The sequence below is a fragment of the Meles meles genome, chromosome 8, assembly GCF_922984935.1.
Source record: "Meles meles chromosome 8, mMelMel3.1 paternal haplotype, whole genome shotgun sequence".
Classification (NCBI taxonomy): domain Eukaryota; kingdom Metazoa; phylum Chordata; class Mammalia; order Carnivora; family Mustelidae; genus Meles; species Meles meles.
Window position 1 is genome coordinate 21,045,057 of NC_060073.1, and position 70,761 is coordinate 21,115,817.

Consider the following 70,761-nt stretch of genomic DNA (forward strand, 5'->3'; position numbering starts at 1 on the left):
CCCCAAGAGCTTCTAGAACATTCTAGACCACAGCAGGAGCAGCCTGCCCTTGAACAGCTCCCCCCCCCCCCCCACTACCCTCGGAGGACTCCTTCCACTCTGACACCCACAGGCGTTCTAATAGTTTCCTTCCCCCAGCTGAGCCCCGGGCCAGGCCAACAGGGAGGCCTCCATTGTCTTCATATCCGCACCCATCTGCTGGCCTCCTCGCCCTCTGAGCCAGCCAGACAATCAAAGTCATGACGCTAGCAATTGGTTCCTCGGAGGAAAACAACTCACACAATATGGGGAAGGCAGCTGGTTGCGGAGGAAAAAGGTAGGCCAAAGGGGGTGCTATTTTTGGAACAATTTTCAAAGGTAACGTGTAAATATGGTCCTTTCGAGGGCTCTTTCCAGAAGACACTGAAGGAAGAGATGTCAGGTTGGTCTGGAGTCAAATGGCTGTTGAACGAGCTCTGAGGGTCAGGAAGGTGTTTCAAAGGGCTTTTATTTGTGCCCAGCATTTCTGTGGCGCCAGGACAAGGCTCCCCTGCTCACCAGGACTTGGTCTCCTGTCTCCCACCTTTCCCCGCACCCAGGCGCTCCTTGATCTCAGGACACGGATTTGCTGGGAGGTGACAGTAGACGGCCCCTCCTTCCTGCCTTTCACGCATGCCACTTGTCCAGTGGCCGCCCATCCTGTCACTCCCTTCCTAACCCTACGGGTCACTTTGTCCACAACGTCCACGCTTCCAGGGTCTTAGTAGGAACTGGGCATTTTATACAGCTGGGGCTCAGGCTCTGCTCTTTGACACCGTACCTCCCTCTGGGTTCTGTGAGCTTTCCTTAACCCTTTAGGATGTGGCAGAATTCAGGATCCTAAAAAGACATGAGTTTAGTGTCAGAAAGACATGGGTTTGGGATCAGAAAGACCGGGGTTTGAAACCGGTCCCTTGAACTCACTAGCTGTGTGACTTTGGGCCAGTCACTTAACCTCTCTGGGCCTCCGTTTCCTCATTTGAGACGAGATGTTTTGGAGAGTCCTCCTGGGGGTTAGCCCGCTCATGGACCACATCAATTTCTGCTCAAGACATGGTGGTCCTTCACCCTGTCTGCCCACCTCCGCCTAGCCCTTTGCTAGGTCAGGAGGGATTAAGGACCCAGGGCTGCATGGTGAAGCTGAGCCTGGCCAGCTGGCTCTGATGTGCGGGCTGCAGGGCAGGCATGGCTGAGGGACATCTCTGCCAGCCACGCCGTGGGCTGTATTTCTGTTAGAGCCGAAGAGACCCCCACCCCAGAGTGCAAAGAGTTCCCTGCGTCTCCGCCTCACTGTGGGGAGCAGCCCAATCCAGGGGGCCCCAGGGCGGAGGTGGGGGTAGGGGTAAGCATTGCAGTCAAGGATGTCATCCTTCTGAGCCAGGAGCTGTCATTAGTTGTTCTGACCGATAATTGGGCTGTAACCACCCTCTGACCCAAAGATGAGTTTGGGGACCGTGATTATCCGTGATTAGCCTCTGCGTGCCTCGGAATGCTGATTCCACACTGTCCTCTCTTCTCCCGCTCAGCCTCCCTGAGGCGCCTGGAGGAGCCTGCCAGAAAGACGCAGACAAGAGCTTCTTGCTCAGAGACCTGCCTAGAAAGCTCTTGCCTCCACTTGGCTAAGCTCACCCAAGCCTAGTCCACTGCCAGGAAATGGGCTCAACCACGTCACTCTGGTTCTGAGTGGCAGGTGCCAGCATCCTTCCTCTCCAGCTAGGGAGAGACACAGGCTTACAGAGTAAAGTTGGCCCAGGGCAGGGTGGCCCGGTGGTGGAGAGCGCAGAGGGAAGGCAAGCCGGCCTGGGATCCCACACCGGCTGGGCCACTTAGTAGCTATATGGCCTTAGGCAAGTGATGAAGCCCTTCTGGGCTTTTCTCATCTGTGGGGTGGGAAACCTGCCTCACCAAGTTGTGGTGAGTATTACATAGGCCGATATGTCACTCGCCTGGGCAGCTGGTCAGAGCATCTCCTACGTAACAGGTACACCTGCCTGCAGAGGGGAGTAGGACACAGGCCTCGGCTCCAAAATGCTTTTGTGCTGGGGAGACAGAAGAGACATGTGTATTAATAAAGCAGTTCATTGGGCTGCCTGGGTGGCTCAGTCGTTAAGCATCTGCCTTCGGCTCAGGTTATGATCCTGGGGTCCTGGGATCGAGTCCTCCATCAGGCTCCCTGCTTGGTGCGAAGCCTTCTTCTCCCTCTCCCACTCCCTCTGCTTGTATTCCCTTTCTCGCTGCGTCTCTCTCTGTCAAATAAATACATCTTTAAAAATAAATAAATAAATAAAATAAACCTGTTCATGGGAGCCTCAGTTGGTTAAACGTCGGATCCTTGATTTCAGCTCGGGTCATGATCTCAGGGTTGTTAGATCAAGGCCCGTGTTGGGGTCCTGCACTGGGCATAGAACCTCCTTAAGATTCTCTCTCCCTCTGCCCCTGCCTCCCACCCCTCCAAGGAGCAACCAAATGCCATCTCTGCCTCCCTGCCCTTCTGCGACCTGCTTAGCCATCTCCCGTGGCCTCCAGCTTGCCGCTTCTGAGAGCAAGTTGTTGGTCACTTGCTGTCCAGCCGCTGCTCAGAACACAGCTGATTTGCTGATTGGGTAGGCTGGAGGCTGGAGAGGTCAGAATGAGAGTCAAAACTCAGGTTTGGAAAGCCGTCTAGGGCAACCGGCTCGCCTGATACTTCAGTCTCTTCTGCAGTATCTCTGCTGGTGTACCTGCAGGGCTGGGGAACTCACCACCTTTAAGAGTAGCGCATTGCCTGGGAAAACCCTCCGTCTCAGGAAGTATTTCCCAAGCAAGCTGATCGTTGCCTCCCACTAACTCGCTAACTCTGTCTGAGCCTTCCCACAGCTGCAGAGATGCGAAGTGCTCAGTGCCTGCTCTGTCGCGGGGCTCGGGAGCCCCCAGGCAGGTGAGCAAGAGCTTCACCTCTGCTCCTGGAGCTGTTGCCAAGGGAAGCTCCTGACTCTGGGGAAAGCACCTGCCTGATGTTCTTTTATCTGAAGTCTCAGGGTGTCCATGAGACCCTCCACCCAGGGCCTTTCCCCCCAGCTTCTCTGAGAGGGCTCGGGACCACACCATAGAGCCTGCAGACCTTTGAACTCACTGCTTGTGCAGCAGACCTGGGCACACAGAGTGATTCACACTCACTCTGAGCACTGGCCCCTCTGCTTCGTCTTCACAGCTGTCTCCTGAGACCCCCAGGGTGATTCTCAAAGGAGCTGCAAGAGTGCTACTGAGGAGTCAGCCTCCAGGCTGCCTGGGGCCTAGGAGAGAAGAGCCAGAGGTTATTTTCTATCACTGTCTTCTCTTCCTGGGGCGGGTGGGTCCCCAAAATTGAGAGCTCCCTTTTACTGAGCAGTAACTCTTTGCCAGCACTGTGCTAAGCAGGGCTTTTAAGCACAGCTGTGAGAGTTGTGCTCTGCTCAATTCCCTGGAGTTGTGCAGTGCCCAGCACGAACACCCATGCACGGTGATACTGTGAGCACTTTGCCTGCTTTGTCTCATTTGTTCCTCACAATAACCCTATGAGGGCAGTACTATTAGGATGCCTATTGTATAGATGAGGAAATGGAGGTACCGCAGAAAGATGGTGTAACATATCCAAAGTCAGAACGGTGAGGTAGTGACCAAGTTGGGATTTAAGCTTTCAACTCCAGAGCCAAGGTCTTGACCACTGTGCTCTCATTGCAAGGAGTCACAGGCAGGGTGTTCATGGTACAGATCTTGAATTTGGGCTTGCTTCAGCCCCTAGCTTCATCCTTACTACCCTATCGACTCTGTCTGACTTTGGAAAAGTTACTCTGAACTTCTGTCTCTTCTTCTGTAAAAGGGGAGAACTGAGTCCTACCTCACAGAACTGTTGACAAGACTCAAAGAGACAGTACGCAGCAGAGGAACTGGTGCTGTTGGCCTCTTGGAAGAGAGAGATAAATAGTGGCTTAAAAACCCACACTGTCCAGAAGTTTGGGGCAGAGCTGGGGGCCACCCCTGGGCAGGATCAGACCGCCCATACCCACCAGCCTAGCAGGTCAGAGCAGAGCCCAGCGTCCACCGCCTCGCTTGACTTCCTGGCTTTGCCCTCCCAGGGGGCCGCTGATGGATTTATTTTGGAGATGGCCGGTGTCGGGCCAGCAGCGGGACGCTGCAATTTTGCCTGTGGCAAATTATCTCCCGCACAGCGAGATCAAGCCTCTTCCAAGGCAGGATGTAATCATAACAGTGTTAGCATCTGCCTTGTGAGAAGAGAGGCGCTCAATGGGCTCCGGGGGGGCCCTCTGAGCAGAGGAAAGCGAGAGTACAGCAACAGGGTGACGGGCTGCTGACTGGGGCTTTTCTGTTGCCTTGGAGTTGCCGCTCTAGGGACAAAGTGGAAAACAATGGGGCTGAATGGTCCCACCTTGAAAAGACTGAGCTATAGATTTACAGAGAAGGCTGGTCCCTCCCCACATCCTGCCTCCCCTCAACATACACACACACACAAGCCTATGCACAGACACCACAAAGCCTCTATCAACCGAGACCTTGGGGTTCAGGAGGAATTCTGGGAAACAAGTTGCTGGCCAAGGGGGACACGGGTGGGGCTGTTCCAGTTCCTTCCCACGGGTGATCCTTCCACCAAGTCTAGTGAGGCGGGCCCAGGAAGACAATGCCAAGAACAGGGGTGCCAATAAGAGGCCTGCCTCCCGGGCTCTCTGGGTGCATGCTGTGCCCATCCGAATCCAGGCAGAGGTGACAAGCATAGAGACCGCAGAGCAAGAGAAGTGTCAGGAGCTGGCAGAGGGACAGGGGGTGGGGGGGTTGAGAGCATGCGTGCGCATCCCTTTGGGTGGCAAGGACGCAGGGCCTTGGAATGGGCCCTTGGCCTGAGCCGTCCTGCTGGATCCTCCATTGAGGGGGTCCCTGAAGCCAGAGGTCAGGTAGCCCCATGGAGGAGTCTCCTGCTTCCCCCGACCCACACCAGGAAAGAGGGAAAGAGGTCATTTTCTGTGTCCCTACATACTTCCTGGGACAGACACGGCAGTAGACACTGATGTTCAAACTCGTATCACTCTGCACTGGGCTTTATGTCTTCATGAAGCATCTGGAAGGCCACCAGACCTGCCCGGATGCCACTGAGACGTTGGATGCCAAGGAGACAGAGCTGGCCGGGCCAGGGCTTCGAGAGGAATAGGAGGGGTTCCTGATCTCATACACTCAGTTCAGGCTGATTCCATAGAACAAACAATGTCTGACTGACTTTTTTGGTCTGTTTTCTTTAAAAGAGGCCCTATCTGAAAGTGTGTGTGTGTGGGGTGTGTGGGGTGTGTGGGGTGTATGTGTGTGTGTGTGTGTGTGTGTGTAACAGAGACAGAGACAGAGATAGCCTGGATCCTAACACTGAAGGTGTGGTGTTTGGCCCTCTGGTCCCAGAGTAAGGCTGTGGAAGGAGTTGGTTGATTGCATGTTGGATCCAGTGTGATGGGTACAGGCAAAATTGGAAGAATTGGGGGTGAAGAAAGGAAGAAGCAGGCCAGTTGAATGTTTCAAAACATGGGTTTGGGGGTCACACTGGGCCACCAAATATGGCTTTGGCAAGTCACTTCACCTTCTGGGTCACCTGAAGTCATCATTTGCAAAATGTAGAAAATAAAACTTACTTTCAAGAAAAGTCACTGTGAGGATTGAATATGGTAATCTATGAGAATATTCTGTTCTGTGCCCTGATAGGAAAAAACAAAAGAAAGAGAAAAATAAAGGAGCGAGGCTTTGCTTTACAAATATGTTTGTTAAGAAAAGTCACCCTGCATTCACAATCCTTTGGTGTATATGCCTCTCGTGTAGTGGAAGTCAGGTGGGTCTAACTCCGACTTACAAGCTCCTTTTCAGGAATGGCAGAGACAGAACACATGGATTCAGCTCTTGCAGAAGGCCAAATTCTGCTTCAAGAGTTTGACTTATATCGACTCAATGTCTACTGCTTAGTGCGAGGTCTACCTGAATGAGTGTAGTTCTGTCTTCAAGCCGGACCCCCGACTTCAGCCTCAACTGGACAGATGCACCTCTCCTGCTGGGAGACTGGGAGACTAAGGGTCATGGGAAATGGCCAAGGGGGGTGGTGCCATGTGCCAGATGGCATGGGTGGCACAAGCGTGTCCACACATGTGGGCACTGATGTAGAAGGCCACCACCATGAGAGATGAGCACAGACGTGTCAGATTCTGGGCACACTTGCCAAAGCTCCGAATTACCAATGACCATGACATTGGCTTCTCTGCCTCAAGGGATGGACAGACCCCCAAGGTGACCCTCAGTGACATCTTGCCTCCTGGTGTCCATACCTTTGCCTAATCATCCCCGCCTCTTGAGTGTGAGCAGGACTGATGACCAATAGAATACGGCAAAGGTGATGGGATATCACCCGCGATCATATTTCACCCTGTAAAATTCTGTCTTAGCAGACTGCAGAGAAAAAAAATGTTTTTCTGGCTTTGAAGAAGTAAGCGAGCATGTTGTGAGAGGGCTTACAGAAAGGGCCATCTGGCAAAGAACTGTCAGTGGCCTTTGAGAGCTGAAAGTGGACATTAGCTGACTGCTAGCCAGGAAACAGTCACCTCAGTCCTGGAGCTACAAAGAGAAGAACTCTGCCAACAGCCTGGAGGAGCCTGAAGCAGACCCTTCCCCAGCTGAGCCTTTGATGAGACTGCAGCCCAGGCCATACCCGCAGGGCGGGAAGAGACCTCGGACCAGAGGACCGGGCTAAGTTGTGTCCATATGATCTGCAGAAACTGAGATAAAAAATGTGTGCAGAATGGAAAGTCTCTGTGTTTGTGGTCATTTGTTATACAGCAGTAGCAAACGTAACCTCTCTGGAAATTCCAGTTTTGGTGAGACCGAGAGAATAAAAATCTAGGCTTCTTTCTTCCCTCCATCACTCCTGGTCCCTGGCCTCACCGGGGAGGTGAATTAGATAAATAGCTGTAAATTGTTCTGATATCCTGGAGAAAAGCACTAATGCAAAGTATGGTGATTATATCATCAAAGTGGCTGTTGGAGTCATCCAAAAAGCAAATCTAATGAATTGGGTGAATAGAGGTTTGCAAATAGAGAGTCTTGGCAAATGCTGGAAATTAGGAAGATTTCCATCATAGGTGCTCATTTCCCATGATGGGTAATTATCGAGGCAGAACAGGATCTGCAAAGCAGCCTCTTCCTGGGTCCTAACAATAGGCATAGAAAGATGAGGTTAATAATCCGTAATGAGGAAGATAACTGGAGCTGGTGTCTCAAAGGGTAATTGTCATCCCCAAGGACAGCAGAGCGTCCTTATTAATCTTTCATCCTGGGACCAAAAGTTCAGATGGTGTGTTTTCTGAAGGTGGCACAGCATGGGACAGCCATTCTTCTTGCCTGTAGGGAAGGTGGCAGCTCCCACATCATTAGACGGGTATTTTTCCACTTCTCCTCACAGCAGAAAAATTTGTATGTAATTAATAGAGTGAGATGGTCAATATCTTTGACTTTGGAATCAGGTCTGACAGACTCAAGTTCAAGTCTCATCTGTATCTGTATCACTATATCAGTTAGCTCTTGCTGCATAACAAGCAACCCCAAATTTAATAACTTAAAGCAACAAGCATTTATATAGCTCACAAGTGTGCAGATTGGCTGGGAAGTCCCACTACTCTGGACTCAACTTGGGTGATCTTTGTTGGGCTGGCTTATGAATCTGTTATTAGTAGCTCGGCTGGAAGTATGGCTCACCTTGGCTGGCTTCAGCAGGGAGACCTGAGCTGATCTGCTTCTGCCCCTCATGGTCTCTCATCTTCCAGCCAGCTAGCCTCCGCTTGTTCACTTATTCATTGAGTTCAGCTATCAGAACTCAAATGAAGAAGCAGAAGTTTGCAAAGCCTCTTGAGGACAAGTCTTAGAACAGGTGAGCCTCACTTCTACTGTAATCCACCCGTCAAAGCAAGTTATAGAGACAGCTCAGATTCGTGGACTGGGAAAATCACGTCCACCATTGTATATAGGGAGGCTGTTAACTGGGGTCATCAATGCTTCTCCCCAAGGCAGCACTGCTCCAAGAGTAGCAAGAATGGGCAAACTCAGAGGCACAAACCCTAACCGAGCCTCTGCTGAGTCATGTTTGCTGAAGTCCCATTGGCCAAAGGAAGTGACATTGCCAACCATATCCCGGGGTGCAGAAATCCACACACCCTTTCCATGGGGGGAAGAATTTGTAGCCATTTCTGCCCTTCTAAGTGTTACCTGGGAAAATCTTAACCATCATTAAAGTGAACCCCAGATGAGACCAATGTGGAAAAATCTTGACAATTGTCAAAATGAGAGGACAGCGGTCAGCAGGTTGGTCGACAGGGAGTCAGCATTAGCATAGGAGTCTGTATACCCACATCTCACCCACTGTCCTGGGTCTTCAGCCCCTGCACAGCTGCAGCGCCGCCCTGGACCCCAAGCGTGAAAGCAGCACCACGCAGAAGAAACCGGCTGTGATCCCCACAGGGAGATTCGTGTTTCCTAGTGGCCACGTTTTTTTAAAAAAGGTAAAAAGAGGCAAGTGAAATTAATTTCAATAATATATTTTACTGAACTTAATATGCTTCAAATATTAATCACTTCAACAAGAAGTCAATATAAAAATTATGACTGCAGTGTGTTTTTTACATCTGAAGTCTTCAGGACCTGATATGTGTCTTACACGTACAGCCCATCTCAGTTTGGACCAGGCACATCTGAAGGGCTCAAAGGCCACACGTGGCAAGTGGCTACTGGAGTGGGGTCCAGCCCCGGTCCTCCTCTAGCTGCGCCTCTTTCATGGGGTGAGGAGTCCACAGACCCAAAAGGATGCACCTGTTTGAAACTCACGTCTTCTGTTCTTAGACCAGATTCTAGGTACAGCAGACCCGAATACCCCAGACAGGAGTTCAGGGTGGCTTCCAAATCTCCTTCCCCAATTCCACCCTCCAGACAACTGTCCTGGCGCTCACCTCTAGGCCTTGGAAGGCCACGGGACGACTGTCGGCTGGTGGGATGTGCAGTCATTCTTGGATGCGCATGTGGCTAGGCTCCTTGCAATGAGGGACGGATGAAGCCGGAGGTGGGACGAGAGGAAGGCAGGACACTTTGATCCAGATGCTTCCACTAATACCCTTGCCCCACCCCTTCTGGTGTTGGTGGGCATCACCACAGCCTGGAGGCCAGACAGGAATACAGGAGCCCTCCCTGGTTCCTCCTGCCCCCACATCTAATTCCATTGACAAGTCCCATTGATTCCACCTTCAAATACAATCGATGCCCATTATTCACAGTAACTTCGTTCCATAAAGTCGTGCAAATGCTGGGTTAGGGAATACTGTCGCCCTTGCTCCTAGGGGGAACATGATTAGGTTCCTGTGAGCCTCTGGTCACCACATGTCCAACCACAGTCTGCACACAGTTTTGTTTTATGTGTGTTTCTTTTTAAAGACATCTTATTTAATATACATGGATTGACTAACCTTGAACTCCTGGTCAACAGCACTCTGCCTGAACAAAGCTTATCTAACACAATTTCCTCATAAGACACATCACAGCTTCCATGTGCTCAGGAAGAGTGGACAGAACTTCCGCTGGAGGGGATTTTAAAGAACAAGAGCACTGACCAAAAGCCCAGAGGCGAAAAAATTCGGCACTAAATAGACTGCAGAAAGACACTCGCTTACACTATGAGGTGAAGCAAGAAGGCAGATCATCACCTTGTTTGACCTCACCTGGGAGCACGCACGGGGCAACTCAAAAGTTTTACGGCTCTGCCCATGTCCATGAATGACCATGAAAGCACTGCAAGCATTAGTTTGGGACTTAGAAATAAACTGTAGCAAATAGGTGAATTTGCAGAAATGGAACCCGGGAATGACGAGGAATGGCTAAATACTTTCCCTCTGTCTCTTTCCCTTAGGCCAGCTCATCTCTGTCCTGGAGGAAGGTGGAGCCTCCTCCTGGCCCGTCTCCCTGTTTGCAGGATTGATGCACCAACCTCCATCACAGAGTATCAGCCCAGTATCCAGAGTTGTCCTTCTGAAAGGTCAAACCTTCCATTCTGTGGGTCACTCGGGACTAAGTGTGAATTCCTCACTGTGGCCTACAAGACCGTCCTTGCCCTCCTCTGCGGACATCTCAGACATCACCCGTGCCCTCTCCCTCTCTCACCTCTCTCCCGCCGCACACTTGCATCTTCTCCTCCTGACCCCCTCCCCTAGTGAGGCTCCCACCCCTCAGTTGTTTCTCCAGCAGGGCTACTCTCTGAGTCTCCTCTCTGCTTCTCACAGCTTGCGATGCCAAGATGATTTATTGCGTTGCAGGTCAAGGGCCAGAGCTCACCTTGGCTCACATGGAGAGAGTGGAACTGACCCTTGGGTGGCAGACACTTGATGCCTTCTCCAGACCCTGGGAGGCATGTTGAAACAGCAGAAATACTGGACATCCAATGCTGAGACCCAAGACCTTTGCAGCTGCAGGGTTCTGTGGCCTTGGCCAAGAATCTGACCTCTCCCTATGGGAAAACACACATTCTCAAATTTAGAAACCATAGGGCTTTATGATTGCAAACAGCACATCCTTATAATTTTGAAATCTTAGCATCTCAGGGGCTCCACCCAAGAAACCGATCCCCCTCTCGTCCTCTGAAACCCTCTTTTAGGTAAGTACCATGTTTTTATAATTATGGAGCTGCAGGATTTCATGGTCCACCCAGGGATCTGACCACCCTTCTCAGACCCACATTTGTTTATGAGGCCACAGACCTTTGAGAACCCCACCCAAAACCACACTTAAGAGAAACACCATCATCCTAGAATGATGGACCTCAAGGAGCAGCATAAAGAGATGTTCTTGGCATTGTACACCATTTGAAATAAAAACACAAAAAGAAGCCAGAACATCCCCGTGGCGTATACCCTGTGCCTGTAATTACACAAGATTCGTTATTGTGCCCAGCCAAACATGCAGGTATCCAAACAGTCCCAGGGGCAGGACGGATGATGTTTTATTCTCTACTTCCTCAACTTTTTGTAGTATTGCTGACTTTATAAAAACTGTGACTAAAAGGGGGAAAAATGCTTTGTTCCCATCCACGGGCTGGTGAGAGTGATTTATCAGAGTTTAATAGCCGAGTTACCTCTCTGCCCCGGGCCAGCTGACCTTCTGGAAAATCACCGAGATTTATCATTATTAAAAAATTGATGCCCCGAGTCTCACTGTGGTGCACGTTCGTTCTGCCCAGTAACGGATGAGAGTGCCAGTGGGGGCCGGGTGCAGAGAACGCATCTGTCTTCTCCTGCACTGCCACAGGGCAATTATGATCCATTTCCTGGTGGGGACCAGCTCATCCTGGGTGATGCTGTTAGTCCAGGAGGAAGCTCTGCCCGTTTTTTCCCAGAAGTGGCTGGAAGCGGGGAGGAGGGCTGCCCTCTGGGAAGACAGGAGGCTGCCGATCCAGGGAAAAGGATCCAGGAAGTCCATACCTGGGCCCAGGGAGGGAGGCTCTGGAGCAGTGGTTCTTAACTGGGGGTGATTTTATTCCTACTAGGGACCTTTAGTAAAGTCTGAAGACTTTTTGTTGTTGCACTGGGGACAGGGTTCTCCTGGCGTCTGGTGGGCAGAGGTCCGGGATACTACAGTGCCCGAGACAGAGAGCCTTCCGTGGCAAAGGATTTTCCTGCCCCAAATGTCTCTAGTGCCAAGGTTGAGAAAGCCTGCCCTAGAGTAAGGGAGGGCTTCGTTCCTCTCAGTAGGTCTGGGGCTTTGGGCAACAGTCAAGGTCCTGATAAAGAGTGGGACCTGGTGCAAACAGGTGCTGTTGGGGGCAGCTGACACTGAGCAGGGACGGAGCTGGGGGCAACTTCTTTAAGTTGGTTCTATATAAGGTTTCAGGGCCGAGGCTTGCCGGGCCTCCTAGTTTTGGTGATTCTCTTACCCCCTTCCCACCCTACCCCGCCACACCCGAGGAATCATTCTCTATCCTCCATCAAGTCCTATGTTTTGGTCCTCAGTGCATTTTTCATGCTGTCTGTGGACGTTTTTTCCACTAATTTCCACCTGATGTAATAGGACCCATTCCTCAAAACTTAAATGCCACTGCCTCCATAAAGTCTGCCCTGATTTCCTCTAACTGTGCCAACATCTGTAGGCCCTTTTCTTTCATTGGGTAGAAGTAGGGAATTCCTTCTGGGTTGGATAGGGGAGGGCATAGTAGGGTACTATAGTTACATGCACAGACTTTGGTCTGGTCCATTCCGGTTTTGCTGTTTGTTACTTAGCTGGTGTTAGACACATTGCTTTAAACTTGCTGAACTCAGTTACTATAGATCTGGAATGGGGCTCAGTCACTGTTGCTGAGAAGATTGGCTGCACTGAAATTAATTTGCAGAATTTAGCAGTGGGATGGAGAAACCATCGGAACGAGCCCTTACCGTGCAGGTCCTAAAGACTGGGCATTGCTCTTCAAGCTTCATCTTCTCTGTGGGTACCGTGCTTGTCCTTGTCCCCACTTTCCAGATGGGGAACCGAGGCCCAGAGAGGGTGGGTGGCCTGCCAAGGTCACCCAACCTGTGGTGGGTGCGGCCTGCCATCTGCAGAGATTGGAAGTGAACGTTTCCCTTTCCTAGGCTGCCCTGGGTGATGACAGGCATGGGCTCTTGGCGGATCCAACTGTTACTCTCTAAGTGCTTAGTGCATGGCTGGCTGGCAGGCTGCTGGCTGATACAAAGACTTCCAGGTCTCCATTCTGCTGTTCTCCCGATGGACCTTTGAGATCTGTACATGATACAACATTTTAAAGATGAGAGGTTATATGGAATTACAAGGTCATGTAGCAAGTAAGTGGCAGGGCGAGGTTCAAAGCTAGGTCTGTTGACTCCAAAGCTAACACTATTGTTTTAATGACAATAGCCTTTTAACTATCACAAATGGATAAAAACAGCTAATATTAGCATGGACCACATTGCAGGTACTGTGCTAAGTACAGGGATAACTTACACCTTCCATGTGGTTGTCCCCCACGGATGGATCTGGAGCCCGATTCTTGCAAGGAAAGTGATATTCCCAAGGTTCCCAGACACTCTGACTTATATCCCACGGCCTGCCAACCTCCTGGAAGCTCTCTGTCCCATGTTAGGGACTCTGCACCCACAGCTGGGCTCCCGCCCTAGAAGTCTTCAGTGAATCGCACTGGCCACACAGCTTGCCCTTGGCAGGCCCAGTCCTGCCCTGGGAGGCTGAGCTCAGCTGGTCGCTAATGAGCACTGCTGGGGACAAAGGCAGCTGGAGCTCCTTGTTCGAGCCTCTGTTGTGGGGACAAAGGCATGAACTGATGCGTTCTCTGTTCTTTTGTACTAAATAATTGGCTTCAATTACATCGGCTGGATGGAGTGTGGCACTTGGAGGAACGTGGAACTTATGAAAATGGAGGTCCAAGGGTGCAGAGCCAGGAGGAGGGGCTCTGATGGGTTTGCCAGGGGTCCATCCTCCCCAGCACTTACCCAGAGCTTGGGGGAGGAGTCTTAACTTAGCTTCTCCCAGTTTCCTCCTCTGTAGAATGGAGAGAGGAAGAGAGAACCTTTGACCAGGGGTTCTCAAATGGCTCCTGGCAAAGCTCTGGGTGTCTAGGAGGCTGGGCAGGACTCCAGGAAGATGCCCTCTGTTTAGCCAGAACAGCTTCTTCCCTTTTCTGTTTTACATATTAGGCTGATACCCTCCCCATTGGGTTGAGCAAAGGATCCCTAGCCAAAAAGGAAAAAAAAAAAGTTTGAAACTATACAGAGAGAAAATTTAGGTTCCGTCCCAGCTCTAGAATTTCCAGATCCCACCTTGAGGTTTGAGGGTCTTTTTTGCAGAAGGATGGCCCACTTCTCATTGTTGGGAGGCTTTGTTGAGGTGGCCTGATCTGCTAGGGCTGTGCTCTGTGATCCTGAACTCTGCCCTCTGCACTGGAGCAAAAAAAGATGATGGTGATGGTGATGATGGTGATGATGATGATGATGATGATGATGATGTTGATGGTGGTGGTGGTGGCGATGATGATGATGGTGATAATGAAGACGGTGGTGTTGATGATGATGATGATGATATTGATGGTGATGATGGTGATGATGCTGGTGATGATAATGATGACGATGGTGATGGTCATAATGATGGTGGTGATAGTGATGATGATGATGGTGGGGATAATAATGGTGGGGAAAATGGTGATGATGGTGATGATGATGATGGTGGTGGTGGTGGTGGTGGTGACGGTGGTAGCCATGACAATAACATTAGGACTAACCTTTCTGTGCAGCTCCACATGCCCTAGCTTAAGCAGCCAACTTGCACTCTCTTATTGAACTCCAATAAGTTCTGCACCCCAGTGAAGCAGGTGCAGGACTGCCCTCACTTGCTGGAGATTCATTAACAGGCATTTACCGAGCTCCTACCATGTTCTAGGTAACGTGAAAAACACAGCAATCCTTGCTCTCATGGAGCTTACAATCTAGAGTGGAAACAATAATAAAAATGATAAATAAATATGACAGGAAGATCAAGGGTAAGGGGCTGGTGGGCGGAGGGGTGCAGTGGTGGTTGCAATGGAAAACCTAGTGCTCAGGAGAGGCAATAGGAGGTCAGATCTGAGCATAGATTTGAAGGAGACATGTGCGTACCTGAGCAAGTGCTCCTGGCAGAGGGAACAGCCACTGCAAAGGCCTTAGCATGGGGTGTGCTCCAACTGAGTGTTTGAGAAGCACTGTAGGATCTGTGTGACTGGTAGGGTGGGCAAAGGGGGTGACCACAGAGGAGCCGTGCTCAGGACCCTCTGGCTGGGCTTCTCTGGCAGAGCCCGGGGACGAGGCTGGGCTCTATGGTTCAGAGCAGGGACCTGGGCTTTTACCTTGAGTGAGATGGAATTTCTGGGGCTAGTATTTGGGGCAGAGAAGTGACACGCAGGGATCTCTCTGGAAGGGGAAGGGGAAGGAAGTGAGGAGTGGTCAGATTAGGGACACATCCGGGAGGTAGAATGGACAGGAAGTGCTGAAGAGCTGGAGGGAACACCAGCGGAGGGATAAGGAAGTTGTCAGGGGTCATCACTCCAGGTGTTGGGGTCAATGGTGGGAAGGGGATGTTCTCATTTTCCGAGATGGGGAAGTATGGAGATTAGATGCCTATCAGTAGCGGGGCAGAGATATCCAGTGAGAATTTGGGTAGGATGCGGGGGGTCAGGGCACAAGTCCGGGTGTGGGGTTTGCCACGGTATCTACGGTATTTGTCTTTGTGATCCCCAGGAGGTGGCTGTGGACAGAAAAGATGAAGAAGGACCCTCAGGGGTTAGAGATTAGCAGGGGAGGGGGAGTAGTAGCGGGTGAGGGGGGCCGCAGCCAGGACGCAGGGAACCAGGAGCATGGAGACCCCACAAAGAGGGAGCAAACGGTGTGTGTTGTGAGCCCAGGAAGAGAAGCCCAAGAAATGACACTGAATTTAGCAATGGGAAGCCATGCTGATGCTGATGAGAGTGGTTATGGTGGAGACAAAACCTGATGCCTGAGAGCTCAGGACAGACTGGGAAAAGTGGCAAGGGGGTCGGCCTGCCTTCGCCAATGTGGCCCAGCAAGTCTTTCAAGGAGCTTCGTTCTGAGGGGCAACCCAGGAAACAGATGTGCGGGGTTAGGGGCCATGGGGCATGGCCAGGGTTTTTGTGGTCGTTGTTTTAAGGTAAGAGAAACTCGAGCGTATTTATAGGCTGTTGAGGATGACCCAGGAAAGGGGGGAAAACCAATGATGTGGAGGCAAGGGGGAAGAATTTCTGGAATGGTGTGTTTAGTGGGCAAAAGGGGCTGGACTCTGAGGCTTGACTCAGGGGTTGGCCTTAAATAGGCTACACAGAGAGAAACTGAGGCCCAGGGAGGTGAGGGGACTTGCCCAAGGACCCGCAGGGACAGAGCAGGCTGATGCCAGGATCTGGTTCTGTCACCACCAGATGTCCTTGACTTCCTTGCTCAGAGCTGGACCCCAAGGCTAAGGGGGCTTGTCAGGGAGGGCCCACGGGGCTCCCCACGCCCAGAGCAGGGAGAGGCTCAGAGGCAGCGGCCGGGACCCCCGCCTCCTTTCTGCTCAGTGGACTTCCTCTGCCAGCCTCGCGGGGCCAGAGGAATCCTGAAATTCCAGGGCTTGTGGTTCCCAAGAGTCCCCAGAACCCACAGAGAAAATGGCCAACACTTTGGATTGAGTCTATCCAACAAAACTCAAACCAGGCATTTGAACTGGTGTGACGCAGCGTGGACTGGTCACTGTGGGACACAGACGTGAGGACACACTGCTGTCCTTTCCCCTCAACCCCAACGCCCCAGGCTTCTGCTTGAAGGAAGGGAGCCCTGGTTCCCAGCTTTGGGTTGGGATTAAGGCCAGCGAGGGCCACAGACACAGTCAGTGACGCCTAGCTCAGACTGCCCAGCCCCCGGCCACGAGGGAGGATCTGTCTGTGGCTTTCAGGTGTGTTTGTGGAGTTGTGACATGGCTAAAGCACACGTCCCATGTATGTTCATGGGTGAGCTCGCCTTCGTATTATCCGCAGACACGTATGTGCTTGTGGTATACGAGTCGGCCAGGGGCGACGGGACTCCTGAGGGGCACAAGCGGCCACATTCCGTGGCCTGCAGGGGATGATCATTATTTCTCTCCCTGCTGCGTCTCCAGTCAGCTCGGGTTCAGCAGATCGCTGCTCGGTTTGATCAGGCGTGGTTCCTGGCTGGGCATTGGGTTCAAGCCAGAGCCACTGGTTTTTTTGCTTTTACTTGGCCTGGTACTGCTTGGGGCATGTTCTTCGGAGAGCAGATGGCCGAAGCGCGGGAGACCGAGCCGAATTATGTAAACACAGAACATTTCCATTGGCCCGAGTGAGTCACGAGGCCAGGCCCAGCCTCCTGGGTCAGGAAAGGATGTTTTCCCCTACCAAGAGTCTACGGCTAAGTCCCGTGGCAAAAGGTGTGGATATAGCATTCTTTTTTTATTATTATATTAGTATAATATATAATTTATATATTATTATTATTATTAGTTTTTAATTTTAATTCCAGTGTAATTAACATGGAGTGATAGTTTCTGGTGTACAATATTATGATACAACAAATCTAGACAGTGCCCAGGGCTCATCATGGTAAGTGTGCTTGCTCTGGAGTCCCCAGTAGGGCAAGATGTGGGTGTGGAATTCTGTAACGGGCAGGGAGGGAGCTGGGGAGCCGGGCGGGACATTCCTCCAGTCTTCCACAGTGGGGAGTGGTATGCTCACATATATGGGGGGAGGGGCAAACTGACAGCAGCTTCCTAACCCCATCGTCGTCATCATCCTCACTGACAGTGAGAGCGGCTGTCCTCCTGCCATCTTGGGGTAGCTCCCTAAAACCGCCAGCCCTTTCCCAGCTCCAGTTCCCACTGGGCTTGGGGACTGAGTGATCATTTTCATTCTTATTTTTAGAATTTTTCGAAGGAAGGAGGGAACCTTCTGGATGGTCCTTGAGGCTGTAGAATCCTATCGGTATTGAGCACGCTGCACCTGGTAAGCCCGAACCCTGCCATCAGGCCAAGGGTGACTTGGAGCCCCTCATCTTCCTCTGCCCGCCCTGCCCTCCAGGGTGCCCAGTCCTGGGCCTGGCTCAGCGCAGGCAACTGCCGCAGGGGAGTCTGGAAGGCAGACGGGCAGTGTCATCCCAAAGGAGTCCTTCCGCAAAGCTGGTCTTTGGGCCAGGAGGACCAGCCGGCGGCCCTCCTTCCTCCCCAGGGTTTCCGCAGGCAGCTCCCCTGTACAGGGACTGAATGTTTCATCTCCTTGCTCTGCAGCATTGATGCCTTGCAGATCCTCAAGGAAAGTTGAAACATCACCTTGCCCTTGGGGGTTCAGCCACGAGTTTCTGGATTGGCACTTTTCTTCTGCTCTGCAGTCCCACGGATGGGCTTCTCCTTGGCACTGGGATGAGAGCCGGTGGGTGGGAGGGATAGCCCCCAGCACAGTTCCTGGCTCCGAGTGCATGTTCCTCAGACTAGAGAGGAGAGGAATTGGGGCCAAGAAATCTCTCTCCCCACGGGGACAGCCTGGTTCCCATGACCGGAACTAAGATCAGGTAGGCTACATGTAATGGAGTATTAGCCGGCCTTAAAAAGAAAGGAAAGGCTGGCAGGAGTTACAACGTGGATGAACCTCGAGGACTTTAAGCTAAGTGACAGCAGCTGGGCACAAAGGGATGAACACGCAATGACCACAGTCACAGGAAGTAAGCTAGAGCAGTCAGATTCACAGAGGCAGAAAGGACCGTGGCAATTGTCAGGGGCTGGAGGAGGAGGGGATGGGAGTTAGTGTTTAATGGGTACTGAGTCGAAATCTTATACAATGAAAAGAGCTCTGGAGATGGACGGGGGTGATGGCTGCTTGGCCCTGGGTGCACTTGATGTCACCAACCTTGCACCTGAAAATTGTTCAGAGGCTACAATTCATGATGGACGTATTTTACCGCCATAACACTAACCAACGGGAGGCGAAACCCGGAGGAGCTACTCACCCGGGGACACACAGCCACCGGGAAGTGAAGCATCAGTGAGAGCCAACGCTGGGCGAATGCCACGGTGATGCTCTTTCCCCTAGACTTTCCTGTGAGCCGCTGCCGTGAGAGCAGGAGAAAGACCCCGGCAGGCATACCAGCCAGTGGCCAGGACAGCATAGCCGGCCCGGGACGGAGCTCTGGGGGCCCAGCCCCACCTCTCCCCTCTGACATGGAACAGGTCGCAGCCTGAGTCCTTGCCACCCTGCAGGACAGAGATTGGAAGGCAAGCACCTCAAGGGGCGGGTGTGAAGACGAGATGAGCTCATGTTCCCAGCACGGTTCTGGGCCACTGAGCAGAGTTAAGTAGATACATAAATGATGCAAAGTCAGTGCCACCAGGTGGGCCCTGGGAGAAGAGTTTGCTCTGTCCACCGTGGGAGTGACCACAACGTCTCAGGATGGCTGTCGAAGTAGGTGTCATTTGTGTGCAGGGTAGAGAAGGTTTCAGAGATCTTGAGGTGGGGCTGGCTTTCCTGGTGGAGGTTACAGGTTGAGGAACAGTCGGCAGGTGGGGTGTCTGACCCCTTCTGGGAACTGCAACCAGGCTCATGTGACCCGAGTGGAGGACCGAGGGTAATCAGTAGGTTCTTTGATTTACAAATCACAGAAACTCAGCTCAAAGGGAATGTTTTGCTCATGTTATTAGAAGAGGGTGGGAAATGAGCTTCAGGCATGGCTGGACCCAGGATTCCCCCTTCCTTGTTCCTTCTCCTTGTCCTGCTTCCCTGCCACTGGCTTCCTTTTGAGATCAATGAATGGCTCAGGACTTCCTTCTCTCCTGCTTCAACCTTAGCTGGAGAAGAACATTTTGTTCCCGGGAATCCCAACCAAAGTCCCAGGGTTGACCCCGATCAACCCAGCTTCCATGGCAAGCCATCTCCCGGCAAGCTCAGTGCTACTGTCTGAACTGGGGCTTGGACCCACCCCTAGATCTTGGGCTTGGAAGATGTCAGCCCTACCTGGACAATACGGATGAGAGTGGGGGGGGATGGGCAGTTCCTCAAAGGAAAGCTAGGATCATGTTTCCAGAAGGAGGGATGTCAATCTTAATCAGGCAAAAACACCAGACATCCTCTACAGGTAGCAAGAGCTAAGGCTGCAAAGAGAAGCCCTCCTCTCATTCATACTACCCCCCACTTTTTCTGCCTCCCCCTCCTGCTCCAACAAGATGTACTCATTCGCGCCTCTTTGGTTCCTCTCCGCACATGTTCCCAACCTCCCTGGATGCTGGGCGTAATCTCGTCCCCATGAGAGATGCCAGCAACACCTTCTGGAAAAACAGCGTCTGCCAGCTGCCACCCTCCACCCTTGCTGTGGCTACATAATTGGAGTCCGTGGGGACGGGTGGCTGGCGGTGTGCAGGTCTCAGGCTGACCCGTTTCTCTAGCTCCCTCCATCCTCCCCCTCTTGCCTCGGAGATCCTCGGCCTTGGAGGGGGTAGCATGCCACGTTCTGGCCCAAACCCACCTTAATCAGGTTTTTGAGCACAATCCCAGCAGGCTCTTGGTGGCTCTGCTGACATGCCGGTGCCAAACATAGAACAGGCCTAGCCAATCCCACCCTTCATTCTGTAATTTGCTGGAAATCAGATGATAATGCTAGCCTGGGGAGACATAATTTGTGATAACCCGGCCCGGCTCCTGCTGGGTTTGGTCCAAGATGACATCAATGGAGAGAAGCGTGCCTGTGGCTTCAGCCCCTTCTCCGCATCATGTTCCCTTTTTAGCCTTTATTCTCAGTCCCAGTGGCCATCTGCTGCTGCCGCCACTCTCCCCTCCCCACCAAGTCCCTGAAAAGCTCGCTGGGGCCGGGAGGAAACGGGCCGGGAGGAAACGGGCCAGTTACTCATTCATTCACCCTCCAGATCATTGTCGAGCTGGTACTGCGTGCGCGGAGCCTGGGAGGTACTGGGGACAAGGACAGGACGTCATGGACAGGCCCCAGGCACCCGGACTATGGTCTAGAGCAGGGAGGAGAGACCAGTGTCACTCTCAGGAGGATCTGAGGTTACAGGGACAAGACTCCCAGGGTAGCAGAGCCAGGAGGGGTGTCGGGCACTACTTGGGGGGCTGAGGGGATAGGTCTTCCGGGAGGAGGAGAGAGCTGCCCCAAGCAAGCCGCTGACTGTCCAGAGCTCTTAAGAGACTCCTGGCCCCTTGACCACGGCCTTGGGCTCCTGTCCCCACCCGAGGCTGAGGGCCAGGGTCGAAAATGGTTATGTCCCTCCCAGGAGGTGTGAGCACGTGGGTGCTTCAGACCTTTCTTCTCTGCCTTCCCCGCCCCCCACCATGACTTCCTGAAATAGATTCTGTTCGTCTCCATGGCACAGATGGTTATGGCGCCCGCTAACTTGGGGATGGGGCCAATCGCTGGGGTACAGCGGTGAGCCAAAGCTACCCTGCAGATAGGGACCGAGGCATTTTACATGTAAATGTTGAATGGTATCTGCCTGTCATGAAGGCAAGGGCCTGGGCGGTGAGAAATAGCAGCTGACTGGGGGAGCGGGGGAGAAGGGAGCCCCAGCAGGAGGGCTGGAGGACGGAGGGGAAGGGGAAGAGGGTGGCCGTGGGAAGGACCAAGTCGGGACCGGGGCACCGCAAAGGCCACGGGAGTGGGATAATAAGGGGCGAGCGTGATGCTGGGTGGGGTGGGGAGTGGGTGGGCCTAGCCGTGGGCCTTTGAACTTCGTGGGGAGCAAGGAGGCAGCTCCTGGGCACCAGGATCTGAGGTCACACTGTCAACCTGGCTCCAGGCCTGCACACACGGAACCCCGTTACACTTGAGTTTCAGATCAACAATGAATCATTTTTTAGTATAAGTGTGTCCTAGCTTTTCCAAGCTTACGCTAAAAAAAAAAAAAAAAAAAAAAAATTTGCTGCTTATCTGGAATGTAACTGGTGGTATCCTGTTCTGTTTTTTTTGTTTCTTTGCTACACCGAGCCACCATTTGTGAGGGAGGTGGAGGCCACCCCTTTGCCTCCTTGGGGCTGTCCTTGTCACCTCTTAGGCTGATGAAACAGACGACTAGACGACTAAGATGGCCTGCCTGTTGTCACCCTTGCCTTCTGCTCTGCCCCCCTTCATCCCATTCCCCGGGCTTCCCATGGAAGGAACCAGGCAGGACAAAGAGCCTCCTGAAGTCACGGTCAGGAGCAGGGGAACCATTGTGACCTGCCAGTTTTAGGGCCCCAATATGTCCCTTCCATCCTGCCTTTGAGACTTTGCCCGGGTCGTCCCCTCTGCCTGGCCCTCTCTCGTCTGCACACCGGCTTATGGGAGACCCAGCTCGTCCCCGCTGTGTTGTTGGTCAGCTGCTAAGCTCCCATTGTCCCCGACGCTTCATATGTGATTGTCTCTGTCACCTGTGGGGTGGGCTCCTTTTTCATCCTTGTACAGATGGGAAAGCTGAGATGCAGAGAGGCTGGGTGACAAGGTCCCAGTTGTGGGACTGCCTCGCCCTCCTTGCTCCCGGAGGGTCCAGGGCAGTGCTAAGCTCAGGCATGTTCTCAGGCCACATAGACCCCATACGCCCCCTCCGCATCTTTCGTTCTCCAATTATAAACCCGCTTCCTGCTCTAACCAGCAGGAAGCAACGTTTCCTGTTTCCTTTTAAAATGTCCAACTTGATTTTTTGTTGACTCCTTGTTCCTGAGGCTGGTCCGGCAAGACAAATAAAGAATTCTTGATTTAAAAAAAAAAAAAAAAAGTAAGTCTGTGTCTCCTGGGCTTTGAGATTTTTAGCATCTTGAGCCATTCAGGCTGCTTGGCCTATGACTAGCACATCCCATTGGACCCTGGTCCTCGCCCCACTGGCCCATGAGAGGTCCTCTTGCCTTTGCTCATTGGCAGTCCCAGCCCATGCCAAGCACTGTCTGGCATTGGGCATCTCAGAGTCTCCCGGGTTAATCAGGCTGATTGGTTTTAATCAGTTCCCTGCTGCCAACAAGACACCAGGGAGCCAAGTGGGGGTGGGCAGGGGAGAAAGTCTGATTCACGGGGCACGGCCTCCTGTGTGAGTTGCTGAATGCTTACCCACTCTGGGCCGGTCTCCTCGTTCCTGTAAATGGGAGGCAGACAACGTGATTCTGTGATAATAGAGGCACTCATTCATGAGGGTTTTCCGGGCACTTACTTAGTGTGCTAGAAAATGTTTTCAGCCCTGGGAGATGCCCATGAACAAAAGGGACAAGGCTCTGTCATCATAGGCTTATATTCTTTGGGGAGACAGTGAGGCTATGGCCCTGTACTGCCCATGGGGAAGCCCCTAGCACGGGTGTCTATTTAAATATAAAGGAAATAAAATGAAATCAAGTTGAAAATTCAGCTCTAGGTCGCCTGGGTGGCTCAGTCAGTTGAGAATTTGACTCCTTGTTTTGGCTTAGGTCATGATCTCGGTGTCATGAGATCAAGCCCCATGTCGGGCTCCATGCTCAGCAGGGAATCTGCTGGAGTCTCTCTCTCTCTCCCTCTGCCCCTCTCCCCACTCGTGCTCTCTTTATCTCTCAAATAAATAAATAAATCTGAAAACAAAAAAGAAAGAAAATCCAGCTCCCCCGTTATGACGGCCACATTTCAAGGGCACAAGCCCCTTTGTGCATCAAGGCACTCCGGTGAACGCTCATATCCACCATCACGGGGGTTCTGCCGGGCAGTGCTCCTGGGGACTGACAAGGCCTGTGCCCTCCGAGGGAGTGAGGACAGCTGGAGTGGACCGAGATGTGCTTTTGAAGAAATGATAATCAGGGAAGGAAATATTTGAGCTCAGGTCTGGCCTTGGTGAGGAGTGCTCCCTAGAGCAATCTGAGGGATGACTTCCCGGCAGAGGGAACAGCAAATGCAAAGGCCCTCAGCTAGGAGGTTGGCCCATGAGGGAAGAAGGGAGTCCGGTGCCACTTGCGTGCATTAACCTGGAGAAGAGGGAGACCTGTCAGGGCTTTGGGGCTGAATCATTTGGGGCCCTGCTGGCCACAGGAAGGACTTCGGCGGGATGGGAAATCATTAGCTGGTTTCCAGCTGGGGAGCACCATGGTCTGGTTCACCTATTAATAGGATGATCCCGGCTGCTATGTGGGGTGAGAGGTCAGGGCACAAGCCAGAGGCTGGATAGAAGGCTGATAATGCCAATAATTATCACCAGACAGTAGCCATGGGGGTGGTCAGATTCTGGAAATGCATTGAAATGGAGCATCAGTCTTGCTGATAGATGAGAAGAGCAGCATCGTGGAGAACCGAGGGGTTTCTGCAGTGGGGGGCTGTTCAGGTGGGAGAGGATGCTGGTGGGCAGCCCGCGTGTGAGCCAGGGCTCCATACGGGCCAAGTCAAGTTCAAGATCTACATAAGACATCCAAGTGGAGGTGTTGGTGCCCTGTGGTCTAGCTGAGTCTGAATACCAGGCCTGGAGCAAGGTGGCATGATTAGTCTGGAGATAGTATTAGTGACCTAGCGAGTGTCACAGAGCACTGTGGGCTTAATGCAATTATCGTCGTTTCTCGAGTCTGCTTCATATCAGGCATACTATTACCTACCTTATCCTATTCAGTCCTGAGTCAACTCCAAGATGTAAGCCTGATCACTTCCATCCTACAGCTGAGAGAAAGGAAGCTCAGAGAGGTTAAGAGTCTTCTTCAAGGCCATACAGGATTTGATCTGAATCTATCTGGTTTCAAAGCCTTCATCCCCTCAGTGGCGGGAGGAAAGTGGTCATGGGTTCTGAATTCTGACCGGAATGGGCTGATTCATTTGCTTGAGTTTGAACGCTGAGGACCTCGGACGCCAGGCTACGGAGCCCAAATCCATGCAGAGGCAACAAGTTTCCCAGCCAAGCACTAGGGCTGCCTGGCCGACTGGCCTGGGTTCTGTTTCCTTCCTAGACCTCGTCCTCATGGACATTCAGCCCTCTGACACCTTCTTGGGGTCTGCCCAATGGCCAGGGGCCCCGGCAGGTAGAGAGGCCCGGGAGCTGCTATCATGCCGTCCAGAAGCAAGCAGGGGGAGCACTGAGCTTCTAGGCGCCCTGCTGCCCCAGGACACAGACAGCCGTTCCCCAGGACAGTCAGACTTCTGCACTTCCTCCTTAGGCATCCAGGAGTGGTGACAACTTTCCACCTTCCCCCTTCCCGTCCTGGGCTCCAAGGCTCATGACACCCCAGAACAGAAAGGCCCACAGGGATCATCTGGAACAATGCACTTACTCCCTACAGATGGGAAAACTGAGGCCAGAGAGCTGTGTCTGGACCAGAGTCTGGGTCTCCTGCCTCCATCTCGTGTCCATCTTCTGAGATGTCAGGAGACTGGAAACCTTTCTTTTCCTTCTCAGGGCTCTGAAACGACACAGGTGATTCTCCAGGTGCTCTCTGGGCCTGTGTCAGGAACACCCCTTCTTCCCCGCTGAACGTGGCAGAAATGAGACCCTGCCATCTGCGCCGACCCAGCCTGCCCACCGAAATTTGAGGACCACCCACTGCGGGCTGGCCTCCCCATGTCAGATCCTTCAGGCCACGGGTCCTCCATTTGAAGTCCTCTGACTCCTTCCAAACAGACCCAATCACCACACGTCTCAGGCTCCTGGAAGCAGACAGCTGTGGGCAGGAGCTGCCTCCCATCTTCCGGTCCCGATTCCCTCCACGGCTCAGCCGCCCAGCTCCACACAAGCTTGCCTGCCCTTCCCATAGGTTTTGACCTTATTCACCATTTTGCCTCGAGCCTGCCCGTACCACCACCCCCACCGCCCCCTCACTCCTTCCTGGTCTGGCTGGGTACAAACCCCCGCACAGGCTGGAGGGGCAGGAGGAACGGTGCCCCTTTGGGTGAGCTCGGCCAGTGCGGGAGAGCAGCGGGAGCACACAGGCTTCCACGTCCTTCCTAGGCTGCGTGCTTCCAGTGGTCCCCGGGGACAGAGCAACTCGGCTTGTCCTCCACGCCCTACCTCCTCCGCCTCTTCCCCCCTCCCTCCGCCCCATTCCAGCACACACGCCTGCTCTCTGGGTCACACCCGCCCACTAAGTGCTCACACCTAAGTGTTTGTCACAGGCTCTGCTTTCTGGAGACCCCAGGCTCAGTCATGCCCTGTCACCGACTCACGTCCAGCCATGGAGTGTCACTTCCTGCAAGGACACAGGTGACATATGGAGCAAGACAGACTGGGCCCCTGGAGGGCCCTAATAACCAATGCACACTGGTATTGGGGAAGGTGGGACGCCCTCCAGGAGGCCTCCCCTCTTCGCCTTATGGGTGGGGTAACTGATAGGAAGTCAGACCCACAGGGGTGGCACCACGCCACGCTTTCTGGAACAGAGATCCCCTCCCGTCCTTTCCTTGCACTTGCTCTCTCTCATCCTGTATTAGATGGGCTCCTCTCAACTCCCACCACCCACAAACTCTAGATTCCCCCGATTCCCTTAGTAATGACCTAAATTCTTGTTGCTACTTGCCTGGTATTTGCTGCCACCAGGATCCGTGACAGTGTGGCTGCCGGAGCCAGACTCCCCGGGTTTGAATCTGGGCCCCACCACCTGTCACGTGGGCAGCTTTGGGCAAGTCACAACTGGCCTGTGCCTCATTTATGACATGGGGACCATACCTCCCTCATAGACTTGTTAGGAAAGTAACGTTAACATGCAAAGTGTGACGGGCCACGCGGGGCACACAGTCATTACAATGTAAGTGTGGCTATTATAATGATCACATTTTACTATCACCATAACCCTGTGGTCTAAACACTGGCATCCAATTCTTCATATGGAAACTGAGGCTCGAGAGGTTGACTTGCCCAGGGTGGGAGGGAGAGCTGGTCTTAGAACGCTCTCTGTTCCAGTCCAGAGCCTTGGGTACCGACCGACCAGTTTTCTGGTACTCAGAAACTGAGTTGCAGCTTTAAACTTTCTTCCATCTTGGGGCGCCTGGGGGGCTCAGTCAATTAAGCGTGGCCTTCGGCTCAGGTCATGATCCTGGGGTCCTGGGATCGAGCCCCATGCTGGGCTCCTTGCTCAGTGGGTAGTCTGCTTCTCCCTCTCCCTCTGCCCCTCCCCTTGCTTGTGCCTTCTCGCTCTCTCTCTCTCTTGCTCCCCCTCCCTCCAATAAATAAATAAAATCTTAAAACAAAACAAAACAACTCTCTTCCATCTTGAGGGGAGGGCTGGGCCCTAATGGAGCCCCCTGCGTGTGGATGGGCTTTGATTATTTGACGGAGAAGACCACCCAGGGGGAATGAAGGGCTTCCAGGGGCCCTTGGGACGCAACCCACGGGCCCTTCCCCCAGACCGCACCCCCTTCCCCCCTGAATCCACTTTACTCATTCTCCCCAGCATCAGTTGTGGCTGTGGCCGGACAGTGACCATCCAGGCTGCTGGGATCAAGAAAGGGATTTGTACCTAACCATGTTTCCAAAGCTGTAGCCCAAGGAAAACTCATGTCCTCGGGGACCTACTGGGGCTGAACAAAGAATAGAGAGCCCCGTGGCTAAAAAGGCCTAGAAAATGCACATGGTGCCCTCAACATGGGCCCTTTCTCCCCAGGGGACTTCTGAGAACCTTTACTACAGCAATGGGGGCTGTGACTCTGCAGGGCTCAGGGGAGCACTCACGAGTCCCAAACAGACTTCTGCAGGGAACCCTCTCTCTTGGGGACAATCTTCCAAATCTGCAGAACTCGCTTCGGGCACAGCTGCTGTAGTGTTTGGAATACTCCACCCTCTTCCAGACAGACAGATTGCCTCAGCCAGATGGGGGTTCCCTGAGCGGGCTGCTCCTGCCTGGGAAGTCTGTTGTCAGCTCTGGGGAGGAGTGAGTCACCCGTCTCTGGGCTTTGGGCGCCAGCTCTGGGGTGCAGAGAAGGGAGTGCTCAGGGGGAGGGACCGAGCAGCCCCTCTGGCCATACCCCTGTGGCCTAGAAAGGGAACCCCACCTCTAACGACTGTCCCCAAAGTGGCTCAGGTTCTGCCCCGAACAGACCTGGGTCTCTGACTTTTCAACCTCTTTCTCTGCCGCTTCCTAGCTGCATACCCCGAGGGAGGTTCTTCTGGCTCTGAGTCCCAGGATTCTCATCCACCGCCTGGGTGTTCCGAGTGTAAGGGAGACCTGTGGCCTGCACAGGGCCTGGGCCCCGAAGAATGTTGCTTGCTTCTTGCTTCTTCGTGGTGCCCAGGGAAGCAGGTGTTGGGAGAGACACTCCTCCTCAGTGTCCCTTGCCCAGAACAACCTCCTCATTAAGGGCGCTGTTCCACATCCCTATCTAATTATCCTCTAACCGCCTGCTCCCTGCTGGGCCCCGCCTGCTTGCTGCCTCCTGCCTGACCAGGAGACCCAGTCTAATTGGAAGGCACTCAGCGAGGCAGGACCCCACTCCTGCTGGGGCCAGCAGTCCGGGGGGGAGGCTGGTCCTCCCTGGCTCCTGCAGGCTGCCTCCAGCTGAGGGGTGGGGAGAGCCGACGTGAGGCTGGTTTGTCCTAGGTTATGCACCCAGTGAGAGCAGGAAGGGCAAGGATGTCAGCTGGCCTCGTGCTGTTGGTGGCTCTGGATAGGTTTATTTTTCCGGAAAAGCAGTCTTGAGGAGTGGTTGAGGGTGCACATTTGGAGCCCAACAGACCTGGTTTGGGACCTTGCTCTCTGCTTACCAGGCTCTGACTTTAAAAGCTTCCTCTTGGGGGATGTGGGTGGCTCAGTGGGTTGCGTGTCTGTCTTGGGCTCAGGTCATGATCCCAGGGTCCTGGGATGGAGCCCCACATCCAGTGCCCTACTCAGTGGGGAGCCTGCTTCTCCCTCTTCCTCTTTCTGCCGCTTCCCTTGCTTGTGAGCTCTCTCTCTGTCAAATGAATAAATAAAATATTTAATAAACAAAAAAACAAATAAATAAAAGCTTCCTCTTGTCCTCTGTTTGCCCATCTGAAGAATGGGAATTCTATTGTGGGGAGGGAAGGAGAAAGGGCCATAAAGGGTTTAGCATAGAGCTCTGTGCACAGCAAGCCCTTGGTTGGTGGAGGCTATTGTGAGAGCTGCACTCTCCTGATTCCAGCCCACCGTTCAGGGGTCCCTGCATCTATGTTAAGGGTAACATACTCAATGCTCACAACAACTCAATGAGGTTATTTGATTTTTCACAGGAAGAGAAACTGAGATTCAGAGGTAAGGGGACATGTTCAAGATCATCCAACCAGTAAGCAGAAGAGATCCAATCCCACTGCTCTTTCTGCATTCACTCCTGGCACTCATTCACGCACAACTGGGTGCCTAGTGTGTCCCCCACTTGATTCTGGCAAGGACTGGCTTCCAAGCTTTTTGGTTACCTTCACTTCTGTGACAAACACTGGAGCTCTATTTCCCACCCCCTTTTCCATGCACGCCTCTGCCATAGGAGTGAGAAAGCTATACCCTCCACCACCCAGACTCTTTTTCTAGGTAGGGATGTGTCTGAAAATCTGGATGGGAGAGTTGGGGGAAGCAGTAGTGGGAAGAGGATTGGCCTTTCAAGAAAAGCTTTGAATTCCTGGTAAAGAGCTCAAACTCCACTAGTTCATGGATCAACTTCTACTCTCTTCCTTCTTTAAATGTAGATGTGAGCTCTGGAGCTGCAGCAGCCATCTTGTGACCAGGAGACCTCAAACATAAGGATGAAAACCAATAAGCTAAGCGTGTCCAAGAAGACAGGTTGGAATTCCAGGTTCCTGGTGGCATTATTGAGGTCAGAACTACCACTTAATCACCCTACCCACCCACCCCAACCCCTATTTGTTTAGGGGCTAAGTTCAAGCCAGTGGTTCTCAAAGTGTGGTACCTGCTTGAACAGCATCATCAGGATCACAAAGGAATTTGTCAGGAAAGCACATTCTTGCCCTTCCCCCCCTAACGCCCGGATCTGCTCAGTCAAAAACTCTAAGCGATCTGGGTTTTTAACAAACCATCTGAGTGACTTTGATATTTAGGAACTACTGGCCAGGAGCCTTGCTCATTCAGAACCTGTTTACTCACATCTGAGGGCAAGTCTCCTTGATTCCTCCAAGTTTCCTCCCTCTCTGCCAGTCTTTTTTATTAAGTGAATTAATTTTAATCATAGAAACCCAGAATGGCAGAAAATTCCGCTGTTGCAGTTTGGCAAGGTGCATGACTAGTTTTTGGATTAGGTCTCGACCGTCTCGGAGGGCTGGAGAAAAGCAGAAAGCTATAAAATTGTTCCATTAAAAAAAAAAACATGCCCAGTTCCAGCTGGAAAACCCAGAATGGGTGTTTTGTTGTTTTTTTTTTTTTTTTTCTCTCTCTCTCTCTCTTTCTATATTAGGCCAGAAGGAGCGATCGGCAAGCCCCAGTATCCTGACTTCCAGCAATCATGGACCCTGAGGTCCCCCTCCTGATGGGGCCACAGTCGGAGCCTGGAGCTTGTCCATTGTAGCCACCAGCATGTGGGGGCAGATGTTTGCGTTAGACTCTGCTGCATGACAGGCCACACTAGATCTTGGTAGTTTAGACTGACTGTTTTTCCCCAGATTCTGTAACTGACTGGGTAACACCACTGCTGGCTGTGTCTGTGGTCAGCGGAAGGCCACCTCGGCCCTGGGCCCTGCGGGGAGGGTGGCGACACCACTTCCTTCTCCCTACATGTGCTCTTTCAGCCCAGACATCTTCAAGGCCTGGTGGTCTTCGTTTTAAAACCGCTAAGTTGGGGGCCAAGTTTTTTTATGCCGATAAACTGAGACCAGTTATAGAAATCAGTACCGGTACCTGAGCTGTTTCCTTAACCCAGAGCTAATTCGTGCGCACCGGTCCTGGGGCCCCGGAGACGGGTGGAGGCTGGGACAGTCACGGAATGATCGGTGGGAGCTGGAACCACGCGGGGGAAATTGCTCTTGGAGCCTGGGGAAGGGGGACGTGCTGCACTGTGGCAGAACTATTGGCAAGACTGTTACCTGCGGATACTTGGAATATGGAAAATGTACCAAATGAACTCACGGGTCTGGCTAGAGAGTTTTCCAAGCCAAATGTGGAGGAGACCGCCAATGGACTTCCTTCCTGATAAGATATAAGAAGAGAGAGATGAGCTTAAGAGAGCTCTGTTCTGTTTGCAAGCAGAATTTAGAGGTAATAGGAAACCATCAGAAGGTAGTGAGTTGAAAAATAAAACCATTTCTTTGTTTAAAAAATTTATTTATTTGAGGGAGAGAGAGAGAGAGAAAGAGAGAGCATGAGCAGGGGTAGGGGCAGAGGGAGAGAGACAGTCCCAAACAGACTCCCCGCTGAGCACAGAGCTTCATGTGGGGCTCCATCCCACCCCCTGACATCATGACCTGAGCCGAAATCAAGAGTCAGATGCTTAACCGACGGAGCCACCCAGGCACCCTTGTAAGACCCTTTATTAAGATCTCAGAATTGTCTGAGGCAGTGCTGTGTAGCCTTCTCCACTGTAGGAAAGGGTTTCTAAGAATCTTACGGACGCTGAACTATGGCACACCCATCTGAGGGGACTCTCTGCCGTGTCTTCTGGGCTTGGGCACACAGCTGCTCTCCTCTACCAGCTCAGCGGGGTTGAAAGGGCCTGGGCGGGCACTCACTCCTGGGCTGAGCGCCGCGGTCCTCTGCGTGGTCTCTAATCTTTCAGGAGGCCAGCCCAGGCTTCTGGACAAGGTGGGTTCAGGACAGAGTCCCAGAAGGGCAAAGGCAGATGCCAAAAGTCCTCTTGATGCCTGGGCTCCGAAACTCACATGACCTCACTCCAGCCAGACTCGGTTGTCTCAAGGCCAGCCTCAATTCAAGGGGATGGAGAAACGGGCTCTCTCTCTGGCTGGGACTCAGCAAGGTCATACTTCAGAGGGGCGGGCATGCTAGGATGGGAAGAATCCGTGGCCCTTAAACGAGCTACCACAGGACTTCCTTTCTGTGGGCGCTCATGTTGCTTCGACGCCACAGATGGCTTCGTGTCTCCTCGGAGACCTCATTACCACAAGCCCATGCTTGGCTCCTATTTTTCTGTCAGAAATTGTTTAGTTGCGAGGAGTAGAAATCACTCAAAATAGCTCAAGGGAGGCCGGGGTGATACAGATATGGCAATGACAGAGTGTTGGGCCATAAAACCTAGAGCAGGGAGGGAGAGAGAGGGATCGTTCTCTCATTTACTTTATTTCTCTCTTTTTTCCCCAGGGTCTTCCTTCTCCTCTGTCTCCTCCGTCTCCTCTTCTCTTTCTCCTCCTCCTTTTTCCTCTCCTCCTTCCCTTCTGGTCTACTTACTTACTCTGCATCCTTGTGGCTTCTTTCCTCCCCTATAATTTTGGTCCCAGACATGGAAGCAAGAGTCCGCCCATCTGCGGGGAGAGGGGACACGAAAGGGAACCTTTTCGACTTCGCTTCGTGGGGGTACAAACTGGCTCCGATTCCACAGGCCCCTACAGACCCAGAGCCCAGCCCTCGTTAACCGGAGACTTCATGTCTCTTAGCTCCTATTTTTATGAATGGAAAAAATGGGTCTCTGGCCCCAACGCGAGCTGGCTGCCCTGGATTAGCTCTCCAGTCCTCGTTCCGTCCATCACAGACGTCGGTAAAGACATAATACAAACATGGCTCCCCAGGCGCACCCCCACTGTCGAGCAGGGGCTGCTGGAAATCAGTCTCGACTTACTTCCCTGGGACCCAGGAGAACCCTCCAAGCTGTCCTCTGGAGACCAAAGCAAGGGGCCCTCAAGGAGACACAGCTTGCCCTGTCAGCCCATTCCTCCTCCTCAAGACCTCCAGGTCACCTCAGAAATGGCTGTTTTGCTCCTGGAAGGACAAGCCATGGCCTCCTCCCGTCGGAGGCGCTCTCCAGCCAACACGGAAGAGGTCCTCCCTTTCGTGAACCGCACAACCGTCAGCCTCCATGTCTCCGTCTGCGGGTGGGTGTGGGGTCCCCACCTTACACAGTGGGGGAGGGTCAAGGGCAGCAAATGCCTAATACGGGTCATGGTACTAGAAAAACTAAGAAAAAAATAACAATAATGATAAGGCTAATAAGGAGTAACATATATGAATAGTAACTAAACTGCCTTGGCCTGGGTTTTGAGAGCTTGGGTAGAAGAGTAGGGTCCCCTCAGCCCTGGGGAAACGATAAGGGGTATCAGGTATGTGGTGACTCAGTCAAGTGACTCTTTGATGCCGTGCACGTGTGTGTGTGTGTGTGTGTGTGTGTGTGTGTGTGTGTGTGGTGTGGACAGCAGACTCCTGAGCACCTACAGCTCCCACCATCCCAGCTCTTTAATTTGCCATGGCCTGGGGCGTGGGGTTCCCAGAGCAGGTTGTAGCAATGTCCCCAAAGCAGGGTTTCCCCTGGGCCGTGCCCCTTCCTCTCAAAGTCAGCTGGGTCCCCTGAGGCCCAGGGCCCGGCAGCCTAGTCCAGGGATGGTCCCGCTGAATCTGGGGACAGAGAACTCCCTGATGGATTGTGCAGGCCTGTTTTCCCTTTGCTCGGCTTTCTGCTTTGTGACTGTCGCCTGCTTGGAACACCCCTGTTAGAACGCGGGGTCAGGACTGGGAATGGTGAAATCCAAGTCTGCGAACCCAGTTCCCAGGCAGGGCGGCTGTGTGCGGCCCCAGCAGGAAGCTGGATCCCCACTTGCTGCTTTCGAGTCTGGGGAACTGAGCTGGCAGCCGTTGACCATCCTGCCTCCAAGGCCTGAATGAGATTGGCTTTCTGCCCTTTGTTCCCAGGCCTGGTGAAGTCCCAGAGCTTCTCCTATACGTTTGCTAATTCCCGGTGGGGGGCTGGGGCGCTCCTCTTTCGTGCGCCTACTACCTGGAAGGGCCCCTCTGGAACGTCCCTCACTCACCCTGTCATGGAATTGGCTGGATTTGGAGAAAGGCAGCAACGACACACGCATTGACAAAATACTCATGAATCAGGATCTCTGCTGAAAATTGTTTGGAAAACCTGGGGAAGGGGAAGGGGAAGGGGTGGGCGGAGCCTCATCCCTGAACACACGGTCCCACACCGTTCCAGCTGCCTCTCTCTGCCCTGACAATGTTGCGCATCGTGGATTTGGAGCGGACTGCCTAGGTTCAAACCCCAGCTTTGCTGCTGCTTCCTAGCTTCCCAGCCAGGGGACACCTTCCCCGCCTCCCGGTGGGGGGACTAAGGCGCCTGTCCTGGATGTTTCTTTTGGGGCCAAGCCAAGTTAAAAGGGTCTGTAGTAAAGACTTGGAAGAATGTCTCACTCAGAGAAAGTTTGATAGCAGTGGATGGCAAAGTTTTACCCCTGATTCCTAAAGATCGGGACAGTCATGGTGCTGATCTCAAACAGTGGCTCTGAGAACAAAGAATTGGCTTTAAGTGGGTGGTGGACTTTTTTTTTTTTTTTTTTTGGCTTTTTTGGGGGAGGCTTGCTTGCAGGCATCTAACTCGCATCTTCTAAGGGGAGGAATTCTCTGTCTTGTGCTGTGGGTAGACCACGTGGCCCTTTCCTTCCACAAAAGCCCTTGGCCATTGACACCCAGTCTTGTGACTGTGCCTCCACCAAAGGAACCCCTCCTCTCCGGATTCTGATGGACAGATGGACAGTCCTTCCCAGCAGCAGCAGTGGGGACAGGCTCCAGCCAGCCTGTCCCTTGGCTGGGACGGGGGCTGTGTCCACTGTGACGCATGGCCACTGTGGGCTCCTACCAGTTTTCCCAGTCTTCCCATCCATCCTGTTTGCCCCCTAACCTCTGTGTGCAGCAGAGATCCGCGGCTCCCTCCAGGAGCATGGCCTCTGATCCCGTAGTGCCAGAACATTCGGCTGGGGCCAGGGCTCTTGGAATTTAGCTGTATCGCCCAGCCCCTGTTGAGACTGGGGTGATGGTGGAGCCCACTCTGGGCGATGGGCTGTGAGCGGAGGTGACGTGTGCACCTTCTAGGCGGTGTCCGTTCAGTGAAAGGACAGCCCTCCCCTCCCCTCATTCCCCTTCCCAGCGGCTGCAAGTCCGAGATGCCAGTAAACCTTCATGTATCACGTGCTGAGAGCGTGAGAGACTCGCGCAGAAGAACCACCACGATGTTCAGGTGGGGCATGAAATTCCTGTCTTGTCCGAGCCATTGTTGCCTCTGGTCTCCCCTTTCCAGAAACCCCACGTGCCATATACCTTCCAGTAGGTTGTCTGCTCGGCCTCAGGCAGCCCCAGATGCTACCCTGGTCTCTTCTTGTGTCTTTCCATCCACATTCTCTTGACCTTTAATCCTTTTGAGTTCTTTCTCCCTCTTTCTGTTCTTTCTGTTCTGCTTGGTAAGCAAGCACCTTGCTCGCTGAAGAAGGTGGAACAGAGTGTGCCCATTCCTCATGTTTTCCGGGCAGATCAGGGTATCAGCTAGGATTCGTTATGATTCTCCTCTTCTCCGTGGCTTCTCCCCACTGCAGTCCTGGATGGCCTGGGAGCTGGGAAGTCTCCCTCCTCCCGGGGCTGTGTCCTTTGGTGCTCCGAGGCTTTGGCCCCTGGTCAAGTTTTTACCTTCCTCCCCAGCACTTGTCAAAATATTTTTTTCCAAACAGTGTTCCATTTCCTCCTACGGGGAGCTCTGGGGCCAGCTGGGAGGTTAGTAAGAGTTCCTCCACTCGGGTAGGTTTGTTCTGTTTTGTTTTGCCTGTGAGCCTAGCATCCAGCACTTCCATTTGTTTGATCTCAAGCTGGAAAACAGAACCCAAGGAATCTGAATGCACAGCCCATGGAGAGAGGCCTGCAGGGTCAAGGTCAGCCTCCCCTGAGTGGAGCTGCAGCATCGAGTGGAAAGCAAGAGGATGTCAGCTCTGAAAGGACCCTGAAAGGCCCAGTGGGGTAAAGTGAGGCTGTTGCCGGACACCACAGGTAAGCCAGAGGCCACATCAGGCGTCCTGTGTCTCCTAGGTTGTCCCTGCACGTGAGCGCTCGACACCCAGAAGAATCACTTATGTGTCCTCCTGGGTTCCTAGTGACTCACAGCTTCATAGAGGAGGCTCCCCGAAGTCAGTGCCCTGTGGTAGAGAGTGACCATGTCTAAGAGGTCTGGGGGCATTCAGGAGGGGGCCTACTTTTCTCAGAGGGAGCCCAGGGAAGCTTCCTGGAAGAGGGGGGATTTTAGTTGCTTCTGGATGAACAGTAAGATGAGAACATGTGATTAGAGGATAAGTACCTCTTTTCAAGGATAAGTATGGTTCATGCCACGAAGGTTGATTGTGTGTTGGTGTTTCGGGGTTGAAGGGCAGAGGTGATCCTGCCCCTAGCAGCTTACCATCCAGCAAGGGAGACAGGAAGTGAGCCTAATCCCCCAAGTTAGTGTCTCATTACAGCTGCAACGGACGCTGCAAAGGACAGGATCCGGAGGCTGCGGGACGGTCTAGTGGGCTCTGACCTGGTTGGGGTCTTCGCTGTCACCTCATCTGAGAACTGGGGGGGGGGCGGTGTTAGAGGGGGGAGTAGGAATTGTTACATCAGAGATGGGGTAGGATCTCAGGGAGCCATCACCAGCACAAGCACGGTGTGCAGGAGGGCCCTGAAAAAGGAGTGTGGGATGCCCAGAGTGCAAGGAGGGGAGAGAAGGTCCTGGGGAGGCAGGAGGAGGCGGCCATGTGTTCTCTGCAAGGGTATGAGGGCTAGAATGTCAGCTCAAATGTTTAGGCAAGAAAAAGGATGGCCAAGTCTGCCGGTTGCTCCTACTCTCAGTTCTCCTTCTCTTAGTTGAACTCAGAACTTCAGTTTTTCTGCTGGGCCTGTAACCACTCAGAATAAACACACTTCCCAGTCTCCCTCCTAACTATGTGTAGCCATGTGACTAAGCTGTAAACATCGGAGTGTAAACAGAGATAGAATGTGCAAGTTTAAGGAAATGTATTCAGATGGAGTGAAAGGGGCCTTTCTTTCTAATGGCTGGAAGGGAGACATGATGGCTGGAGCTCAAGCAGCCATCTTCAACCATGAGTTGGGAGCCCTGTATTAAGGGTAGTGAAGTAACAAGGTAGAAAAAATCCTGGATCTTTGATGATCATGGATCTTCTATGACTGTCCTGGATTTGCCTCTACAGAAAAACCAAAAACAAGCAAAGAAAAGTTTTTCTTATTTAAACCACTTAAAGCTGAATAGGATCTATGTTGATAATATGAATTTATTGGAGATGCTGGGGTAGCTCATGCAGTCCTAAGAAGAGCTCAGAAACTGGGGAATCTTCAGGAAGAACATGCTAGGGAACAATGGAATTCAAGATAATTCTAGAACATTCTATAAGGGGGCAAATTAACTAAAGGGGCACCACAGGAGCCAAGAAACAAGGACTACAACAATTATTAGCTCTAGGGAGAACCAGAAAGTCCAAGAATGGAAATATAACCACAGTACTCTACTTGGTTCAGCAGTGAGTAATATTTATTTGATCACAATTATGAAACTCTGACTATGGATTTAATTGAAAATGGAAATGAATTATTTTGGTGGTAATGTCAGAACGAGAAAAGGGACCAGAGCTGCCCCTAGTTCTTATAGTACCTCCAGACAACTGGGGAAACAGGCGTCTTCCTCGAGAGGCTTTGCTGCCTACCGGAAGGAAAATTGTCAAAAGAAGTATGCAAATCCATGATGCTTACGATGTAAGGGAGGTCTCCAAGAGATGTGTGTGTGGGGGGGGTCCTGCAATGGGGGTGTCTGGGAGCAAAAGTCCTTATCCAGCATAAGTCAAGGGGTCGGGTCTAATACTGATGAATCAAGAGGTAAAACATGGTGCAAGTATTCTGAAGTATGGAGATAAATACCCCAAAAAGTAACCAAAATGTTCCAAGTAGTTGCTTCTGAAGGCCGGGATGAGAGACGGAGAAGAGGAAGCCAGAATTTGCTTTTTTTTTTTTTTTTCAAAGAAGCATTATTTAATTTTTCAAAATTACACTTTGAAAATATAAATTTAGGAAAACCCTGACTTCTACATGGTTGCTCCTTCTTTTAAAGCCTCAAATCAGGGCACCTGGGCAGCTCAGTCGGTTAAGTGTCTGTCTTTGGCTCAGGTCATGATCCAGGGGGTCCTGGGATCCAGCCCCACGTTGGGGTCCCTGCTCAGCGGGGAACCAGCTTCTCCCTCTCTGTCTGCCTGCCACTCCCCTTGCTTGTGCTCTTTCTCTCTCAAATAAATAAATAAAACCCTCAAATCACCAGGAGAGTATTCTCTGCAGGTGTCATCAGAGTGGCCGGCTGTGGTTGGCATGACACTGAATCCTGCGGGAGTGACTGTCTGAGCCCCTGTGTCCGCATCCGTAGAATGGGTATATGAGTGTATTCCCAATGCTGCTGGTAGAACTGCGCAGGGCGGGCGAGGGCTGACTTGTGTCTGATACATAGTCCTCTGGGGGGTGTTTGCCGCGCTTGCTACTTTATTTGTTCTGCATCAGACAATCATCAACTTGCCTTAGCTCCCTCCCGCAGTGGTTCGCAAACCACCACGTGCATGAGTCACCTGGGGGCTGGGGAAACACTGCCGGCCCCCCCTCCAGAGTTTCTGATTCAGTATGTCTGGAGTGAGGCCGAGAATCTGCATTTCCAGCAGATGCTAAGGGATGCTAAGGCAGATACTGCCGGCCCAGGGACCACACTTTGAGAACCGCTTCTCTAGAGCACACGCTGCTTTATGATGGACCCAGAGTTGATCTTGGCAGGCAGGCATGAGAGAAGGGAATTGAAAGATCTCCAGCAAGGCTTCTTATGGGAGAATCCAGAGTTGGGGGAGCAGGGCCTTTGCGGGGCTTAGGATGGAAGAGGAATGGGGGAAGGTTTCATAAAAGATATAATATTCCAGCTGGGCCTTGAAGGAGCAGGAAAAACGTGCCAGGCTGATGGGACAAAGAGCATCCCCAGCGAGGTAGGAAGGCAGGAGCATGAGAGAGAATAAGGCACATTTGAGAGTCGGTGCCCATTTGTGCCAAGTCCCATGGCATCCTGAGACAGTGCAACAGAGCTAATGGGGCACCTGGCACGCTGTCGTTGGTGCCCTTAGAGACCCAAAGGGCTAAAATGATGAACGGCACACCCCGTAAGGTACAAGAGGGTCCCAGGCAGGAGACGCTCCTAGAACCTTCTAACGGCTGCCTTCACACCCTCCAGACAAGACATCTTTGATGATGCTCACAGGTTTCAGTGATCTCACACACACAGGGAGAACATCACAGAGACCCATAAAGAAGCCTTTCGTCCCAGGACTGCCCGTTCCAGGGATGTATTTTCACACCCTCGTGGGAGACATAGTTGGCCTTTCCAGGTTGTGCTTGTGGAGAGCAACAGGGCTGATGATCTAAAATGAGGCCTGGACAGGAAAAACCCAGTTGCAAGCTCACCGGGGACACAGCTTTCCTCTTTGGAGGCCTCCTTTCCCCCGGCCCCCCAGCCCCTTCTCCTTCTGTCTGACCTCTCCTGTCGCATGCCCACATGGGGTCCCAGAGCCAGGACGTCATCACACCTTCGTGCTCTCATCTGGTCCTCCGATTTCCTGAGCTAACTGGGCACCGCTAATACCCATTTCATAGAGGAGAAAAGTGAGTTCTATCAGCTGACACAGGCGAGAAAGCCGAGGGGAGAGTGGCGTAGGGGTTGAGAGACCAGATGCTGGAAGCAGCCTGCCTGGTTCAGGTCTCGGCTCCAAACCTGCTAGCCATCGGACCTTGGGCAAGACGCTTAACTCTCCGTGCATCTGTTTCCTCTGCTGCAAAATGAGAGTCTCTTTGAGGGTCACGTAAGTCAGCATATGTCAAACACTTAGAACAGCAGCGGCCAAGTACATGTCCGGTCTTACTGTTGTTAAGTGAATTCCCAGCAGCAAGTGGGCTGAGCCAAGCAGGTTCTAACCTCCCGAGGCTGGTTTCTGGGAGGCGGGGGAACGAGGCTGTGGGGGCTCGCCCTGGGGCCTGCACCCCATACTCCAGACTCACACTGACAAGGGTTTGCGTGACCTTGGTCAATGTCCTGCCTCTCTGAGCCATCGTTTCCGTATCTTTCAACTGTCAGGTCACGAAGTGGTTCAAGGAGTGAACAGGACAATGGCAGCTAAATATAACAGTGTCAGGGTAAAGAGCCCGGCTCTGGAAACTTGCCACCGGCCAGACATTCTCTCTTCTAGCACATTCCAGCTGCGTGACTTTGGGTAAGTTACTTTCTCGCTCTGTGCCTCGGTTTCTTTACCCGTAAAACGCAGATGATTAAATAGTTCCTACATCACAGAGCAGTTGGAGGGAGGAATGTGCTGTCCCTCGAGGATACGCTATCCAAGTGTGTGCCGAGATCATGCCTCACACATCCGCCCTGGGCCTGATATACAGTAGGCGCCCAGTGAACAGCAGCAATGAGGAGGGGAGGAGAGGCTGCAAACCCAGCCTTTCACCTTACTAAACTCTAAAGTCTCCGGGCCAAGAATTCTCCATCCTGAATGCACATTAGAACATAGGGAATTTTTTAAGACCCCAGCACCCAGGAACCCACAGAGATTTTTACTTAATAGCCTATACAGGGCCTGACAGCAAATGATTGTTTTTTTAATTCCCCCAAGCAATTCTAACAAGTGGTCAGGATTGAGAACCACTGAGTTAGAAAACGGAAAAGGAGATATTTTAACTAGGTAGATCTGTCTGGACCTCTTTGAGGAGGTGATATGTGAGCTGAGATCTGAATGGGGAGAAGGAGGTTGCTGGACAGTGACCTGGGTGGGGTGGGAATGTTTCAGACTGAGCACAGAGTAGGTGCAAAGGCCCTGAGGCAGGCACGAGTTTGCTATGTTGGAAGAAGAGCAAGAAGTCCAGAGTAGCAGAGAGGTCCACGTGTGCAGGGAACAGCTGAGGACCCAAGCCCAGGGCAGCAAGGAGGGGAAACTGAGTTTCCCTCTGGCCAGAGGGGCCGAGGTTAGCCTTTGGCCTAGGCAGAAAGCAGTAGGAGGTATTCACCACTCGTGTCCATGGCCAATGTAAGTCAAGTGTCCTCAAATCAGAGAGCTGGGAATTCCTTGGAAATCTCTGTTGATCCCAGCCTCAAATTCCTGAACGGGTTCCATTCCTGGCTCCCACACAAGCTGGCCATCAGCCTAAGAAGGATCCTTTAGGACAGTGAGGTGGGGAGTTGGTCCAGGGTCTATTGAAGGAGGAGGGAGAGAGAGGCTGGGCCAAGTGCCCCCCTGGGGCCCATTATAAAGGCCACCAGGGCTGGCTGCCGCAGGGCTGCCAGGAAAATGCCAGCCTCCTGTGAGGACTTAATTAGTCTGCTGCCCTCATGGCCGAGGAACAGTTCCTTCTCTTCTCAGATCCCGTGATGCGGACAGTGAGGGCAAGGCCGTCGGTGGCGGTGGTGTCTGAGCTTCGGGTGTTTGCTATAGGGAGCATCTATTGTCTGTGGGATGTGCCCGTGTGTCCCCCTTGTCGCATCCAGCTGCACGATCATGTGTCGTCTCCTCACAGGGGACAGCGTCCTGCTACCTGGTTCATGTTTGTGTGTTTCCTTCTGTCTTAGTCATAGCAGAACACGCGATGTCTGAAGCTGTCGTCACCAGGTGTGGTTGCGCGTGTGTGTGTGTGTGCACGCATGAACACGTGTGGACACATATGCGTCCACATGGAGGACGGAATCTGGCTCTCAAGCCCCCAGTCCCCCCTCTGCAACCCATGACCTCAGCTGTCACCCGCGGCCACAGACCTCATTCCTCAGGAGCCACACAAGCACTCGCGGCGGGGGAAGGGCGGGGGGCTCAAGAGGAACACTTCTGGCCCTGCTCCTTTGTGGGCGGGGACCCACTGTCACAGTGGCTGAGACGCTTCCTCCTGCTGGACCGGTTGTGGGGGTGGGCCAGCTGCATCCCAGGGCCGGGGCTCTGACGTGCACTAGAACCCCAAGGCCTGGCTCTCGGCCGCCGAGGCCGCTGTGGGCTGTCTGTGCGTGCGGGTGCGCACCGCCCACACACTCCTGTGGCTTCCCCAGCAGCTGGGGCTCAGGGAAGGGGCCGGGGAAGAGGAAGGAAGTGACTCTCCCCACACAAGCATTCTCAGCCCCTCCTCCCCCATCCGGGACCAGAGGATCTGAGACCTTAGGAGCCTCTCTGCTTATCCACAGGGAGCAAAATGGGAAGAGCTTATGCCTGAGCCCCTCCCTCATCCAACCACTCTTCCAGCAGAAATGGAACATCAGCTCTGCAGGCCTCGAACCCGGGCTGATGTCAGCAGCACCACCTCTCATGACGGAGCGGGCGGCCGCAGACCCCTCTCCCAGCTCGCAGAGCCTCTGGGATCCCCAGCCTCACCCACCTCAAGCCTTTGCAGGAGCTGCGCCCTCTTGCTAGAACACCCCTTCTCCTGACTGCCAGGGACTGGCACCTTCTCTGCATCCAGGTGTCCACTTGGAGGTCACCTCCTCCCACCGAGGGAGGCCTGCCCCGCGTCCCTCCGTGTCACACTTCAGTAGCTTCCTGTCACCTCGCAATCCGGAACTTGTATGACCATCTGCCACTGTGTCATTGCTGACGTCTCTTCTGTCATCCCCTGTGCACACAGACGCTCTGGGAGGGCAGAGCCCCTGTTGGGCTTATGTAATAAGCCCCAGAATTCCAGGATCAGGGCCATATCCAGGAAGTGTCCGCTAACCATTTATGGGGAGTTTAAGAAATACGTTGGACACTCACTGTGTGCCGGGCACCGAGTATTACTACTGTCTCATTTCAACCCCTCAATAACCCCCAAGAAACCCGGGTGCGAATTAGTAGCCCAGTCCTGTATTACTGATAGAAGACTGAAGTTCAGAGAGGTTAAGAAACCTGCCTACAGTCACACAGCCTGTTCGTGGGAGGAGTAGGATTTTTAGTTCTATCTGATGTTGCTGTCCACTTTTAATACTTTGTCCTGCCGTGATCAGGAACAGGAAGAGTAAGGAAAGTCTGGTCAGGGAGACAGACAGACCGAAAAGTGTATTAATTATTCCTCACTGTGAAAAAAACCACCCCCAAAGTCAGGGGCTTAAAACAGCACCCATTGATTACTCCCGACTTGGGGTTTGGTGTTTGGGGCAAGTTCGGCTGGGAGGGCTCTTCCTCTCTGCTCCCTGTGGGACAGATTTTGACGAGAAGAAAGGTCAGCTGACAGGAGGGTTGGAAGCTGGCTGGTGCCAGACGGGCTCCCCACGTGTCTGGCCGGTGGCTGGGGCTTTCAGATGGATGCCTCAGTTGCCCTCCGTGCGGCCCCTCTGGTAGGCTAGCTCCGCTTCCCCTCGGTGGCACCCCAAAAGTGGAGGCTGCACGGCCTCTTGGGAGATTCAGATGTCAATTCCACCACATTTGCACGATTCCAGAGGCGGCAAATTCAACTCTATCTCTTGATGGGACATGCCACAAAATTTCAACTTTAATCTACCACAGTACCCCACTTTGACCATAAGGGTTATTCTACAGGCAAAATGCACTTACCTTCTCCCAGGACTTCCCTAGAGTCTCACCGTGTGGGTCATCAGAGCCCAGGATCCTGCGGGGCCTCCCACTCCAAATCCCTCCCTTCTACCGAGGACACCCAATGGGACCAACAGCAGACATTTCCTTGGCTTCTGATTTTCAGGCATGAGGCCTCTCGGTCCCGGTGTGGGACCCCATGCTGGAGTCTTCAGCCAGCCACCCCCTCCAGACGCCTCAATGCTGGGCGGATGTGAGTTGTTGCTTCTCCCCTCAGCCTCCTTGGAAAAGAGAAGGGGTCTTCCTTCCTTCTTCTACAGCTGGGGGTCCCACAAAACACAGGGGTTGAGCGACGTCCCGGAATTCACAGGAACATTCTCACAGGGATCAGAGTAGAGGTCAGGAGTGGCAATGTCTCTGCAGAGATTGCTTGGTAAGACCAAAATGTTCCTGAGGGCGACGCAAAGTCCTTGTCCCAGAGAAAACATGAAGTGGGATGAAAAATAGATATTCATTCATTCATAAAATTCTTCAATTACAAACTGTTTATTAAGCACCATTGATCACGATGTACCAGGCCTGCTACATGTCTTATGAACAAAGAAGAGGGTCCCTGTTCTCTTACAACTTCTAGTCTTATGAAGTAGACATGCATTAAACACAGAACGAAAGAATGAGATGGGATTTGAAGGAGACGAATGGGATGTTACAAGAATGGCTAATAGGGGTTGACACAGCCTGAGAGATAGTTCTGTGACAAAGTGTTGTTTTAGCTGAAGCTTGAAAAATGAGTAGGCGTTTCCCAGATATAAAAGGTGGGGGGGGGGGGGCAGTAGTGTCGTAGGCAGGAAGAACAGCAAGTGCAAAGGCCCTGGGGTTGGGCTGTGTTTGGTATATTGAAGAAGTAGTACAGCAGCCAGGCTGACCTCGTAGGCTGCCGCAGGGAGGCTGGGCTTCATCCGGTGACAGCAGCAAAGGCCCTGCTGCTTCACTGCTACTGAACAAATGCCACGTGCCAGGTGATTCTGGTATATTATCTCACTTAATTTTTCCCACCAGCCTGTGCAGTGCAGTCCATCAGCCTTGCTTTACAAACTTGGTAAGCAGGGCTCAGAGAGACTGAGGCACTGGATCGCTCAGCCGTGCCCAGTTCTGAAACAGGGATGAGAAGTCGCGGTCCCCCTTTCTTCGAACCTCACTGGACAGGAGGAGAGCCGAAGGGGTCATCTCCTCCTGTGCCCGCTGCTGGTTTTGCAGGCCTGGGAAGCAAGCACTGCCCTGTGTGCAGACCCGTATGGGTACATACTGACCCATCTCCGAGGCCTTCCTCCTTGGGCAGACTTGACCTCCGTCTGTAGACCACAGTGAGCCTGCCTCATCAGCTGTGCCCACAGGGAAGTGCCCCTTCCTTCCTCCTACACAGACACATCTGAATGGCTCTTCGGTCATTATCAGCTTCAACTCTGTGTCCCTCTGTAAGCTCCCTGAGGTTAGGAGCCATATCTGTGTGGTTCTTCATTATAACTCAGACCAGACCCATAGCCAGCCTCTCATGATTGCTCAGTAAGTGGATGTTTCTGCAAAGGCTGGAGGACGGGAAGATGCCCAAACATTAAAACTAGAGCTACCCCTTAGACTTCACTAAGTCCAGCCTCCAAATGGGTTAGAGGAGACTGGGGCTCAGAGAGGGCAGGATCTCACCTTGGGTCACACAGCAAACGAGCAGCAGGAGGGAGGCCACGTTCCTAGTCCACCGCCCCTCGCTAGGCCAGCAATCCGAGAGTGGAAGGAGGGACCCCATGAGCCTGCTATCCACTGCCGTCGCAGGAATGTCCCCCAGGCCCCTGCAATCCCCTAGGGGCTCTGGGAAGAAGGAAGACTTAGTCTCATGACCTCTCTAGTGGTCTCGGTCTGTTCAGGCTGCTGTAACACGCTATCATGCTCGGGGTGGCTTACACACAAATACATTTCTTCCCCATGGTGCTGGGGAAGTCCAAGATCATGGTGCATGGAGTCCGAGACCATGCGTAGTCGCGGTCAGGTTCTGGTGGGGGCTGCCTTCAGGGCGGCCAACTGCCCAAGTCTCGCTGTGCCCTCACCTAGTGCATGGGCCGAGGACAGACTTTCTGGGGCCTCTTTATAAGGGCATGAATTGATGGCCTCTCTGCTCTCTTGGTCTCATCACCTCGCAAAGGCCCACCTGCCAACGCCAGCAACCGGCTGCCAATATACACATTTTAGAGGGACACAAGCGTTGGGTCAAGAGCAGTAGCCTCCAGCTCGCTCAGCTGAAGACCAGACCGGCCCTGGGCTCATCCCCATGCCTACCCTCGTCCCTCCCAGTGATTGCAGGAGTGAGTCCGGACACGGACATGGGGACACAGGAATTCAGACCCCAGGGGTCCCCGCCCACCCCTCCCCCACCCCTAATCCCCTCCTACTCAGGGATTCGCTTGGGTCCCCCTGCTAGACCGTGAGGGCACTTCTCAAAAGTGCTCCACGTGCCTGTCAGGCGACTTTCTCACATCTGACCTCTCTCGTGTTCATGTCGATGGCTGTCTCCCCTGCTGGAGCAGCGACTTCACCCATCTCTCTGCCATCGGCTTCCACCTCGACACTCAGGCTTGGCATGTGGTCGGTGCTCAGTGAGGATCTGGGAATGTCCCATCACACCCCACAGTACTGCAGCAAAAGCTGGAAGGACTTGGGTTTTTGTTTGTTTGTTTAATTTAATTTAAATTCAATAAATTAACACAGTTCATTATTTGTTTCAGAGGTAGAGTTCAGTGATTCATCAGTCTTATATAACACCCAGTGCTCATTCCATCAAGTGCCCTCCTCAATGCCCATCACCCCTCCACCCCACCCCCCCACCTCTCCCTCCTCCAGCAACCCTGTTTGTTTCTTATGACTAAGAGTCTCATGGTCTATCTCCTTCTCTGATTTTGTCTTGTTTTATTTTTCCCTCCTTTCCCCATGTTCCTCTGTTTTGTTTCTTAAATTCCACGTGAGTGAGATCATACGATAATTGTCTTTCTCTGATTGACTTATATCACTCAGCATAATACCCTCTAGTTCCATCCATGTCATTGCAAATGGCAAGATTTCATTTCTGATAGCTGCATAATATTCCATTGTGTGTGTTTGTGTGTGTGTGTGTTTGTGTGTGTGTGTGTGTGTGTGTGTGTATCACATCTTCTTTATCCTTTCATCTGTGGATGGACATCTAGGTTCTTTCTGTCATTTGGCTATTGTGGACATTGCTGCTATAAATATTGGGATGCCGGTGCCCCTTCAGATCACTATATTTGTATCTTTGAGGTAAAACCTTAGTAGTACAATCGCTGGGTCGTAGGATAGCTCTATGTTTAACTTTTGAGGACCCTCCATGCTGTTTCCCAGAGTGGCTGCACCAGCTTGCATTCCCATCAACAGTGTAAGAGGGTTCCCCTTTCTCCGCATGCCCGCGGAAGGGCTTGTTTTTTGGCAGAGTCCCACTCCAAACCCACATTGGCAGTGTTCCCAGCCTGGCCTGCCCGCCCCCCCCCACCCCGCTGTGTGATCTTGGGCAAGCTGCTTCACCACTCTGGGCCCCCGTCCTTCACACGTCAATGTCAAAGCGCCGGGGGCTGACAGTACATTGATTTCCAATCTTCACACTAACCTCCATCTTCTGGAAGAAAATGAGTCTTGGGAAGGGGGAGGCTCTTGCCCAGCCACAGTCTGAAGTAGATTTGGAGTTAGGCTGCCCTACTATTGAAACTCAGAAGGGTCTGATTCCAAATGCAATTCTTTCTGCCTCCTTCCCATATTTCTGCCTCTGTGTGGGGAGGACTGGACGAGAAGATGAGGCAGCGGGCACCACTCAGCTTGTGGGCCTGGAGGTGCCCCCACCCCGGCTTTCCCACCACCCCAGCGTCAGAGCCCCAGCTTCCCGGGAGGATGTCAACAGAACAGGCTGGGGGGCGCCCTTGCCAGATGCTGCTGCCGGCTGCATGATTATGGCTCATTGTCCCCAGCAGGGACTGGCAGGCATTCATCTCCTTTTAAAAGGACAATGTCAGCGGCATATTTATCGTTTAATTTTTGTTTTCTCCTCCATGGCTCCCCCGAAAACTGCTGGAGGAGAGAGATCACATCAATCCTTGCCTGCCGCCTCCTCTCCAAGTGACCAGGTGGGCATCTCCTAGGGGCTCCGGCTCCGGCTCCCGTGGTCTCCCGTCTTGCAAGTGTCCTGCTTCCTCTCAGAGATGGGCTGCGGGCCTGGGACCCCAGGTCTGTCACCGGACCCAAGTAAAGGTGGCCCTGAGGGTCCTTCCTCTGCCTGGGGTGGCTTCGGGGACAGCATCTTTGCCTATCGTAAGGGTTGTTTGTTGCCGTTGTTTCTGGCACTTTTTCACCAGAAATTGTTTAAGACACATGAAAATGGTGTTGAGTTCCCAGACCCCCTTCGCCCAGCTTCCACTGATGATAATGCATAAAGTAACCAGTGGACGTGATCAAAATCGGGGAATGGCGTTGGCACGATCTCAGTAACCCGGGGGCAGACTTCACTCGGCTGTCACCAGCTGGAGTGTGTCTTCCAACTGTACAGGTTTTCAGTTCCAGTTTGTGTCAGTCAACCCAGCTATAGATTGAGGGGGTCTGCTGGTTTAGGGAGTGAGTTAAGACAAACTGTGTTGACACCTTCTTGTCCAGAATTGGCTCCTTTCAACTCCTTCGGGGGACCACCGTGACTGCAGCTCCCTTGGCTGCTTGGTGGCCGCGCATGGCTGTGCATCTTTTTCAGTGTTAGGCGCTATCCTTTGCTTTCCTGCTATAAGGGACACAGTTTAAGTCTCTGTTCCACTGCCCTGGCCCCACACCCTTCCACCCCTCCCATCCTCTTCAGATAGCCAGGTCATCATTTGGTGAGATTGGTATTCAGTGCTACAACTCTTGTGATTTCTTCGTTTGCTTAGTTTTCTGTGCACCGATACATATATATAGTTTAGGGAGAGGAAGAGAGAGAATCTTAAGCAGGCTCCATGCCCAGCACTAAGCCGTACGTGGGGCTTGATCTTGTGACCCCGAGATCATGACCTGATCTTAAGTCAAGAATCAAATGTTTAACTGACTGAGCTATTCAGGCACCCTGATTTTTTTTTTTTTTTAACTTCAAACACTTTGGGATGCTCAGGTGGCTCAACCGGTTAAGCATCTGCCTTCAGCTTAGACCATGATTCCAGCATCCTGGGATGGAGTCCCACATCGGGCTCCCTGCTCAGCAGGAAGCCTGCTTCTCCCTTTCCTTCTGCTTGCTGCTCCCCCTGGTTGTGCTGTCTCTCCGTGTGTCAAATAAATAATTAAAAAAATCTTTAAACCTCAAACACTTTACCAAGTGTCCAAAGCTTCCTGTATACTATCATTCACACCTGACTTTCTATCAATTCCATCATCTTGAAAGCAATCTCTCCAGAACCTTCTGGCATTTCCAAAAGGAACTCAGTGCCCTCAATGGTGGGTATTCTGAGCTCTCCCTTTCCCACCAGTCTGAGGATCCGTTCATCTGTCTCCTGAGCTGGATTTCCTGCTTCCCAGGTTCCACATCTTCCTCCTCCTCGATCACTCCTCATTGCCGTGGGCATGGCTTCTGGCAGTTTCCAGAGGAAGAGGTGAGAGGTAAATTTCTCCAGACCTCACACGTCGAAGGATATCTTGATTTTTTAAAGTAGAACTCTAAGTTAGAGATCATTTTCTTTCAGAACCATGCAGGCTTGCTCGTTTGTCTTCTGGCTTCCAGAGCTTCGTTGAGAAATTGAAAGCCACTCTGGTTCCATTTCGACCTCTCTGGAAGTTCATTGGCTTTTCTCCATGCTGCCATGTCCTAAAATCTCCCCCCGGCTCCTCCTGATGGAAATCTGGCTTCTGGCACCATGCTAAGCAGCCGTGGGACCTTTTGGTTTTGAGATTCATGTCTTTCAACGTTCGGGAAATTTCCCTCAACTATTTTCCTGATCTGGCCCCCTCCCCACCACCATTTTCTTTCTTGTTCTAGAATGCCTATGATGTGAGTCTTAGAGCTCCAGTTCTCTACTCTCCTTATCCTTCATCTCCTGTTCTGTGATTTATTTTGTTCTGCATCCTTGAACAATTTCCTCAGTGTTCTCTCCTAAATCTTCCAGTGAGTTTCCCATTTCTACTGTTGAATTTTTTTCTCCCAAGACCTCTTCTTGTTCTCTGTGTTCCCTTTTTATGGCTTCTTGTTCTTTTTTCATGGATACATTATCTTCTGTTCTTTCTCTTTGGATTTAGAGGGTTTTGTTTTAATTATTATTCTTTTTTATGATTTTTCTCCATGCAGGCTATCTTTCCCACTCCAGTTCCTCTGGTCTCTGCGTTCACATTAGAGGCTTTCAGCAATGTCTCATGATCCTTTGTTGTCTGCTCTTGATGAAGAGCCAACACCACAGTGGCTGGGAGTGTTGAGCATCTGGGGTTGGGGGGATAGGGTGGAGGGTTGGATATTGGATGTTGATACCCAGAGATCTTTCCACTTGATCTGTCAACTTCCCAGAGAAGACTCTTGTATTCTCCTGTTTAGAGAATAGCAGTCTGGCTGCTAATGCTCTTGATGATAAATTCACTTAACCCCCTATTTTGAGGATGGTGTCCCAGGCTCCCTTGTGCTTGGAGCTCTCCAGGGCAGGCACCCCTGCCTCACAGTCACCAGGGAATAAACATGGAGTCCTGTGTTGAGTGGGGAAGGACAGTCACCTCATAGCAAGGAACCTGGGAGAAGATCTGGGAGTATTTAACTGCTTCTTCAACACCTTCCCTGACTGCCTTTTCCTCTCCCAGGATATCCCTCTGCCCCTTGTCTCCACCCCAGGAGCCTAGAAGGATGTGTCCATTTCTTCCTTCCCTCTGTTCTCCGGACTCGCCTAGATTAGGCCCAAGGAACAGAAGAGGCTTCTTGGAGTGCACCAGGAATCTCCAACCCCAAATGAAGACAGGCTTCCTTGAGCCTCATCCACATGTCCCCAGGCGCAGGGAGATCTCAGGTGCAAGTATGAGACCCATAAGCCCATAAGGGGCTTTCCTGAGTCTGTAAGTCCCCCATTTGGCCAATAGGGGTGACAGTGCCTCCTCTCTCCACTTAATGGGAAAATCTTAAAGGACAGAGAGAAATCAGAGCTCTGAGATTAGAATCTGCAGATAAGAAGCACAGGAGCTCTCCCGATCCTCTCCCCAGAGCTATGCCAGATGTGATTGCCATCTGGGCACGAGGATTCTCGGTTATGGGGAGCTGCCCACTGAATTGTATGGCACTTGGCAGCCACGCCGGTCTCTACCCACTAGGGCTATTACCCTACCCCGTCCCAGTTACTACAACCCGCAATTCTATGCCTAACATAGTGCCAGAGAGAAGGAAAACAGTTGTCTGCATGACATGAAGATTTTTACAAGAACGTTCGTAGCAGCATTGTTCAAAATGCACCCAAAGTAGAAACAATCCACGTGCCCGTCAATGAATGAACAGACAGACAAAAATCATGCTATCCCCGTACACGGGACTATTACTTGGCGATAAAAAGGAACAAACTTTGGACACAAGCTACTGTGTGGATGAACCTCAGAAACATGATATTAAGTGAAAGAAGTCAGGTGCGGCTTACCACACAGTGAGTGATTCCATTTATGTGAAATGTCCAGAAAAGACAGAGCTATAGACACATAGAGTTCATGAGTGGTTGCCTAGGCTGGGAGGGAGGATGCTGGTGAGTGATTGATATGGAGATGTGGGATCTTTCTGGAGTGAAAGAAATTTTCTAAAATTCTCTTGTGGCAGTGGTTGAACAACTGTAGATTTCCTGAAAGCCATTGAAACAGACACATAAGCTGGCTGAATTGTATATGTGTCCGCGAACCTCAGTAGAGCTGTTAAAGTGGACTGTGAGAAGCAAAAATAATGACTACGTTTTGTAGGGTAATGATATATGGAAATGAAATGTTTGACAAGGCCACGATGCATTGAAAGAGGGTGAAATAGAAGTATAATACTAAAAAACCTTACTTTATACCTGAAAATGCATAATATCTTCTGAAGGTAGCCCATGGTGGCTCAGAGGGTTAAAGCCTCTGCCTTTGGCTCAGGTCATGATCTCAGGGTTCTGGGATTGAGCCCCACATTAGGCTCTCTGCTCAGTAGGGAGCCTGTTTCCTCCTCTTTCTCTGCCTCTCTGCCCACTTGTGATCTCTGTCTGTCAAATAAATAAACAAAATCTTTAAAAAAAAAAAAAAGGATGCACATTTTAATCCCTGGAGACGCCCCTAAATAGAAATAAAACAAAAACCTATAGCTTAAAGGCCAATAGAAGAGATAAAATGGAACCCCCAGAACAACATGATTACAAAGAGGAGACAAATAGTAATGAGAGAATTAAATTCAACTTACTGAGCATTGTAATTACATTAAATGGGCTCAGTGCTTCCTTAGAAGCAGAGGTTGTCAGAACGCGTGCAAAAAGCAAGACCCGCTGAATTCTGTCTGCAAGAAATCTATTTGAAATACAAAGACAAATAAGGTGTAAGTAAGAAGCAGAGAAGTGCTACCCCACACAAACATGGAGCAGAAGCAAGCTGACCGTATTCAGATCTGACAAAGTACAACATAAGACACGTCTGTGGGATACGGGAAATGTTAGCAGGGACATTTCTTTTTTTTTTTCTTTAAAGATTTTATTTATTCATTTGACAGAGAGAGATCAGAAGTAGGCAGAGAGGCAGGCAGAGAGAGAGAGGGGGAAGCAGGCTCCCTGCTGAGCAGAGAGCCTGATGCGGGACTCGATCCCAGGACCCTGGGATCATGACCTGAGCCGAAGGCAGAGGCTTTAACCCACTGAGCCACCCAGGCGCCAGCAGGGGCATTTCTTAATGATGAAATGGCCCATTATCAAAAAGACAGAATAACCCTAAATGAATATCACCTAGAGACAGAGCTTCAGAAACGGACAGAACCAGAGAGAGAAATAGGGAAAACCCTAATTATTGCCGGGAAATAAACACTCTTCTCTTAGTGAAGGCAGAGTATACATTTTATCTCAAGGACACATGGAACAGTTACGGAGGCAGAACCTGTGCTGGGCCAAAAAGTCGTCAAGAAACAGCAGGGGATTGGAATTTGTTCTTATAAAAATTTGTTACAATAATTCAAATTATCGAGACACTTTCTTTACGATGCAGCCATTGTTTTAGTAGGTACCCAAGAGAAATGAAACATTTGAGTGTCTATACATTTATTTCACTGTCCATGAAATATACCTTCATTTTTAAAGAGTAAGCATAAAAATAAAATTATCAAGCATTATTAGGGCCGGGCATAGACCCAACTGGTTTATATGCAGTAACTCACAAAAGCTTCACAAATCTTACAAATGAGGAAACTGAGACACCGAAAAGTTCTGTCTCTTGCTTAAGGCTCTACAACTCCTCACCGGCGCCCAAATACCAATAAAGGGTAGCTTTGTTATCAACAACTTCATGAAACAGGAATCATCAGCCCCATTACACAAAAGAAATTGAGGTTCAGAGAGGGACCAGCTGACTTCTAGAAAGTGATAAAGTCGGGATTTGAACCCAGGTCCGTGTGACTTCCAAACTTGGCCTCTCAAGCTTCCTGTGTGCAGTCACTCCCCTGCCCACTCTTGGGGGCCAGGTGGGATCCATGCACAGCCCCTCACACACAGCCAGGTGAGTTTTAACTTTACACCTGCTCCTTGGGGCGATGTTCCAACGTCCTCTCCAGGACCTCGCCTCCTATCATCCCGTACATACTTGCGGTGTAGGGGTGGGTGATTTCAGCGAATAAGGTGAATTTCAGGGTAGGGGAATTTAGGATTTCTCAATTTTTCAACAGTTCATTCATTCAACAAATCTTTGGAAGTACCAGCGCTGTGACGGGGCTGGGGAGGCAGCAATGAACAAAATAACAGAGCTTACATCCTGCCGGGATGAGAGGGACTATAAAGGCGATGATAGATACATCATATAATTTCCAGCAGTGGGATGAAAAATAAGAACAAGGGAAGAGAGAGGGGGTCAGAAATGGCCTCTCTCGGGAGGTGACGATTGATGGGGTGACCAGGGAAGGAGCTGCAGGCAGGATAAGTGGGCAAGACCACGTCGGCGGTAGGGGAGATGCTCACAACGTGCCAGGCTGGGAGACTATATCATCCTGACCAAGTTCACTTGAGGTCTCTAAGACAATAAGGGGAAAAGGAAGACATCAACTCTGGCCAGACCAAAATTAGGTCATGACTGAGAAAGGACCAGGCTTTCTGTAACGACGACAGAGAGACTTCCTTCCCTCCTGGCCCTGAGCACTTCTGAGAGCCCAGGGCTCCCTGCTCTCTCCCAAGCACAGAGCACTCAGAGAACTCTCAGGCATCAAGCAGGCCATCGAGGCCCTACTCTGTTCTAGGCACTCCATGAGGGGTTGTACACACTGCTTCACCAAATCCCCGCAGGATCTGTAGGTAGAAAATGCTGATTGCATCTTACATTTGAGGAAAATGAAATTACGCTCATCACTGGAAGGGGTCAGAAAAAGAACTTGAGCCCAAATCTATGCAGAAGCCAGGTTCTCTGTATTCCATGGTGATATGAAGACCAAGAATTTTAAAAGGAATTACACATGCTGCAAGGCAAGAAGGCCAGAGGCTCCTGAGCCTTTGTACCTGTTGACTGGATGGATGGATGGGTGGATGGGTGGATGAATGGATGGATGGATGGATGGATGGATGGATGGATGGATGGATGGATGGGTAGGTGGATGGATGGATGGATGGATGGATGGATGGATGGGTGGATGGATGGATGGATGGATGGATGGATGGATGGGTGGATGGATGGATGGATGGATGGATGGGTGGATGGATGGATGGATGGATGGATGGATGGATGGGAGAGAGATGGATGCATAGATGGTTGGGTGGATGGATGGGTGGATCAACGGATGGGGGGAGGAATGTGTGGTTGCATGGAGAGATGATTGGATAGCTGGGTAGATGGATGGAAGGAGGGATAGTTGGATGGATGATCATACAGACACAAGTAGGCAAGCAGACCTTTTGCTGTAACTTATGTGCATGCATTTTCAAAAATTGTATTGCCCCTTTCTGATCTTCAGGGTCTTCATCTTGACAATGAGAGGACTGGACTTGAGCGGTTGTTTTCAAACTTGTTTTGGTAGTAAAATTCTATCTTCAAATGCTACCTAATGGAGAGAGTGAAGCATGATAAGAGAGGAAAAGAGGATAGGGAAACAGGTGAGCAGGGTGCCAGAAAGTTTTGCCCTGCCTCTCATCCCCATTCTCTGTAGGAGCGCCAGAGACAACTCTGTTTAAAACCAAGGAAGTCTGGGGTACCTGGGTGGCTCAGTGGGTTAAGGCCTCTGCCTTCGGCTGGGGTCATGGTCCCGGGGTCCTGGGATCGAGTCCCGCATCGGGCTCTCTGCTTGGCGGGGAGCCTGCCTCCCCCTCTCTTTGTGCCTGCCTCTCTGCCTACTTGTGATTTGTGTGTGTCAAATAAATAGATAAAATCTTAAAAAAAAAAAAACAAAACAAAACAAGGAAGTCCTTGGACCAAGGTGATCCAGAATATTCCAATTTCTCAAACAAGGACAGACCTATTAGGGAGGGGCGGAAGAGAAAAAGGAGAGCTTGGCTAGCCAAGAGCCAAACCCCAAGCCTTTCCTGCCGACATCAAAATGCACTACCTAGTGGGCTTATGAGGGCCTGCCCGCTAAGGGGGCCCAGGGGAGCACAGGACTGCTTTCTTCTAGCTCTCCTGAGCATGTACAGATCGGAGAGCTGGGTGTTATCTGAAACCCTGCCAAGTCACTCACTCAGCCCAGGAGGGTGCAGAGAAGAGCAAGGAAGTCTGAGCAGCCTCTGCCCCACTCCCGTGTTCTGTTTGTGGATCAGACCAAGGGTGGGAGCTGGTCGACATGACCCACGTCACTCATGGGTGATGGGCTTCTTTGGGCTCCACAGACCATGGGCCTGGCCAGACCAGGCAGGACACTCATTTGGCCCTAAACAGAGCCCCAGTCAAGGCAGGATGACATTTCTGCCTGTTGGCCAGGACCTGGTGCCAGGAGACAGGACTCTTGGTTAGAGTTGGTCCCAGAAAACTGGAGAAAAAGAGTCCACTCTATGGCAACTCCCATAGAGTTCCTGGGAGATGACTGAGTGTCTCTGTTGGAATATTGTGTTGGAAGCCTAAGGCTGAATGCTTAGGGAAAGGGAGGCAGCAAGACCTGGGCTCCAGTCCAGCTCTGTGTTCACCAATTGGAGACCTCCAGCAAGCTACCCATCTTCTGTGAGCCTTAGAGCACAGACAGGAACCCCTGGGGCTATCTGGGCTAGCTAAGCCCCAGTTCCTTGGGAGTCAGTGGCAACTGCTTGGCAAGGACAGAGCTTCAGTCTACCCCCGCCCTCCCCCATCTGCCCTTACTCTCCTCTTGCTGGAGGCTCCCTCTGAAATGCTCTTCTCCCTTTTCCCTCTCTCCATGCGGTGGATTCTTGATTTCCCTTTAATGAGCACCCGTGGCTGGAACAGATGAACTCCCCACACCCGTGGCTTCAGGTGACAGAACTTTATTTATTGTTCTCGGTGCAGTTCAGAGCAGGTGCTCCTGCCGCGAGGGCGGCTCTCCTCCCCCGCAGACTTGGCGATCCGGCCTCCTTCTGTCTGTGGCTCAGCCACCCCATCAGCATCTGCGTCCTGATAGGGGAGGAGAAGCTGGAGAAAATGGAAAAGACACACCAGCTTCTTAAAAGCCTTAGCTCGGCGACGGTACATGTACCTTCCACCGACGTTCCACCAGTGAGATCTTGTGGCCGACCCGCCAGTGAGGGCAGAGTGGGTCGGAGGATGTAGCTCCTTTCCAGTAACAGCTCTACACCATCCAAGGGTGTGTGTGTGTGTGTGTGTGTGTACATTTTGAGAGACAACTAGCTATCTCCACCATATCTGCCTGGCTACCCTTCATCCTTCAGGTGTTCAGTGAATCTTGCCTCCTCCAGGAAGCCTGCCCTGAGTCTCCAAGTGTGGGGATTAGATGTCCCTCCTTTGTGTATCCAGCATCTCTGGCCTTCCCTGTATCATACTGGACTATTTTCTTGTGCCTGAAAATAGAACAGAAGCACCTCGGGGTGAAATTACATACTGACCTGTGCATCCCCAAGGTGCCTGACACACAACAGGTACAATAAATTGTTGGGTGGGCGGATGAATGAATGGGCAGACAGACATATTGAAGGAAGGGCAGACAGGTCGTCCTTGCACAAGCCTTCAATCTCCCCATGCCTTAGCTTCTCCTTGGTGCTCTGAAAGCTGCCAGCGGGTTGGTGAATTCCAGGCTGCTCATTCTGTGGCAGCCTGCAAAAGCCCTCTTGCTGAAGACTGCACCTGCCGTGTCCCTTCTGCTCTGAGAGCCCCAGGGATTGCGGTTGCCCCTGCATCTCAGCCTTGAACCTGCTGCACCTCACAGGCTGGCTCCAGTCCAGATAGGTTCTCGAACACCTGCTTCCTTTGTTCTCTGTATAGGGAAAGCTACGTGAACCGAACCAAATCACGCCCTTTTTGCCCCCAGCTGCTTGTTTCTCCTCCTGGTTCAGCCAGCTCTCCCCAATGCCGTCCCAGGTTTATTCTCAGAAAGAAACAGTGCCGCCTCGGCTTTGCAGTGCCCCGTATGGGGGACCAAACCCCCACAGTAAGGAAGAGGCAGGACGGCACCTGACAGCTGGGGTCATTCCTGGGGACAGGGACCAGGGCCAAGTCATGGCTCCTCGGACCCAGAACCAGGAAGAAGGGATGTGGACCGAGGGCAAGGGCTGGGAGTGCTCTCATCTTGTCCAAGCCAGCGAAATGCCCCGGAGGTGGTGAGCATTGAGACTGCATCATCTGAACAGAGATCACGCCGGGGCTAGGAAGCTGAGAGTCCAGGAGTGGGCATGCAGGGGTTCCAAAGGACAGATGGGGCCCTGTGCAGAGCTTGCTCTGGGAGGTTCAGACCACCTTGGGGGAGCCACCTGGTGTTTATTTCCCTGTCCTCTTCCTGTAGGGTTTGGTGCTTTTAAATATCCTGGGTTTCAGAGCTGCTGGTAGAAGTGTTTGTGTGCATCCTGGTACCGCAGTGTTAAAGGGGCTGGACAGCAGCCATGAGCCGTGGAACTTGGGGAGAAGAAAAAGAACCACAACCACCACAGCAGCTAAGATTTATTGAGCATCATTTCATTGGGCATCCGACTCTTGATTACGGCTCGGGTTGTGATCTCAGATTCCTGGAATTGAGCCCCAGGTTCAGCTCCAAACTCAGTGGAGAGCCTGCTTGAGATTCTCACTCTCCTTCTCACTCTGCGCCTCCCCTGCACACACCTTCTCTCTCTCTCTCTAAATGAATAAAAGTCTCTTTGAAAAAGATTTATTGAGCACCTACTGTGTACCAGGCAATAGTATTCTAAGCTCTTCACTGGACTAACTCAAGTAGTTCTCACAAGTACCCCATGAGGCAGGCACGGGTGACATCCCCATTTGACAGCTGAGAAAACTGAGGCAGAAATTTGACAACTTGTCCAAGGGAACCAGCTAGTTAATGGCAGGGCTAGGACGTTACCCCAGTTAGCCCCATTACCCCATTACCCCGGATAGCCCTATTACCCAGAGGTCCGTGAAATTCAGGCCCATCTCAGTGTCTGGCCCTACCCTCCTCAACCCCAGGAGGAATCTTTGCAAGAGTGTTGGAAGTTCCAGATTGTGTTGTTCTAATGCAAATGGTTTTCTTTTCAGAGCCTTGCCGCTCCCCCCACCTCGCCTTTTTTAAAATTATTGAAGTACAATTCAGATGTAATAAAATGCACAGATCTTGAAATGCAGGTCAGTAACTCTTTTTTTTAATATTTTATTTATTTATTTGACAGAGAGAGAGATCACAAGTAGATAGAGAGGCAGGCAGAGAGAGAGGGAAGCAGGCTCCCTGCTGAGCGGAGAGCCCGATGTGGGACTCGATCCCAGGACCCTGAGATCACAGGTCAGTAACTTTTTAACAAACCTGCTTAATAAACACTGCAATCAAGATATGGAGCACTCCTGGGGCACCTGGGTGGCTCAGTGGGTTAAGCCTCTGCCTTTGACTCAGGTCATGATCTCAGGGTCCTGGGATCAAACCCCGTATAGGGCTCTCTGCTCAGCAGGGAGCCTGCTTTCTCCTCTCTCTCTCTGCCTGCCTCTCTGCCTACTTGTGATCTCTCGCTCTCTGTCAAATAGATAAATAAAATCTTTAAAAAAAAAAAAGATATGGAGCATTCCTTGCCACCCCCCATGACGCCTTCCAGTCGAGCCAACATTACTAGAAGTGACCGCAGTCTCACGTTGCCTGTTCTGAAAGTTGATCTTAATGGGATCAGACAGGGCACCCTCTTTGGCTCATCTCCCTTCATCCCTCCCCCACTCCCTCCCTCAGGTCAGTGTCTTCCTGTTCTCAGGGTTTCTTTTCACACCTAGCTGTCTAGAACTGAGCACACAGCCAGTGAGAACCTGCTCCACAGCAGACATCACTAATCCATTAACACCCTCGTTCTCCCTGGGCCCACCTAAGGCTTCCTGATCTGGAGACCCTCCCACCAACGGACTGCAGTTGGAGCTGAAATTCACAGGAGCTGAAATTCACAAGCCGGCCCAAGATGAAAGTCAATCCCTATCTCCAGGCAGGAGCTGCAAATTTTTTTTTTTTTTCACTTTTTAGTTTGAACTAGAGGGAGACTCACAAGAGGTTGCAAAATTCATACAGGGTCCCCATATACCCTTCATCCAGCCCCCAATGGTAATATCTCACAGAGCCATAGTCGATTTTCAAAATTAGGAAATTGACACTGATACAATCCTGTTACCTAAACAACAGATCTTACTTGGATTTTACCAGCTTTACATGCCCATTTGGATGGGAAGTGTATAGTTCTATGACATGTTACCACGTGGACAAAGAAAGTCTCCTGTGCTCCCCCTCCCCGGCCACACCTGTCTCCCCCCACCCCTACATGGTTCTTCCCTATGTCTCCGTGTCTCTCCCTCCCCCAGTCTTAGTCTGTCTTGATGACTGTAGCTATGAAGTAAAAGAAGCATATATTTTAATTAGAATTCAAAGCTTGAGCTAAAAGAAAGAAACTCTAATAGTGAAATTCTGTGAAATCTGGATTCTAGGCTTGACTCTGCGTGACCTTGGGCAAGTCACTTCACGATCTGGAGCCTTATTTTTTGGCAAGTAAAGTAGGGATAATAATAATGATGACCTTTCTGTTGTATAGCTGAAATGAGGAATCCAGGAAGTTATAAATAGGAATATTATTTGACCTGTAAGGTGTTGGGTTGTTTTTGAGAGGACTGAGATATGTCTCCTCTATTCTCTGAGTTCTGCATCGATTGAGAAATAAGACAAAAATGTTATCCTTATTACAGATAAGACAGACAACGGGAAATGGAGCTTCTCTCCCTGGGAACAGGAGCTTGCTAACGCTGAGCCCCAGAGTCAGCGGTGCTCCCCGACCCGGGAGCTCTGTGTTCTAGGCCCCCTCGGACGGCTTGGGCTACGGTGTCAGGGCTGACATGCAGAGACAAGTGGGTGATGCTGGGATGACTGGAGGAGGAGCTGACAAGTTTGCTGATGGATGGGATGTGGGTGGGGAGGAAAGGGAAGGAACCTCCTGGGTTTGCAACCTGGGGAATCAGGGAAGTAGGGGAGGTGGTGTCATTTAGGGCGATGGGAAAAATGGTAGTTGGAACTGGTTACCTGGAAGAGAACACACCAACTTAGCCACAAACTGAGGGATAGTAACAGCTCACCCACTCCTGGATAGGCCACAGAGGGGCATCGGCCCTAATTAATTGGCCCCTAACCCGGTCACTCTCTGAGTCCTGTCTCCACTGATGTCCATGAACTTGCGCCTTTGGTGTCTGAGGGTCCATGGATGACCCAGCTGGAGGGGACGAGATCCCAGGAGCACCATTCATGCCCCTCTGAGGGGTCAGCTGTCACAGAGCTGCACTCGGCATAGCCCTGAGTGCCCCTCCCCCCCACACTCCATCTTTCCAAGGCAAGGACACCGCCGGGGCTTCTAGTGCACCAGGCCCTCTAGCGGGCCCCAGGGACCACGGACAAACAGAACACTGGTCTTGCTCTTCAGGAGGGGACAGCCTGCAGGAGATGCCCACCCATGCTGCTGTCACCTTGTCTCAAAGGAGGCTGAGTGACCCAAACACAGGCGTCCTGACTCCCCATCCAGTGCTTTCCCATTCCATCCACCTCGCATTTGGCCTGGTCCCCCTTCCGTCCAAGACAACCCATTTCCCAGGCAGTGCCCTCTCTCCTACCAGAGGGAGCAGTTGTGACAACAGTCCTCTGAGGACCTGGTGATGCTTACTGTGATCTCACTGTGCTCTCGGCCTCATCCCAGGCAAACTGTCCCAAGGTCAGCCCCGATCACATACAGGGTGTGTTTAGGAAAACATTGCTCTCTCCCAGTGGGGAGTCCGGTGCACGCTGAAGGCTACGGTGGGTGGGGAGGGGTGAGGGGGGGCTCCCCGCTCTGTTCTGAACTTGGCCCTAGGGGGCAGAGGGAACTTCCTGGGCACTGAAGCACCAAGGACAGAGGCCCTGCCCCCACAGGAGGAAGAGCAGGTAGCCCTTGGCCACCTGGTCCCCACTTTAGCAAGCCCAACCCGCCCAGCTGGCAGGGAGGAAGGTCTTGTGAACCGCAGTCAGGAAAAGCAACCGCAACAAAACCAGAGAACCACCTGGAAGGTGCCCTGAACGCGGAGGGAAATGAGTCCAAGTTCAATACCCAGATGGTTCCACGTCTCTCACCTGCTCCGACCTTGCCCAGCCCAGGCTCCAACTGAGAAATTGCACCAAGGTCCCCGCAGTCAGTAACCGGAAAATGCAACAGACTCTCTGGGTGCATGAGCCAATTAATGATTTATTTGCTTATTATTGTTTTTAGTGAATAAAATAATGTCACCTGTGGAGAGCTTACTCCACTCCAGGAGCCACGCTAAGTGCCACTTACGCTTCAGCTCATTGAATTCCCTCGTCCACTCTGGGGCAATTATTAGCTCTGGTTGACTGAAATGAACTTAGTGAAGATAAGTAGATAAGCCAAGGTCCCGTGGCTGGGGGGGGGGTGGTGAAACTGAACCACGTTTCCCCACGCGAAACACGCTCTCTTTTCATTATTGTTGCTTCTTGGCACGTTTTGGTATCAAATGAGGTAAATCTCATCACTATCCCATCATTATACTGGTCCAAAATTTTCTCAGCTATTCTGAAGCCATTAGCCTTCTAAACGAACTTCACGTCCCCACGACCGTGGTCCCGGGAATGGCACTATGCTTATTAATTGTGTCAGTGAGAGTTGACGTCTTTACATTTTGACCTCCTTTCTAGAAACACGAATGTGTCTCTATTTCTTCCGACACTCTTTTGCTTCGCCCCTGCAGGAGAGCATTCATAGTTTTCTCTCAATAGCCTGGCAGCCCTTTATATAGAGCAAATTCTGGAGAAGAAGTGTTTCAGCTTTTTGTTGCTTTTCTGCATGAGATCCGTCTTTGAACCACATTTCGAAATGAAGCCTGGAGACCCGATGTGCAAGTTACTCACTCTCACCCAGTTCCTGTACCAGGTTCCGTTACCAAACCTTCTCGCTGGTGCCGCTCGGTCCCACCCCAGCAGAGTTGTTTGGATTTTTCGAGGTAGAAAATCACACCATCAGCAAATTGTTATCATTTTTGCTTTCCTTTCCAATGTTTATCATTCTGATCTGTGTTTTCTTGTCCGTGGGACCACCTGGAACATTCTCTCCTGTGCTGAGACAGGGTCCAGCCCACAGTGAGGTAAGAGCCAAGACCGAAGTGCATGTTGCTGGCTGGGTCTTCGCAGCGGTCCCTCAGACGATCGATGACCGTGTGCTGAACGACTCCTGCGGACCAGGGACGGGAGACATGCGTTTCTCATCTCCGTGCCCTGCACGGTGTGGTGGGAACCCAGGAAGCCAATGATTACACAGACTCCTAAGTAAATGAAACATGGGCCAGAGAACGTATAAAGCACCACCCCTTCCATCTCACAGACCAGGAGTCAAGGACCAGGATGGGAAAGGGACTTGCACAAGATCTCACAGCAAACAGGCAGTTGGGCTGAGAGGCAAAAGGCAAATCCTTTTTTTTTTTTTTTTGCACTTAGAGGCTGGGAGCAACCTCCAACCTTTCTCCAGCCTGTGAATACGGGTCTTGGGCCCAGAGGGCCGGCTGTCCTCCAGGAAGTGTCGGTTCCCTGGCAGAGCCCATTCCAGCCGGCTGAGGGCCGGGGACAGAGCTCTCTGCTTCCGTTGACGGCTGGCCAGGGAGCAGAACGTTGCGTTTGGCAGGGCTTCCATGGAGCCCGGCGGCCAGGCCGAAAAGCCTTGAACCCCACAGCTGTTGCCACTTGCCTGGCACTCCTCACCCTCAGGGTCTCCCCCGAGGCTGAGCTCTGCCTCCCTTCCTGGAAGTCTCTGCCCAGGAAATGGAGGTCAGGCTACAGGTTGTGACCTGGTCCCGGGACCTGTGGCTTCAGGCCCAGCTGAGAACGGAGGGAGGTCAATGTCAGGCCTTCCAAAATGGGAATGAGCATGGCCATTGCCAATGAGGTCTCATTTGTCTGCAGGCTCCCTGTGACTCCACGGTGGCTCAGAATATGGTGACTGGGATAGAAGCTTCGATGACTCCACTTACAGAACTCGTTCTAAATTTCCTGCCCTTTGGGCCTCCTCGAGCTGGTCTAGGCTCATCTAGCCCTTAGCCGTCTTCACATTGAAGGCCACGGGGTGCTTTTCTTCCCCACCCCACTCCCTCTGTGTGTTTTCCCACTCTACCCCCTCCTCCAGGATCTCTGTCCCCCTCTCACGTGAGCCCCCCACCCCCATCCTAATGTTTCCATGGCCAAATCCTCCCCCTGCCATTGTGCCCAGGCTCGGGCGCCTCCCCTGGCAAGCCTTCTCAGCCCAGCCCTGCTAGGCATCCTCAGAACTCTGTGTCAGACGGACAGGTCCCAGTCGTCCCAACTGGGCAAGTTGCCAAAACTCTCTGGGCCTCAGCTTCCCTAACTGCAAAATGGGGATGCTGGTCCAACGACCTCAGGAAATCAGAGGCCTCGAAGATAAAACAAAGACAGCCGTGGACACTCACACTGCCCATACTCGTGCCGCATACTGTGGGAAGTGCTTTACGAAGGTTGGTGTTCTTGGTGTCCCCAGTCCCTGGAGAGAGAACAAAGGCATAGGGAAGTGAGGGGACAGGCTCCAAGCCTAATTGGCAGCCAAGCAGGGGACGTGCATGGGCAGCTCCTCCCGCTCGACTACTGGGGATAAGCATGCGTCCCTGGGGGGTGAGCTGTGTACCCGAGGGCACCAGTGCGCTCGTGCCCGTGTGTGAGTGAGTGAGAGAGCTCAGAGCACAGTGTCTGGTACAGGTCGGGAATCGCTCAGGGAGCATTTCCCTTCCGTAGCCCTTTATCTCTGCCCCCTTGGACTTGGCCCCTCTGCTTGGTTTTATAATTCTGCGGCTCACTGCCTACCAACTGTGAGTTCCTGGAGGCTGGGCCCTGACCCTCAGCCGAGTCCGAGTTTCCGGAGCCTGACCCGTGGGACCCGGCACCCACGGCCCCCAGCAACTCCCTCTGACTTTCCTAAGCAGGCACACCTTGCTAGCCTGCAGGAGGGGTCCTTGCTGGGCATGCAGCCCCTCTCCCGCCAGCAGGGGAGGGCCCCTGCTGCAAGCGCTTGTCTCCCATCACCCAAGGGCTGCCTCCTCCTCTTCCCTCCGTCTCAACCCCAATGTCACCTGCTGGGTACTCTTCCTAAAATGGCCCGATTCCTATTGCTCTGTTTTAGTTCCTCCGTAGAACACACTGTCATTGGAGAGTCTCTCATTCTGGTGATTTATTTGCTTGTTTCTGTCTCCCTCCCACTGGCATCTGAGCTCCGTGAGTCAACGGCTCCTTGTCCCTGGGGTGGTTTAGAGCAGAGCTTTTTACGCTGTGCTCACAAGTCACCTGGGAATCTTGCTGACGTAGTCGATCCCTGCGCTCTGATCGGCCAAGCGCCAGTGCTGGGGTTCTCTGCTCCATGGAACTGGAAGTCCCTGGGGGTGACCGGGGCATGGGCTCACGTGTGCACACCTCTCTTCGAGAGCAGGGTTAGGGTCCCCAGTCCTGGAGCCAGCGCCACCTCCGTCAACAGTTACGACACTACCTTGCACCTCTGTTTTTCCAGCTGTGGAATGGGACAGATGGCAGTCCTTTCCTCCTAAGTCTGTTCGAAGACTGAGTTCACAGAGATAGCTGTCTGGCCCTGCCCAGGCCAGTGGCCTGGTGAGTGCTTGGGCGTCAGCCAGAAGCTGTCAGCGGGAGACAACGGGAGGGGAACCTGGAGATGGCACCAGGCCAGGTGTGTCCTCCCCAGCCAGCTATCTTCTGGGCCCACGAGTACCCTGTCTTCACTGACTTCAGAGCTCTAGCAAGACTGGTGCACGGCTGACCCGAGCACCGAGCTGCACCTGCTTCCCAGCATTTGGGAAGGGCCGGCCATGCAGGAACCGAAAGGCCCTGGGTGGCCTGTGATGACCCCTCCCGGAGGCTTCCTGCAGGGATGCTGGCTGGGGGTTGCCGGGTTGCAGGGCCGCATGAGAGGCAGCCCTCTCACCAGTGTGATGGCCCACACTTCACTGTTCCGTGCTCTTTCCCCGCCGGCCTCCCTCGGACATGTTTTAGCCTATGTGCTGGGTCTCATTATTCCCATTTTACAGACAAGAAAACCAAGACTCTAGAGGGCTCCTGGGAGGCTCTGTGAACAGAGCTACCTGCCCCTGAATAATGGGGAGGTTAGGAGGTCTTGACCCAGAAGAAGGAAGGTCCACAGCCCCTACCCTAGGGGCCACCACGCTTTGCCCATTAACCCTTGTGGGCTCAGGGATCAAACCCAGGGCTGCCTTACCACCTTGTAGCTTTCACAGGGTCAGAGGCCTGGCCCTAGAAACCAGCTGAGGACCATGAATAGTCGGACTGAGACTTACTGGCTTGAGAAGGAGGTGACGCAGGCTGTCACAAGTGGTCGATGACATGAACCCCCTCCTCCAACCCGTCTGTCTGGTGAAGCCTGCAGACCCTTTCTCAGACATTTGTTTCTAATTCATAAATTACAAGAGTTATAAAGAAGCCCCCAAATGATGCTATAAAAATATACCAGCTATGTTATTGACTCATTGAATAGCTAGATCTAGCGGCAGATGTAATACCGATGTGATTTCAAAGTAGCGATGAGCCCGAATACTCCTTCAAGATGCCTACCACGCTAGAATGTAATCTGAAAATACCTGTGATTTCTCTCAGCAACAGAGTCACAGGTGCCACTAATCACTGTGTTTGTTGCCTACACACGGCAGAAGGAAATGCTTAATTTCAAAGAATAAAGATGCAGTTCTTTCCCCCCATTCAAATCCAGGGACCTCAGTCACGTGCTCTGTTAAAAGGGAGGATGGAGCCCGCAGTAGAGCTCAAGGAGTGATGGCCGGGTGGAGCTGCGCTTTGAGTGGAGGGAGACAGAGCTTTGGCAAGACCCTCTGCCCTGGTCTGTCCCCTGTGTGCACATCCCAGGCTAAGCACCCATCCTCAAATCCCATATTTCCTACTGCTTAATCGACTATCTTCCCACTGTAGTCTTAGAGGCCTTTGAAAATGTCCTTATGGGGAGAAGGGGCTCCCAGGGAGAGTCTACGCCTAGGTCCTTTCCCAGAGTTTTTCTCTCCTGGATTTGCACAGGCTGCCTGGTCCCCACAGCCAAGGCCACTGGCGCCTAGAAGGACCGGAGGGCGAGGCAGAGGGTGCTGATAACCACACTGCTGACTGAGCCCATCCTTGTTGTTTATGGGGCTTTCCTGCTCATGATCCCATTACATCTTCACTACCCTCCTGTCCGGGAGAACTGCCGTCTCCGCTTTGCAGGTCAAGCTCAGAGAAGCAGAACATTTGCCCAGGGTCACACAGCCAGGAAGGAGGAGTTTCCTCTGTGGCTGCTATCCTTTGTTTGGAATCCCTGCTGCTCCGAGAAATAGAATGCGTGTCTCTGGTATGGTTGTAGCTGGCTGGCTGGGAAGCTGGAGTTTGTATTTTATATCTGGCTTTGTTCATTCATCCATTCATCCTTCTATCCGTCTGTCCTTCTGTCTGACAAATAGGTACCAGACCCTGTGCTAAGTAAGCCCAAGAAATGCAGCAAGAGCTGGTACCACCTCGCTCCTGGAACTACAGTGTGGGAAGGGGAGCAGGAGGAGGAGTTTCCTCAAATAATGACACAAATAAGTGGAAATGCGAACAGTGCCCAGGCTCTGCGGCAGAGATGTGTGACTGGGGCGGTGTTGGGCTGGTGGTGGGGGATGGGTGGGGGGATGTCTGCTGGGTTTTAGCAAAGGTCAGGGAGGGCCTTCCAGAGCCGAGGTCTGAAGCATGAGCAGGAGGCCACAGGGGAAGAGAAGGGGGGCAGCGGGACCCGATGGGGAGGCTGGGTAGAGAAGGGGCTACGGTCAGCCTGGGCTTGCGATCCTGGGGGAATCACTGACCAGCTGTGCAAACATGATAAACCCTTCATACTCAGAGCCTCAATTTTTTGAAAAATCAGGATTATAGTAAGAATCCCCACTTCGTAGGAGTGCCAGGAAGATTTATTGAGATGAAGTGAGTAAAGCTCTCAGCACAGCGCCCGGCCCCCGGCCCAGGCTCTGCCTCCGTGCTTCAGCTCCTCGGAAGGGCGGACAATGAATAAAGCAACCCAGGAGTGCACTTATGAGGAGAGCTGGCTGCAACGCGGACTGAGGGGGCGCGTGGTTCACCTGGCTATGGCCTCATCTCAGTGGCTTGTTAGGATCCTGCGGGGGCCCTGGGCACACCCCACATTGATTAAATGACAGCCCTCTGAGGGTGCATCTGGCATCAGCAGACTTTAAGCCTCCGGAGGGGAATTTGATGTCCAGCCGGGACCAAGAGCCACAGTCTGCGGGGGTGCTTTCGCTAGCGGGGTGCAGCGGGGAAGGGTTCCTGGGGCATTTGGTGGTTGGGGCTCCCCTCGAGAATGAAGATTTAGATGCACAGAAAAGATCAGGGAGGGAATTCGAGCTGGGGAACAGGCGGAATGAAATCTTGGAGATTGAGGTGGAGCCTGGAGTCAGGGAAACGGGGGGCAACAAAGGAGGCCAGAGACTGGGAGCGGCTGATGGAACAGGGTGATTGCACAGAGCGGTGGTCAGTTGCTGAAAAGCCTTGAGGGTTAAGAGGGGCCTTTGGTCTGGAGGGACTGGGATGTTGCTTGCAGGTAGATGGATTTGGAAAACTCTCATCTGCAGGGCTGCCTCTTTGAAAAGAGTCAGGATAGCAAAGGGGGGTCATCTTGATTAGAATAGCTGTTTAGAGATTCTGTGTTGAGAAGGATTCAGAGCCCCAATCTGAGTGTGGCAAGTGACTGACAATGGCAGCCAAGGCCAAAGGTGTGGGGGCTGACATGGCGGCGCCCGTGCCGGACACTTCCTGTCTTGGCTGGGACCAGGCGGAGGCTGCTACAGATGGGCAGTGAGGGTAGAAAGTAGGGATTGGTCTTTCCTTTCCTTCTGTAGTGGTTTCCCTGAAATTGCTTCAAGAAAGAGGACCGTCCCTATGCCTCGATGATTAAGAAGCCAGCCAGGAAAACGGAGCTCAGTCTATACCAGATAAAGTGTGAGGAGGGAAAAAGGTCAAGAAAAATGGGTGGGTGGGCTTAGAGATTCTTAAGATCCCTTCAAGTTGTGATAGTCAGTGGAGAAGAATTCCCCCAAAGACCTTTGAGAAGTAGTGAGAGTCTTGCCACTGGAGGCATTCAAGGAAAGAAAAGCTAGAAGACCAGTGAACTGGACAGCAGAGAGACTCACATCTCAAGGGCTGGTTGAAAGTACCTCTTTGGGGTTCTTGGCGTGGTGAGTCTGTGATACGGCACAGCTGATGGGGGGCTTGGGGGGGGGGGGCGCTGTAAACATGACTCATTCCTGAAGGCATGAGCGAGGACTGCATAGAGCTGGGTCTGTGCTTCAGAGGCCAGAGACCAGAAATTAGGACCCAGAGGGAGAGCAGTGAGAGAGGAGAGCAGCTCCTGGAGCCCACAGCCTAAGGAAAGTTGACGGCACATTGGATTCACCCCCTGTCCCAGGCAGACTACCCAGTGGCCCCCAAGTGCCTTCTTGTACACCAGCTCTTGCCTTGGAGCTATTTGGGGCCTGGGCTGCTCTCCCAGGAGTCTGTGTCTTGGAGGAGAGGCTTGTAGACATATGCTCTCATCTGCTGTTCCAACAAACACGTCCTAGGACAGCCAGCTCCACTCTGCCTGGCTGCGTTTGCAGGGCCAATGGGGGAACGGGAGAACAGGAAAGGCAGTGCTGCCTTCAGGCTCTGCTGGGGTCACGATGACCTTCAGAGTCCTTCCTGCTATGGATTTGGGGAGGCCGAGGCTACAAGACAAACATTGTCCACTCAGTGCCAGGTGCGCACTTTGAAGCATGAGCTCAGCCCTCCAGCCCCCGGGATGTCCCCTCCGCTCTGTACTTCCTCCCGGGGACAGCGGAGGGCGGAGGTGAAGAGGCAGCGTGCATAGAGCCACCTTCTAGACAAAACCAGGCTGCACGGGAGTGGGCTAGCTTCCTTCCCACTCGGGTAAAGCAGACATTTTAAATACATGTACGCTCATGTACAGACTATCTCTGGAAGGGTATTTGAGAAGCAAATATGTGTGCTGAGTACTTCCTGCCAGGGATCGGGGAGAGGAGGGAGATGGGATTTTCTTTACTTAACTTTTCGACTCTTTTGAGTTTGGGACCATCATGAGCTGACTCCTCAAAATGAGATACGTTAGATACCGTCCTGCAGGCAGACTGTCTGGGTTCAAGTGTTAGCCTTGAGCATGTTCCTTAGCTCCTCTGTGCCTCAGTTTCCTCTTCTGTAAAAGCAGGGAGGTTGTCAGCACCTGGCTCGGGTTGTGAGAAGAGCCGGGCCAGTGTAGCGTGGTGACTGTCACGGTGCCTGGCACGCAGGAAGCTCTTGATGGCCCCGAGCTGCCTGGATGACAGTTTCTGATGGGGAATCTGAGTCTCAGAAAGGTTAAGCAGCCTCGCTGTCAGGAGCCTGTTCTGCACTTGGGGACAAATGACATGCTGTCCCCTCGTGTGTTGGAAGGGGTGTGTGTGGCGGGAGGCGGGAGGGGACACACACACACACACATACACACCCCTGCCAAGTAAGGGCTGTGACAGAGACGAGAACCAAGGGCTATGCAGATGCAGAGAAGGCGGCCACTCATTCTTCCCAAGGCAGGGGAGGCCACCAAGGGAAACACAAGAGGGGCACAACTGACTTGCAGGTAGGCAGGTGTTTGTCAAGGGCAGGCAGGCACAAAGGCTCAGAGTCCCTCCAGTCCGGGGGGTGGGGAGCCAGCAGGAGGGGAGCCCAGCCGAGCTGCATAGGGTCCAGGTCGCTGGAGAGGAGCTGAGCCAGGGCAGGAGGACGAGAACATCTTCCTCTCCTCTGGGTCCATGTCCCTCCCTCCCCCACCCCGGAGGGAGGAGCAGGTGCTCCCCTTTGCACATGCACAAGGCTCGTGTGCACAGACACACACTCAGCCTTCATAGGTATCTCGCTTGGGGTTTGAGAGCCAGTCACGATCCGGCACTGATTTTACTGAAGCAAATTCAAGGACATCATCAACACACGGGGAGATGAAGCAGGGAGGGGACGCTCAGAGACCAACGTCACCACCTCTGCAGGGCCATCCCCGACTGAAATCTCAGCACCCGCTTCCACAATCCCATCTGGATCTATGGCCCATCATGGCATCTATCATCATCTGAGCTTCCGAGAATTTACTTATTTTTTATTGTTTGTCTCACTCCTCCAAAATGAACCTCTGTGAAGGTATGGGGTTTGTCTTGTTCTCTGGTTGCTCCCCGGTACCTGGACCTGGGCCTTGCACACAGCAGGTGTTCAAATAGGGACACTCACCATTTTGGGGGGCAATTACCACATGCTAAACGTTTCCTCTGTGTACTTTGTTTTATTAATTTTCACAATCCTGGACTGCCAGGTGGGCATTATTATTATTTTTTATTTGTTTTTAAAGATTTTATTTATTTATTTGAGACAGAGAGAGAACGAGCAAGGTGTGGGGAGCAGCAGAGGGAGCAGGAGAAGCAGGCTCCCCGCTGAGCAGGGAGTCTGATGCGGGGCTCGATCCCAGGACCCTGAGATCATAACCTGACCCGAAGGCAGGCGCTTAACCGACTGAGCCCTCCAGGGGTCCCCAGCTGGACATTTTTATTCCCATTTACAGAAGAGGAAACTGAGGGTTGAGAGCGATTCATTGAGTTGCCAAGATTTGATTCCAGTTCCCTGGGAGCATTTTCATGCCGCTCAGAAGCTGGGGCAGAAGTGTTCATGCCCCTGAACGGGCCAGCTTCCCTCACCCCACCCAACCTGGGCTCAAAAGCCTGTGACTAGCCACCTTCAGTCCTGCTGGGGTGACTGGCCTCCACCAGGGGACCCCTTTATCCGGGCAGCGGTCCCCTCCCTTAGAGGCTGGAAGCAGCAGCCCCTGGGTCGCTGCACCTTGTGCTTTAGTGGGAAAATGGGTCGTAGAGGGAGAGGTGGGTAAAATAATCCAT

At 52.3% G+C, this 70,761-nt stretch overlaps 2 long non-coding RNA genes across 3 annotated transcripts; both read left to right on the forward strand.

Annotated features, from left to right (window-relative positions):
- Nucleotides 1-16,988: 16,988 nt before the first annotated feature.
- On the forward strand, nucleotides 16,989-30,779 carry LOC123949685. 2 transcript variants are annotated; one of them, XR_006820067.1, is made up of 6 exons: nucleotides 16,989-17,013; nucleotides 17,106-17,185; nucleotides 17,504-17,584; nucleotides 29,170-29,297; nucleotides 29,892-29,918; nucleotides 30,356-30,779. It is a non-coding gene; the product is annotated as an uncharacterized LOC123949685 (long non-coding RNA). The 2 variants fall into 2 exon arrangements; XR_006820066.1 differs by having other exon boundaries at nucleotides 29,892-30,779.
- Nucleotides 30,780-31,749: 970 nt separating this feature from the next.
- On the forward strand, nucleotides 31,750-42,506 carry LOC123949684. The gene is made up of 3 exons (XR_006820065.1): nucleotides 31,750-35,407; nucleotides 39,555-39,690; nucleotides 41,640-42,506. It is a non-coding gene; the product is annotated as an uncharacterized LOC123949684 (long non-coding RNA).
- The last annotated feature ends 28,255 nt before the right edge of the window (nucleotides 42,507-70,761 follow it).